Source organism: Centroberyx gerrardi, chromosome 8 (assembly GCF_048128805.1).
Source record: "Centroberyx gerrardi isolate f3 chromosome 8, fCenGer3.hap1.cur.20231027, whole genome shotgun sequence".
Taxonomy (NCBI): domain Eukaryota; kingdom Metazoa; phylum Chordata; class Actinopteri; order Beryciformes; family Berycidae; genus Centroberyx; species Centroberyx gerrardi.
Genome location: NC_136004.1, coordinates 26,782,561 through 26,854,649, shown reverse-complemented (window position 1 = coordinate 26,854,649; position 72,089 = coordinate 26,782,561). Strand labels below are relative to the sequence as shown.

Here is a 72,089-nt window from a genome sequence, read left to right as displayed (position 1 = left end):
GTCTGCCTGCCTGTCCAAGTTATGACATATGGATGTGATTTTCCTCATCCCTACACTTTTCCACTGGTTTCTGGGGTCCCACAAAGTGAAGGCCACTCATCCATCACGCCATATTCCCCACTCTCTTTGTGCCACAAACCCTAGGTATCTGTAATATACGACGTGCTTGCATGTAATTCATTGAGCTATCTGTGCCAAATCTTTTATCAAAATGGACCAGCCCTGCAAGTCAGGCCAGGTGGGCAGATATATAGGAGCAGAGACTGAGGAGACAGGATCAATTCTTTTGGTTGAAGGGACCATAAATCCAACCTAGCTGCAAAGAGGGATTGTTTGGAAAAATAAAGCCACAACTTCCTGAGGCATCCAAGTAAGGAGTCTTCAGCTCAACTGCACGCTTGTCTGGAGTGGGTCAAAACGCTGAGCATGGAAAATCTTCACCAGCAAGATTTAAAGCATTGAAACATGTTCAGATGGCCCGAGCAGGAAGCTACTGTATCTACAAGCCGTTCTTTCAGTCCTGCAGACTTTCCGTGGGTAATGAAGAGAAACCTTTTCCCCCGAGCTGGAGGTGAGAGTGAGGGATTGGATTACTCTGAGTCGAACAGACGGAGGAGGCCAAGAGGTGTAAGTGTGTGGTTGGGTAATCCGGCCTGTCTCTGTCTCTGTTATTTATCTGCGCTCCATTATCAGACCGTGGAGAGGAGTCAGGCGGGCCAGGCGGCTCCCCTCCCCTCAAACTGGCCGGGCCTCTCCCCTCGCAGGCGCTCGCTGCCGGACATATGGAGACACTTAACAGAAGCTCATCTACAGATTTCCTCCTCCTCCTCCTCCTCCTCCTCCTCCTCTCCTCAACCATTCAGAGCATCTCCCTGCATTTTCACCAGCTCGATATTAAAACGTATGGAAGTGATTATCTCCAGATAGGAAGCGAAGGGAGGAGAAGATGGGGAGGGAGAGAGAGAGAGAGAGAGAGAGAGAGAGAGAGAGAGAGGCCGAGGGAGAGCTGGAATATTACAAATTGCATTCTCGCAGTGCATAAGGTAAAGAGGCATGGCGCTGATGACAAGGTGGGCAGATGTTCCCCCTATGGAGACCGAGGGATAATGGGAAGAATGACTCACTTTATCCGTCTATCTTTGTGTGGGTGAAAAGAGGAATGGCGGCCCTCTCTGCATCACTACTGAAAAGAGACTCCTGACGAGAGAACGGATCTATTTAGAGAGCTCCACACACACAAACATAAACACACACACAGCACTAATGTAAACCCAGGTGTGATGCACGTACACGCACACACACACACACACACACACACACACACACACACCAGGGTTGGGGTCAATCCATGAATGAATGAACTCATCAATTCCAACAAGGAATTGGAATTGGAATTTAAAAAAAAAACAGGAAACAGAATTGGAATTGAACTAGAATTTCAGGAAGTTTAATTTAATCCAATGAAATTCTGTAAAATTCCATGTTTTGTTTTGTTTTTTTCATATATGAGGTTACACTGTTATGCATTATCAATACTGGATATCGTAAAATGTTAAAGGTACCCTTCAGGTGGTATTTGATGCATAACATGTTATCGCAATACATACATTATAATTAAATGTATTTGTTTACCTCTCTTTTATTTGATTCATAATGTTTGATTTATAATGTTTACCAAGTCAAGATTTCCAACTCCAGCTCCAGGAATTGAATTGGAATTTACCATGCATTCTCAATTCAGTTCATGAATGGCCCCAACCCTGACACACACACACACACACAGACCTGAGGCCTGTGGATGAAGGGCAGCTGTGTTGGGGGCAGAGCTGTGGCCGGGTTTACGATGTGGGTCAATGACTTTTACAGGAGTGACACGTGGAGCGCTACCGTCTTTACAGCCCATTAACCCACAACAGACATTCTGACACTCTGTGGCCACACACACCAGAAGGAAACACTACAGGTTCGGCCAGATTACTTCTACACCAATTATTCAGTATAACGTACATTATTTGTATTTTATCTTTGGCGCTCAGCGCTCATTGCTGTGGTGTTTCTGCACTGCACTTCCCAGAGATCACCTGTCAATCAAACAGTGTGTCCAGTACTGTGACACTGTGCTTTTCTTTGGATTTTCTGTTGATGAAGTTAATTTATTCCAATCAAACCGCTGTTGCTGCTGCTGGAAATGTACAACGCATCACTTCCTGTGTGCCAGAGGATTTTTCCCGGGAAAGACCGACCAGACTCCGGGTGTTTGGAACAACAAATATAAAAGCTTTCATTAACTGTGTATAGGACGAATCACTTCTGTGTTATATCAACCCCCAGTTGTAGCAAAACATACATTTATTTATATGAAAATGTTGTGGATTATTACTTTAAGATAAGGTGAACTTTATTGATTGCAGAGGCAAAATTGGATCATTGCAACAGCAAGGAATAGAAGGTGAGGTTGGGGAACCAGAGCGAAAAGGTACAAATGGATAAGAATAAAAAGGTACTAAATTATATATATAATGCTATGATGGCTATTGTCAGATCTACATATTTAAAGATCTACAAATCTACAAATTTACATATGTTAGTGGGTTCAGTGTGTTGCTCAAGAACAATTCAACATGGATGAATACACTGACTGTTGCCGGCATCTAATCTGTGACCCCACTGCCATCTAACTTCAACTGAAATGTGCTCTGTGTGAATTAGCATAAGCAGAAGTCAAAGAGGAAAGTATCTGTGTAAACAAAGGAAAACCTAATGAAGCCTCTGAGATTGCTCATTACTTAGGCCTACACATGCATGTAATTTCCACGGCCAATGAATAAAAGTTTTACAACATAAATAAATTCCATGCTGCAACAAAGTAGGCTTTCTGCATCTGCATCCGTCAATCAACGCCATTACCACAGCTCACTTGGCTTGAGACTCCACAGACTCCTAATTTCATTTCATGATACAGTGTCAACCATTCCTTTAGCAATTATGCAAATGTTTTCAATTCCGCGGAAGCCCTGCTTCAGATAGTGACTGCACACTGGCAGGTCAGTTTCTCTGCACAAAGCCCTCTTTGATCCAGTCTCAAGCCTCCCCTTCAGGGCCGGCTGAACCCTCCATTCCCCGGCGCTCTGCTGGGCTTATGGCTGGGCCCGGGAACGTGGAGGCTCTCACGTGTTAAGAAGTGCTGGTGGTAGCAGCGGTGAGACTGTCTGCTCAGTCAGACATGACACCTTTCTGTCAGAGAGGAGGCATTAGCCAGCCACTGTACCTCCTAATGGTGCCGTCTCATTCCGGCCGCGGTGGAAACGCTAAGCTTTAATGATGTGTAAGAATGCCGACATATCTAGACGGGTCGGGGTCTTTTCGTTTTCTGCATTGGCAACCGTTGCTAGATCTCACCTCACGCCTCGGTGTGACTTTCTCTACATCTGAGGTGAAAGGTGAAAGGTGAAATGAGGTAAGGGGCTTTCCAAAAGTTATGGTTGCTCCCAACACATCAGTCAGTCTTGAGGAGTATAAATCCTTCACGCACATCCTCAACTTTCACAGGCTTTCTGAATTTACAAAATAAAGGCCTCTGTATCTTATTGTAGTGTCTTGAAGTATAGCGCACATGCAGCAATATTTCGGCATCAGCATCAGTAGTACCAAGCATCCCCACTGACATTCAGGCTTCTTCCATTAGTTCTCCTTTCAAATAAACCTTGACTACTATTTAGTGATTTATAACAATTTCCCTGAAAATTGTACTCCTGGTCACAAATTGAAAAAAGAAATTGGTCCAACAATGCTGCACTTTATATGGAAATACGATTTTAAGTTGTGGTAATATGTGTGGAGAAACATATCAAAACAAATGGATGGGGAAACAGAAAAAAGAATGTGACTGCACCTCCCTTGGGCGGTTTAAGTCGCAGATTAACTGTTCATGAACTCATATGGAGGTATGTGTGTTAAAAAAGGAAAATCTTCCACCATACTGAAATGCCACTTTAATTCCCACTGTTTGCACAGGCTATGCCAAGGCCAGAGTCCATCTGAGAGCATTTTGTTGACCATGTGTGGGGTTGTGAGGTTTTGTTTTTTTTTCTAATCAACTGTCCAGGAATATTACGATGGTTCAGTCAAACAATCAGCAAAAACCTGAGCAGCACCTCCAGGTTTGTTGCTCTGAATCAGTCCGGCCTGCAGTAGGGTCTCAAGAGCTTGATTATGAATGAACTCTATAGAGGTGGTGTACTACTGGAGGGAGCTGCTGAGCTCCAGACAGGGTCTTAAATGCCTTTAATAAGACGGGGACAAAGCCTTCTTTCTTCCTTGTTTAAAGAGATTGGGTTCCCACAGCCCACCCCTCTGAGGCCCGACCACAGGGCACAGTCTCACGGGCTACGGCAGGTAGCTCACACACACACACACACACACACACACATACACGCACACTCTTCAGTAGCTGAAGTACTCTGCACAGGAACAGAGCAAGCAAAACGGGTATCTCGCTACTTTCCTAAGTTCTTTTTCTGGTGGATTTATTCCAGTTTGGGACTCAGTGTAATACCAAGTTTAACGCGCACTTCATTAGCTCCCTCCATGCACTCATTTCAATATGAGATGGGTTAAGGGGATTCATACAGTTCAAAGGGCAACAGCTACATACAAAGGCATCAATAACAGGTTTTAGAAAGAAGTCAAAAGAAAACAACCATCCCTAGAGACTATCATCCCTCAGGCTTTTTTCTCTTTCTTCTGAAAACATGAACTTAAAATAACACCTGCACCGACTCTGTTTGGCTCTGTCAGAAACTCACAGTTGCTCACTGTCATTGAGCCCCAAAACGAGAGACGTGGCACCAGAGGATTCAGCCTAGAGGACTGACACACTGGAAGCATTCATTGATGTTAACATAGGAGCTAAGTCTAATTTAAGTACTGGTGCTGTTTACATATCCAATAGAAAGTTCTTTTTCTGGAAATGCATGCCATTTCTAAATTTTACATAACAGTCTTTCAGGTTACCTTATTTTTTTCATGCCCATTTAATAACTACCGTATGTGTTCAATTAATGTCACACTGGCAACATGCAGATTTGTAGCTTATGGTTGTTTGCTCTCCAGCTTTAGAAATGGACCTTGGCAGCAGACAAGCACAGCTTGATCAAATTCAGAGCCAAAGCAAACTAAACTCAGGGTGAATAATACCGTATAATCCAACGATGTTATTGGGTGATTTATCATAATGCTCAAAGGTCTTCCATATCAATGCACTGCTAATGGCGTTATCTCAATATGATGGAGAACACAGTTGGATGCAGGCATCATAGAGCTTAGCGTATAGTACATATGGGAGATTCTGGAAGGAAAAAGGAAAGTGGAAACAGGGCGGACAGAGGAAAGCTGGATGGGAACCCTGGGAAGGTATATGTGAAACTTGTCAGTGGCTGGAGCGCAGTAAATGGGACACAGCGGAGACTCACCCGGGGGCCCCTCTTCCCTGGCTGCCCTGGCTTCCCCGGAGGTCCTTGAAGGCCCTAAAAGGAAAAAGATGGAAGATGTCAAGGATTGAGTAAAGGAAGTCTATAAATACAATGAGATGTAATGAGAGTAGCTGCCTTTATACTGCATGTCACACCAAGCAACAACAGTCTTGAATACTGTAAGTGAGTGTTAAGTGTTAATCCCATTCTGGAGCTTTTTTACTATCCTGTTCATTAGGGAAAGTTAGTTGAAAGTTGGAGGCGCTGCGCTCCATTGTTAGGCACTCAGTCAGTGAGATGCTGGCAGGCGTGAGAGTGTCTTGTTATAGGCCAGTGCAGCAATGTCCCTCTGAAACCAATATTATTTCTGCCCAAAACCACTACAGTGCACGGACTGTAACTCTGACTCATTGTACTGGCAGGGAGGCCGGCGTTGGTTCCAACCGCAGCCAATCACATTAATTATGGGCATCAGCTAGCTTTAAAACAATTTCATACATGGATTAGCAAAGCTCTGAAAGGTCAAATCTAATGAGGGGTCAGCCTGATGAACTTCAGTTTGTTTGAAATGTTAGAATTATTTCTTATTTTCCCATGGCTCATCAAGTTTAAAGAAAGAGGAAAAGGAAAGTGGGACTAAAAACAGCTTGAGGCAGACTAACTGAAATTGGATTACTGTAATAATGCAGGATGTATAAAGCACTTTTGTCTAACTATGACAGGACCAAGAGCTGTAACTATGCTCTTTCAGCCGACATGCACTCTGAAAAGCCAAAGGACTTCGAGGAACCTTTAAAGGTACTTCAGATTGAAACCTAGAAGGTTCTTTGAGGAACCCCTTCATAAAGACTTCATGAACTCTGATGGTACTTCCATGAACCTTGAACATTTGGGGGATATTTTTTCTAGTGAAGAGATTTAAGGTGCTTATTGGGTATCTCTGGATCTCAGTACTGTAAATAACATAAAATTGTGTGTCCTCACCCCTGTAGGGTTTAGGCCGTTTGAAGAGGAGATCAGCGCTTGTGTAATCTATCACCGCTGAAATGCTATCTTGAAGAGGCTGCTGTAGACTTTGCCATATTACACACCTTTACTTAAAAAAAGATTCCTAATCTTTTGAGCAGTCAAGTTAAGGTTGCGGCCCACGCATGTCTCCCCTAATCCCAGGGGGAAAAACATCCCAAACTCAACCACATTCTCCTCGTCATATCAGTGGAACGAGTCAAATGCCAATAACATAAAGTTGTCTTAAGAGAATTTTAAATTCTAAATCTGAATAAGATTTCAGGCCTGAGTATCAAATGGTTCAGACTCCAGACAAAACATAGTTCTACAGTACTGTACATCCTCAGGAAGGCAACCTTTACCACACACAAGGGATTGATGTGCATCGGTTATTGCTCTCTCATTACAGTAATAAATTGTGTTGTTTTCGAGCAGCTTCAAGGGTTCACAGAGCTGCGCTTTCCCTCACTGCCCAAGCAGGAAAGCTTTACTTAAAACATTCTGTTCAGTCAAATATGACCTAATACACGACTTAAGAAATACTTTCTCTTTTAACGATGGAAAATGTGGGTAACCACTTTGTGTTCACCAAACGAACAGGGCCTAGAAGAACAGAATGGTCAATACAAATGTACAGTCTGAACATCAGCTGATGAATTTGAATCTGAAATACAGCAACAACCCTCACACTGCTCTGAACTGTGAAAGGTCAATGTTACACTTACTAGTTTCTCCAATGAGAAAGATTGTTTACATTTCTCTTCATAACAGTTACCTTTAAATTCAAGCATTTTGAAACTGAAGTTGACTGTCAGGTATGGACTGGTCTAATATAGTTAGGTCTCAGACACGCAGACCTACCATCTGGACACCATGACATTTTAACATTTAACACACCATGCCCATGCTACGGGTTTTCAATGGTCTGACACGAGCTGAACAATCAAGCCTGTCAGAGTTTTGAAAAGCTGTTCAAACATTTGAATGAATCATTAATTCTAATTTAGCCATTTCTTTATGCAATTGTAAAGCAAAATCCGTCTTTGGAAGAATTTGAGGAAAGACAATTTTCCATTTCATACCATTACCACATGTGCTGCCATCATTCCTACCAAGAAAATCTGTGGTGCTTAAGGAAAAGATAAAACTAAAGCTCTTAATAATGGGGATAAAGCACTGTATTCATATTGTGTGGCTCCTAGGTTTAGTCTTTGGAGCCTAAATGGTTAATTGTTTAGAGGTGCTTTATCCATTTTTACCTTTGACCCTACTTTAAAGGTCTCCATTCTTCCAACAGTCACACTCCCTCTCAGAGGAATCTAACACCCCACCGCCAGCCCCTTCACTCAGACAAACAGCAACTGGCAAAGGCCCGCTTTGAGCCTGACTATTTCTACCCATGCTGCTAAAAAGGAAATCTCACATTAATAAGCACCAATTTGAAGGGGATAGAAAATCTTCAAAACCAGATGCAAGTGTTTCATACTAGACGGAAAATAAGCTGTGGAAGGTGAACGAAATGTCAATCATCAGCTCAAACAAATACACAAAGAATTTCAGAGATGCAGAGCTTGGTGTCGTCCAAACTCACAAGACCACACAGCCACGGGTCAATGGAGCAATCCATGTCAGCAGCCCGTGGAGGGGCTTCATGCACTGGACTTCAAAGTGGGTCAAATCTGCATTTCAATACCAAGCTGTCATATTTGTATATCATTGTGAGCCAAGGAGGGATTCAAATAGAGGAAAAAGGCGCAAAGCATAGAAAAATGGCAATAAAGACATCCATCAGTCAGATGCCTGAGTTCATGAGGCATGACTTCATAAAATAAACACCATGCACAAGTGGTAGGCTAAACACATGAATACTCCCACATAAAAATACAGATGCACTTATTGTGGGCTAATAGTTGTGATAAGCATGCAGAGATTCAGGTACATTTTTTTTTTTTTTTTTTTTTTTTGTTAGAGCACACACTCACCGCTGGTCCTGGTTCTCCCTTTAGTCCAGGTGGTCCAGCCAGCAGTGAGAATTGGGTTGGTTCCAAGTCAAATGTTTGGAGGCCATCTGTTGCAGCTGGAGTGACTGGAGTAAGCGAGGTGGGTTTGACATCCTGCATATTGGTGACTTTTGGCTCAGGTTTCTTTGGAGCTAGTGTGGTCAATTGCTTCTTGTGGCGAAGGTAGGCGTTTGAAGAAGACCCCTGCGTGGAAGCAGCTGCGGTCTGGAGATGTGGCTTCATCTTTGGTGGCCTGGTGGAAGCGGGTAAAGCCGAGGGTTTCGGGGTGTTAGTACCTCCTTGCTTCATGTTCTTTCCGGCGCTGCCATGTGATGTCGGTTTCGGGTTTGATGGTATCGCACTGGTCCTAAGAGATGTAGTAACAGTTTGAGTAGCAAACCTAAGCGGGTGTTCCAACCCTGGACGAACAGGTGGGGAAAGAGACGTAGTACCAGGTTTTGGAGTGCTCGAAGTCTGATAAACCAGTGAGCGGTCACTTGGAACAAGAAACGTAGTCCTAATCTTTTCCTCGGTCAAGGCCAAAGTAGGTCTATGGGTCTTTTTGGGTAGTTCCGTCAATGACAGTGGAGTGATATGGGTGACAGTAATGTTTGGGTCTGTGGGGAACAGAGGTAGCAGGGCTGGAAAAATGGGCCGATATGTGTCAGCCTCTCTGCAATGTTTCTTAATGTAATCACAATAGTTATGAGCTGCCTTGGCAGAGGGATAAATGTCAAACTGACAGATGGCACCTTCAAACGGCACCGAGTTCTGGTTCATCTTGCCCAGCAGGAAAGAGCCCTCTGGATCCAGGGCCTCCTCTTTTTTAGAAATCTGCAAATCTGCATGTACACTTTTCTTTCCACAAGAAGTATATAAGAACACCTGCTGGCCTCGGATATCCAAGGCCAGACTGTGCCACCGGCCATCGTGGACATCATAGTCGAAACTCACAGAGTTCCTCTGCCCCACATGTACCAGGACCTTCCCCGGGATGAACTGCACTCCGAGCTGCAGTTTCTTTTTCTTGGACAGGACCGAGAAAAGAAAGGCACTGTTGACGCGATGGGCAGACAGGCTGACGATCAGGGAGAGATTGGTGGAGCTGTAGGTAGCGGGGATAACAGTGTGCAAAGGCACCTGGATACGTGCCCTCTGGGTGAGGATGACTCCGGATTTGAAGGGGATGATGCCATTAGGGACGGATCGAGCGCCCGAAGATGACGGTCCCCCTGCCCTTCGCCCAGAGAGCCCAAGCTGCTGCAGAACATCCACATCTTCAGAGAAACAGAAGAGAGATAAACAGTCAGTCCTGCAGCCAGAGACATTCAACTAGAAAAGTCATTGTGTATATCAGGAATAGTATTGATTATCTAGCATTCTTTACATTATCATGGCCTCCAAATATTCTTTGCACACCATACTTCAAATTCTATTTGTTGGTAACAAATATCCTGATCCTGACCTTTGACTTTTGGCTTTAACTCCGGACAGAAAGGAACATGTACCTGTCTTTGCATGCATGATTAAAAACAAGGGTGCTTTCTTCAAACTCAGTAATAATAATAACCTTTATATAGCACTTATCTAAAAGCACAGGTTACAAAGGGCTTTACAGAAAGGCATACAAGTGAAAAATACTAAAATACATAAAAAGGAGATCAAAATTGGGAAACACATTCAAACTAAAAATAAAAAAAGCAAAATAAAAAACATTACATAAAAGCAAGTCTATAAAAGTGCGTTTTAATAAGGGATTTAGAAGATGATACTGCATTAACTGCCCAAGATCCTCGACCAGGACATTCCACTCAAATGCACTGAAGGCCTTCAGCAAGACAACATCTAAAAACAAATGAACTGATCTGATCTTTTCATTTTAGATTGAATAAACGAAAGAGCAGTAACATAAGCGATATTTCAATATATTTTGATGCCAAGCTGGGGGAGTTCAGGAGTTTAAAGTGAGACTAATGGAAATCCTGTGGCAAAAGCAATGTAAAAAGATCGTTGAAAATTTCCAGTGGGGCCACACATCAACATCTAATTTCGGCGATGGCCACAAATGATGTAATTGTTACATCCATCTTCATTAGAACGATCTCAGGGGAAAGAGGCTGAATGGGTCCTTGGAGAGGACAGTGGCAGTGTTTTAAGAGGTGCAATATGTAATGCAGAGAAAAGCCCTCTCACTTTGACTGAAATTGATGAGTCTGCTGAATTAAGATGATAGCTGTGACGGGGGCCCAAGCTTATGAAGACATATTGCAGAAAGTTCCAGTAGTTTTCTCCAGGCTTTAATTGCTATCTCATGGGAGGGAAAAGAAGGTAATGTTCACAGATTACAGTGCTCTGTTTATATCGCTCCTAATTGCGTTCATACTTTTGCATATCAAGAGTTCAATTAAATCCATATTGCAGTTTAGCGAGAAACAGCCTTTATGTCTACATAGCACCCAAACCAAAACTTTGAGGTACGTGTGCATGCTGTAAACTAAATCTGAACTCTGGAGCGCAACACAATAACACCAGGATGATATTCAATCTATCCTATAACTTACATAAGGATAACATTCAGCACTCTTAGAAGGTCGAATCTGGTTTGGGTTTGAACAACAGAAAAAGACTGGAAATGTTCCCGTTATCATACTATTGTCTATTGTTAGGCACCGGTGCAAGTCATCAGTAATGTCAAACAAAAGCTTTGTGTTTAGTAAAGCAAGGTAGGAAAACAATCTATTTAACGGGAATTGATCATCTCGGGGCAATCAGCATGTCTTGAGTAAGTTAATCCTCTCAGTATCTACAATGTTGAAACTACAAAGCTTAGATATAGACCTCAAATATTCATGCTTTTCCAGACTAATACAAAACAAATGTGGGCAACATTGAACTGCGAGATGATGAATTACAGTTCAACAATAGAGAGAGTGAAGTGAAGACACTAGTGATGTTGGGAGAGAAGGGAAACCCTGCTCAGTGTGTGCAGGCAGTGGGAGGTCAGCTCAATTCAGAAACCCACACATGGAAAAAACATCAAACTGAGGTTCAAACAAGAACAAAATCCTCCTTCATCAGCTGAATTTCCCATGATACTACATGGTAAAAATGATTTGCATTGGGAATATGAGGAAAGCGAATTCTTCTTTCACTTTCTGATTTGCAGTCTACTTTGTGATTGCCTTTACTTGTCACTAGTCACAGTTATTCCAGTGTTGAGTGAAATCAGCACAGTGCAGTCAGCTGCTGAATGATTTGTCTTAAGCTTTTGGGAGAAGCAGAGGAAGAGAGTTGTAAGGAGAGGCGGAGGCTTGATGATTTACATTAAAATTCATATTCAATGCAATCAGATCTAGTGGTCTTTTGATTTTGAATGTGTTGATCTAAATGTTACAATGCTGTCTCTACAAATGTCTTTAACCCTCACTGGAATATACAGACCACTTTCAGCTAAAAGTGATGTGATTGATCAATTAAAAAAACAAGCTCAGGAAACGTAACTTTGAGAAAGAGGTCATCCTAAAGGCAGATTTTAACATCCGGTAGACAGACGGTCAAGCGAATCATGACTAACTTTGACCTAATGCAAGGGTTCCCCGCTCATCCAATACACAGACTGACTTCAGCAATAAACCAGAGAGTGACCAACTCCGTCAACATGGTTGCCCATCTGTCAGATCATAATTTGACTGTCATAGCCAGACAGCTCACTAAGAACCGGTTTAACATATCCTCTGCTGGAAAGCCTTGTCAGTTTATATAGTAATGCTTTAAATTATTTTGACAATGCAATTAGGAGGATCAGCTGGAGCGACTTACTGTCTTGTAAAGATGTGTTATCAGATAGATACTGTATGTCTTTCTATCTGCTATTCAAAACACAATCAGTAGCGTCATTAAGAAAACAAAACCTAATCGTGGTCGTAAGAGCATTCTCCCCTAGTTCAATGGTTAAATTTAGAAATGAATTAAAGAAAGAGATCATGGCCTAAAAACATTTTTTAAATCCAAACTAAAGAATGAAAGACAAAGGTTTACTTTTTATTTACATAACTGGCAAAGCAAAGAGAAATTTTAAATTGATGTGAGAGAATTTTAAAACGTTGACAGCCAAAGATTACAGTAATACAACAACACATCAAGGCCATAGCAGTTTATTAAAAGATGCAGCTGAAATAGCAAATGCTTTTAATTCCTTTTTTGTTGATTCAGTCAAAGCGCTGGCACTGAGTAACGCAGCTGGTTCTTTATACTTAGTACAAAGATAAAACACAGCCTGTCTTCGCCGCACACACAGAGGTCTCTGAATCAAAGGTGAATACGGTGTTAAGCTCTCTGAAGAACTCTTAGTCCAAAGATGTGTTTGGCCTGCGCTCTACGTTTCTCAAAAAACACAAGGAGTCACTTGTTGGCCTCATTACCAAGCTCATTAATGCATCTACTGGCCAGGGGATGTTTCCAAAGGTCTGAAAATCAGGCAGAAGTTGGCTTCTCCCATGCCACATTAAAATGTATGAAAGCTAATCTTAAAGGTCGCACCCAGTGTGTCTGAGTGAGCAATGGAACATCGCAAACCCTTAGCAACATTATGGGTGTGCCCCAAGGGTCTATGCTGGGACCTCTACTGTTCTGTCTGCATATTAATTATTTGCCATCCATCTGCATGGGGGCTGAAGTCCAAATGCATGGACGACCCTACAATTTATATTCAGGCAAATCGTAAGCTAGCAAGCTGCTCATAAACTCACTGCAACAATGGTTCATGTACCGAAGTGGCTCAGGGACTCACATCTTCATAAAAAAAAAATTAAAAAAAGTGAATATGTTCATCTGATCCTGAGCTTCTTTCCAGAAACTACACATAGTATCTGACATTAAGTACCTTGGTAATATTCTTGATCCTAATATAACATTGAAAAAACAAATGAAAAAGGAACACAATCAATCTTGCTAATCTTTCAGATAAATACTACTGTAAATAACTGCTTAACCACTGAGGCTGCAAAACTTTATCTCAATGTTTCCTCTGAAACACTAAAGCCCATTTAATCTGTGTACAAACAGGCTCTCAAAGTGCTAGATAGACAACCTAATATCCACCAACATGTTTTCCAAGTATGATCTCCTGGGAAAATCTCAGACACATGTCTCATAATCAAGGTACTTCATGGCAGGGCTCCTCCGCCCCTTAGCGCTTTTATTAAACAGAAAAGCAGCAGATCCACAAAGTCTGCCCTAAGAGGAGGCTGTATAATCCCACTCAGCATGAGCTCATTTATCTTCTGTTTTCTCAGTTGGAGCCTCTCATTTCTGGAACACTTTGCCAACTGACATATGCAACTGCTCTACCTATTGTAATTTTACAAACAAATTAAAAAATTGACTCAAGTATGTGAACACGATCCCTACTCCTTTTATCCCAATCCCAATGCTACTACTACCATCTATTCTGTTTCTACCGTTTTATGTAGTGGCACTGCATGTTTTGTTTACTTGTTACTTTGTTGTCTGCTTATGTTATTTTCTTCCATGTTTAGATGGTTTAATGTCAGTTTATATCTAATGTGTCTCTATCTGCTTCAGTGAATCTGCTGCTCTTTCTTGACCTGTGTCAGTACCTGGGGGGTTTGGGCTGCTTTGCATGACACCTTAGTATCATGTGCAACTTTCTTTTACGCCTGTGTGTTTAATTGTATTTTTTATGCTTTGTCTGCATGAGTGTTATTTGTATTAGTGCCTGCCTTCTTCATGAGTCTTTAAATGGCACTGTTTTTTAACATTATGCCCAGGGACTGCAAAACTATAGCTGGCTGGCAAATCCTGGTACAGTTACAGAAGTGCTGATTAATGTGATCTGCCCCTGCAAAAATAAACTCAATACAGTAAAGTAAGGTTCTCCAAAATACAACTCTATACTTTACATCACATATAGTAATCGTACAATACCAACACAATGTTATTGTAACCCTTGGTAACACTTTCCAGTGGTCTGGCATATTAACCTATGGAAAAGTGTGGCGAGGACATGATAATGCTTGCTGTTACATCTTTGTAAGCAAATTATGTATTAGGGAGATTTTCATTAAGCTCTTACACAGTATTATTGTGCACTTACAATAACTTTCCATACACTGGAGTATGGCCCTTGTAAACACGAGTGTTACGTAACCTTTACTTCCATGCATCATGCCAGCACCATTTAAAAAATGGATGCTATAGACTCTGATTGCATAGTCACTTCCATATGCAAGAGATGGGATGTAGTGCGAGCAAAATCTGATGCTCTAGTTGAAACATCCTCTTTAAAATCCCCCATCCTCAAATTCCTCTGAAAATGAAGCCATGGGAAGGAAGCCATATTCCGAGGGATGTCCGAGGCTTCCAGCTAATCCAATTCAACTGTTCGGTACACAACACACACTTCCAGAGGGGGGATAAAGGAGGCAAAGAGGAGTCCATCTCCAGCAAAGACTCACTGTGTCTCCCAGGGAAGAGTAAACATACTGAAGTGGAGTTTTTTGGCCTGGATAGATCAAACAGCAATGCTGACCGAGGTACAGCTGACCAGGCTTGGGGGTTGGGGGGGGGGGGGGGGGGGGGATAAATGCTGATCACCTCGGTCATAGTTAATCCCTGGATAACTTCGACAAACATGAGCATGTGCACAACAAGGGGCCCATGTTGGGGCGGCTTACTTACTTACTTATTTCAACTGACTTCATCCCTTCTGTGTTCCATCGTTATGTAACCACAAATAATCATCATATTATCAAATTTAGGATCTAAATACCCTCACTGCGGCGTAAGTGTGTCATTTTAACTTCTGCAGTTTCCTGTTTCCCACAGTGCTTTCGGAGCACGTTCGTGACCCGACGGGTTCAACGGGATGTTCTCCTCACCAAAAAAAAAACACAAAACAACATACATCCATCCTTGGTGTAATGTTACTCACCTTGTGCTTGTGCAAGTCTTAGAGAGCAGGTGCAACAGAGTATAGTCCAAAGAATCAGAACTCTCCTGTGGGAAAGAGAAAAAGTTGACAAAACGCTAACAAAAGACAGACAATCAAGGCATAGGTAATATCTTAAAAAGAAAAGTTGTAAATTTGGACAGATTTTTGTCAGAATTCACGAAAAAAGTACAAGCCCAAGCTATAGCATGTGAACTTTAAATTACATAACATGCTAAAATGATAGGTTAACTCTAACACCAACTCTTTCACCATATCCTCCCAACTTGCAGTTCCTCCACCACGCCTGCCACAGTGGTCAGACTGACCTACTGCGGAGGCGGCATCAGCAGCGGCTCTGCCTCGCTCAAAGTCTCTACAGCTGTTTCAAGTCACTGAGCGTTTTCTTATCTTGTCGCCAGACCAGATAAGCTACCCCTCAGCAGGCTGGCTGCACTCGCACTGTCTCTGACCGACATCCTAAAGCATGCATCGGCCTTATCATGAAGAAAAACTTCCATTTCCAAGTCAAAGATTAACATCAACACAAACATGCTGAGCCCCAAAAAACATTACTTACAGGCCTAGCAGTGATATTAAGGTTTTATTATAGATAGATATGTGTAATATATTTTATATATCGCTGCTGTCGGTATCTATAAAATGTCTAAAATGTATTTCTAAAACTTTTCAGTAAATAAGAAAAACAGCCTTGTTTTTAGCTTGACGGCCATGCAATTTTGAGTTTATCCCAGGGGGTTTGGAAGGAGGGGAATAGCATTCTCCCAACCCATAACATACCATGTAATCATCCAATTGAAGTACACAGAACATGAAAATCATCCAAATTGGAGTTCCAAGGCTTTCACACGACAACAGCGATATTTATCTCCCCACATGTTTACATCTATCGTCAGATACCCAGCAAATTTCCCAGTGTTAATAAGTGTTGATTTTCAGTGACAGTTATTTAGAGTTGAAAAGCGTTGATTGGAGTGTTGATTGTTCTCTCGTAGAGCCGATTTGGCTCTGGGGCAGCTGTTCAAAACTATCTAAAAGTGTTAAATTAACTCTGATGGGTGTGAGCTTACATAAACACTGGCACAGTGTTTATTTTTACACTCTTGGAGTTACAGTAAATGAATACTGATGATTTTCCTGTGTTGCTAAAAGAAGAGGCCCGTTTGACGCAGTCAGAACACACTGCAGCCTGCAGTCGTGTTTGATGTGGTGCAGGCCAATAGTTTAAATGGCAGTGTTATCTCAGCTCAGTGACATGTGCCATAGCCTAAGTGGTTACGGCAAAGCACCGTGTCCATCATCTGTGAAAACCATTTACTTTTGTGGTTTTCCTTACACAGCGAGGCCTCCCAGTGACCCTACAGCCTTGTGCCAGGGGGTTTGGAGACACTGATTGCTACTCCAGCACCCAGAAATACCAGAGAGCCACTGAGAGCCACCGGTCAACCACAGACACACTGACTTCTGGTTGAAGCTGGAATACTGAAGATTGAGTTTTCTTCCTCCCCCTATATGTCCCAACCGCTGCTCTCACACATACACTCCCATTAGAAAGGGGGGTGTGCAGTTTGTGTGACCAAGTCTCTCGGATGTACAGTACAGTTATATGATGCAACATTTTGAGTTTTGTTTCCCCTCCCATCGGGCTGACCGGCCAACCAGCAGAGGGAGATGCACAGTAGGGAGGAGAGAAAAGAGGGAGGAGAGGGACGACAGGATTTTCCCCTCCTCTCATACATCCCACTCAAATCAGTCCCAGATCATTGGCAGTTCATTCTGATACAAGCAGCAAGACACAATTTCAAGTACAGTACAGCAGACTACACAGGCTTCCCCCGAGCCGAAATGTCTGAAGAAGTGAGAGAAACTGTTCCCATAAGTCATCCTGTAGCCTACTCAAAAACATTTAGATTTAGCCGCATTATTTGTAGAATCTGAATTTCTAAATATTATAATATCCTGAATATTTTGCAACGCTGCACACACTATTCTGCAACAAATCCTTAAAGAAAACCTATGGAAGCGAGGTGATTTATTAAAAAAAAAAAAAAAAAATGCATGCATGCATATTACAACATCCCGCTATGCTACTGATAATATCTCAACTAGTCATGAATACCACTGTCAAGTCATGCATTGATTCATGAACGTGCAGGTGATGTCTACACGGCACATGAATGACTTCTCCGTGATAACCCCACAAAAAGAGAGGAAAGCTAGTTTGTTTGGACAGTTAAAATCCAGCAACTCACCCCCCGACTCCAGCTGTTTTGAGTTTGGAGTGCGGGGCATTGTCCGGCTCCATAGCGGTTACTTCATTCTTTCTTGAGAGTTTTTACTACAGTCCAGACGTGGCAGATTTGCGCAAAGTTTTTCCATTCCAGGTGTTCCTTGGGGAGAGCGCGAGGAGTGAACACTGACAGGAAGCAAAAACAAAACAACCACACACAAAAAAAAAAAAAATCAAGCAGAGTAAGATATCGCAGTGAAAAGGCTGCTTTCTGTCATTGTCTTGTCCCGGCAGTCTTCCTTTCAGTGCGTGACACCAAATTTAAAAAGACGCTCCGGAGAGCTCCACCTGTGCGCCTCGTTTTTACGCGCGTTTTGGAAAGTACGGTGACAAGTCCAGTGAGTCCAGCTTCCCGGGAAACCGTAGGAGGACAAGATGACGACCGCCGTGTGTGTGTGCGCGCGTGTGTACGTGTGTGTCGACTTCCCAAAATGCAAGTTTATTGTGGAGCGAGGGAAATCTTGAGAACCGGGAACGGGGAACACCTCCCTCTGTCGCCCTCAGCTGACATCGAGGGAAACAAATTTGTACGATGGTGTGTAACGAGGAGAGAGAGAGAGAGAGAGAGAGAGAGAGAGAGAGAGAGAGAGAGAGAGAGGGGCGCTTCACTCACTGAAGGTGTGTCTTTAGAGAGCGGGACCCTCTCAAATTGCACGTGCAGCATCAACATGCCTTGCTGCTGGTCCACGGCAGAAAGTGCTGTCTAAGCATAGCTGCCTTTAACATGTGTTGTTGTGGATTGTAGTCGACTTCCTGAAGGAGAGGCTGAGAATGAGGTGCAGCCAACATCTGCCAGTTTATGGAGCTTCAGAGGAGTGCTAGACAGATGCAGCACTGTTTGCATTTCACAACTGCTCTGTCTAGGTCAAGCTGCACCAAAAGAGAATATTATTATGTTGGATATTTTGCTCTGAAATCATGAATATAAGGAATAACTTCATCTAGTGCAATTTTAACCAGTAATCCAGTTTTTGTCCCTTCGCCTCCTGCTTCAACCAGCATCCACTTCCGCTCCTGCCTGAGTGGGAGCCGGCTTGCAGGGCTGCAGTGGGCTCTAGTGTGTGTGCTGTCGTGTGCTGTGAAATTCCTCTGCCAAAGAAAGTCCTCATTGACCCGCCTTCAGCAAACACGCTATGACAGTGTCCAGGGGAGACCCAACAGAGCAGCGATTCAGCTGCCTGCAACTGGATCCCTCCTCCTCACACAGAGCCCCTCACAGTCCGTCCTCGCAGGGCCAGGAAGGAAAGGGAGCACACCACCTTGAAAGAGCACTTCCCATGTACCTGTCTGAGCTGCGTCGGATGTTAGCTTTTGTTACCGCACGTTTTATTTCACGGACAAGAGAGGCAATGTCCTCGCAGCCTCTGGAAGAGCGCAGAGGATCTGCTTTCTGGAGGGGTGAGGTGTAAGGTTTCTGCACCGCACAGCAACACAGGGGGTTTGTAATGATTATTGCAGCAGCCTGTGGCAGCGGCTCCCAAACTGGGTCCCCAGTAAAGTGAGGAAGAGAATCATTTATCTACTCTTTCACTCACTGGAAGTCAGCACAATGACATAATGCATGGACGGCATTTCATAGGTTTCTCTCCCACCACTGTGTTTACTTTCCCACCTAAAATGTAACCAGCCATATAATTCTGTGCCAAGTCATATCTAAGACCAACAATCCTCCCAGATGCGGTTCCTTGGGACAAATTGAGGGTTTGCGGTCTAATGCGTATCAGATTGCTGGTTCTTGACATGAAAACGTTTGGGAGCCCCCGGCCTGTGGGACGCTGTGCCTCAAGGCAACAGCAGCACAATATTATCGCAGATTTCCTACCTGACTGCAGTTCAACAAGAGTCTCGGTCCAAGCCAAGCAAAGACCTTCCATTCCCTCTTGGGTCCATAATTTGCCAAAAGCCTGTTTCATGGAAACCATGAATGAGTTCTGGTGGAAAGAGAAATTATACAACAAAACTATTTTTTTTTTTTTTTTTTTTAAAGAGAAAGACCCGGAGGCCAGTTTCTATTAGTGTTTTATGAGTTGATTTTCTTCCACTCATCACATATGACTGCCATCCTGGCCCTCATCTATAACCATTGACAGGTGTGGATAGGCTCTGCGACTGTTTTTATTCCAGACCAGTGGTGGGTAATAGAAGTCAGCTGGCCTTTATACCCTGACATTACAATGGATATTAGAAGTTCAGTGTCTACAGGAAATTGGAGGATTTTCCTGCAGACAGACAGTGTCAATGTAGCCCGGATCCCTATACCATATCCATATGAATCATCTTTACTTAATAGAGCAGTCACACAATTTATGAGCAACATTTGGTTATAAATATAAAAATAAAATAAAAAGTCTTATGGTGATTTATTCCACCAGACCGCAGCTGTAATTTCTGAGATTAGCAAAAAACCAAAAGACCCCGAGGGGATTATGATCATTAAGGCTGCCATCTTTATTCTTTATTCTCTCTCTTCTTTTACAACAGGCCACAAAAAAATCTAAGATAAGAAAACAGCGCATATATCCTTTCATGTCATGCTCTAGTGATGGAAAATCGTGTATGATAAACACAGGGCCTTTTGTTTTACTCCCATGTCTTGGGGAATTGGGGCCAGCTGAATGCAGCAACCTCTGTCCAGGCACAGCTGGATCCAATAAGACCTTGCCCCGGTGCTCTGTTTACCCATTCCATACATTAAAACAGGAAATTCAGGGGAAATTTCTATTCATGTGAGTTTGGTGAGTCCAAATTTGGAATGATATTCCAGTATCTCCCTGTTGTTACTGTAATACAACAACATTTGTTATATAATGCTGCCTCTAAATGAAACCATGTATCTTTTAATTAAAACGTGTTTTTAATAGGTTTAATGAGTTCCTGGGCCATGACAGTTACTGACCACAATTGACTATACATACAAAAGCTCATAAATAAGAATAAATAAATACTTGGATGAAAGAATGAATGAATGATAGTGACAGATAGACAGATAGATAGATAGATAATTTAATGTTTTACATATGAGGAAATATTAAAAGTGCTACAAGTTGCATTTGAACAACAATAAATCATTACCACATTCATTTTAGTATAGTTAATGTAAACAAACAAGACCATCACCGAGAAGACTGGCAGCCTCTTCACTGCATATTACATTGTGTGTGAGGGTTTACTGCTGATTTAATTAGCTGTGCTGAAGGCCTTCCAAGTCTGAATGTCTAGATCCTAATGATGAGTGGGTTAAAAAATGTCTTTAATAAGACATAACCTACTCTTTAGAAATGGTGGTCGTCCAAAAAAATGACATTTCTATGAGTTACCACATGTTAGGTTTTTTTTTTATGTTTTTGTGAATGGCTGCTCTGTGGATTGATTTATTTTTATTTTTTTATCCTCATGTTCCACTGACATGTATTGGGGTCAAGTTGCTCTTAAGTACATGCATTTGATATTTGCTTGTGGACACAGGCGTGTTCCTTCTGTCAGTCATGTGAGGCGCAGCCTTACGCTGCAGCAGTTGACAGAGTTTCCTGAGGCTGGCCGCTTTTACATCATGTATGGACGACGTCACAAGTCTGAGCACTTAAAGCACACTCTGAATTTCCATCCCAGTGATGTGGCAAGCCGAGATTCTCATTTCTGTCTTTTCAAAGTTAATAATAATAATAATAATAGTCAGTTTGAAAAGACAAAAAAGAAAGAAAATGGAATGCAAAGTCTGACCTTTCTGGAAGGCCACATTAGATGGCATAATTATTACCAATTCCTTACCCCGTGGAGTTACAGAAAGACGGGTGCTGTTGCCAAGTCAGAGGCATTGTTGTGGTGACATTTGAGTGGAGGATCAAACCACTGATGAATAATCCATATTGAAAAGCTGTTCTTTCTGCCAAATGTCAAACAGCAGCATGAGCCATTGTTCAGGGAACGGACACTAAATTTCCATTCACCACTATCACAAGGCTGCGTCGCATGCTGTAGTAAACTGCAAAGGCAGAGCGCTAACTCAACCATAATTAGGTGTGTACTGAACCGTTTATGGATAGGAGGGTTAGACTGATATGTCAGTTTGGCAATATATCGGGCCGATATTGGCCCTTTATTAAATATTGAATATTGGCCAGTCACGTCAAAGGTTCCTCCCTGATCCCAGCTACAGAAAAACAGTCAGTAAAATCTAAAAGGAGATTTTATTTTCTTTGCACATTTTATTTCAATATCCAGCATCCAGTTTTACTTTGTTATCCTCAATGGTGAGTTTTATTGTCCCATGGTCTAAATGCTGTTTCAGAGGCTTTTCTTTTTTCTTTCTCCCTGAAAAGAATAAAATACACAGGGGAAACACTGAATGCTTGTACATTTTTGGCATGACAATGGTCACATTTGAAAATATGGAATATCGGCACAAAGTATCAGCTATCGGCAGGTTCAATCCAAAAATATTGGTATCGACTTGCTCACTCGTTTAGTGAGCAAGATCCAATAAAGTGTATTTCAAAGATTCTCTGATTATGAAGCTGTATAGGGAACTGAATCTTAGATGGAAAACAGCTTATTTGTACTGCATAGAATTTACAACCTCTACTACATTGCCTTCACATCTCAAGTGAATTCATGACTTATCTGTCACATGCAGTAATGGCAACTATTTGCTTCGGTTTTACTGTAGTTTGCATGCGTCATCGTCAAAGCAGTATCCAATCTATAAATCGCTCCCCCCCCCCCCACTCTGGACGAGCCTCAGGAAGCCGTTACGGTGAGCCGCCGGGCCCCACAAAGAGATCTCACTGCAGCGCTACATCTCACAAATCCAGAAACCTCTTTACTCTCATCCCCGGCCAGGCCTTTCCACATCCATCCAACCTCTGCCACGGCCAAGTGTGGGCCAACATCAACTTCCTCTTCTCCTCTCGCCATTTACTGTAACAGTCGAGGAGATGAAGACGAAGCTCTTAGTGCAGATGTTGATGGAGAACGCCGCATAGTTTCTCATAGTTCTTAATGAAGAACCTGATTAGTTTTTCATAGTTACAAAAGAATTCTTCTCTATACCACCACTGGCAAACAGCGGTTATAATTAGCCAACCACAAAGCTAGGCAATGTTTCAGGCTTTGCACCGTGTCTCCGCTTGAAAAAATATGTTGAATTAAAAACAAACAACCTCCATTGGTCAAGCTGCACCAGTAACATCTGATTTGGACAGACTAGACAAAACAAATTAGTGTGTACCTGCAGGTCAGTACAGCAAACCTGAACGGGCCAAACAGAGAGTCTGCTGTTCCAACACCGGTCCGCCGCCCCCGGGCTTCCGTAAACACAAACACACACACCACCTTGGTTTGTAAATGTAGGGGGGAAAACAGGTCCACTGTACACACCAAACACACACACACACACACACACACACACATACACAGTCCTCTTCGTCCTCTTCGTCCATTCATGTCGTACACAGACTAAGATTGTTCTAATGGCACGCATCCTCAAAATGGGTACAGTCTGTCCCAGAGCACTTTGGTGTTAATTTTGGTGGTGGTGGAAATGACGCAGTACGGGAGCCTCAGTGAACTGGTATGTTCTGTTTGGAAATGCATTAAAACACAACCTTGTCCTGACTGACTGAATAAAGGCTGTTTTGTCCCAGACATCCCTAGAAGTCTTTTTTTCTCTTTTTTTAATTCTACGTTTTATGCACAAATCAATGTTAAAAATGGACTCTCCGGTCATTTACACACTGACAAAAAAGTTGAAAAAGTTCAAGTTTTACCTACCCGAGTTATGTCAGAATGTGTGGATCCAGAGAGACATGATTACTAAGGACATCAAACGTTAATGGCCCTGCAAACAGACATTGAGCCTTTATACTGTATGTACTGTATTTAAAGTGGAAACAAGTTGAGTCACCCTGCCCTGGAAACTTAAAGGAAGTCTGAATCACTGAACCTCCCTTAGGTAACCATTGTTCAATTCAGTTGTTTTTCTTTGAGCCCTAAGTCAGAGTCAAGAAACTCAAATTCCCCAAACTTTCCATTTTCCCCATGGTGCAAGACAGGGGCATCAGAAGCCAAATTAACCCCTATATACCAGTGCACTATATATTTGCAGTACTTCAGTAATAAAAAGATACATTTATGTTTTTTTTTTGGTTTATTGAGTAGTATCTGATTAATGTACAAGTAAGTAACAGTTCAATTATTGTGAACATTTAAAATAGTTATGAATTTTCACACAACCTCACTGGAATTTTTGTTAAACTCCCACAATCTTTCCTTGTAATCAACAATGTTGATTGGTGATCTCCATACTGCACACTCCTTCCATTCATGTGCAGCCTTGCCTCCCAGATTGGCAGTACCAATGCTGATAAGAGAAGTCAATCTTTGACTAGCCAGTTTAACAGTGTGATCAGCTGGTCACTGATTGAAATTATGAATTTTATCGGTTACAGTCCCTCCTCACTGCTAGCAGGGCCTGACACTTGTTTAGCTGTCCAGTTTGTTTTGAAGTAACACCAAATGGCACTCTCTCACCGCATACTGGGTGATGCTCACTTGCTTGGTGTTAGTCTTGCTAATGTGTGTAAGCTTTGCAACTGCAGTGGCTAAAAAAAATTGCCGGCGAATATTTTAGTGGAGCTAGCAAAGCAGTTTTGTGTGTAACTGGTGTGGAATTGATCAAGTTTGGGAAATGCTAACGAAATATTTTGGCAGGTTATTATGTTATGATACTGACTGCTAACCTACCGGAGCGTGGCGGTATAGTAGAGTGGATCTATTCTTCTTGACAGTAGTGGTGAATGATGTGGCTATCCTGATTATTCCAGGGCAGTAACTTCAGCAACAGCAACAGTTGATGCTACACAGCTAGCTAAGCGCTGTGGGACAGTACAGCATCTGTACTTGTTCATATTCCATACTATGATTTCCAAGCACCAAGAGACATGACTGCCACAGTACTAAGAGATACGATACCGTCACCTACAAAGGACTGAAAACTATTTCTCAAGCATACCTGTAAATTCCTTGAAGATTGAGGTTCTATGATTGAAGGCCTGGATTTCAGAGGAGCAGCTGAAAGAGGCTTCTAACACTGCGGTATTTGTTTCGGGCCAGATTAAGATAACATTAGCCAGACAGACAATAGGGTCACTGATCTGAGTTCATTTGTAACAGAGAAGCATGAAGGCCTTATCGTAGGAGTCGGCGAATTACAGTACAGCTCTTGTTTGCCAGCTTATGCTCAGCCAGGCATGATGGTGTACCACTTAGTTCTGTATTCAATCTACTGAACATGTGGCTTTTAAGATCTTAGAAGATCAACGGTTAAAAAAAGAAAAAAAAATCTTACTGTTAAGGCCAGAACATTTTGTATTTTATGGGCTATTTTTAGCGGTCATAACATAATCCTACCTGTCTCTTATGCAAGATGTAAGATGCTGAGCAGAGTTTAACTCACGCAATTGGAGAGAGATGCTAAGTAGAACATCCTTAACAAAGAAAAGCCTCCGCACACTCTTGGCTCCGATACATAGATTTATTTGGACATCATAAAATATTTTACGTTTCAGCATGGAGTTCTGTTTGCATTTCCTCGTCTCTTTAAACTAGAACATCTTTCCCAGAAGGACAGATTATCCAATATGGACACAGCTGCTGTTCAGAGTTTCAAATGTACACAACCACAAGTACGAGCTTATTCGGTGTGATACAGCAAAGGAGGATGCGTTGATAGTTGAAATCTCGCCTCGTCTACAGATGCAATCTTCAGGTGCGCCAGTCTCATTTGTCTGTCATCCTCCCGGAGCTTCGGAGAGAGTATCTTTATCAGGGCTCCACAGAAAGGAATCCGCAAGACTATACAGATGAAACATGGAGGGATTGGTTTCAGCAGAATCACCACTGGCAGCCCTGAGAGGGGGAGATAATTACCGCTTTGACAAGCTTTGATCATAGGTACAGTTATTCTCAGAATGTCGGTGTTGATAGAACAATGAGATGACGGTCCCGAAATTCAGATGCGGTTGCCCTAGTTTCTCTTTCCCCCCTGCTTAGATTCTGAATGGAAGCACTGTCTAACGCACGAACAGACAAGAACACCAAAATGAGGGTACTTGACATGGCGTGGCTTAGCTGTCCATAAGTCTCTTTTGATTTGTACCAAGTGGAGATGGGTATCCAGTGAGAGCTATTGAGACACACCGGAAAGAAAAAAAAAAAAATCATGTGGGTAAGTCATCCATGACCTGTGAATACTGTGGGTGGGATGAGTCACTGCAGCTCCCTTTTTTTTTGTCAGGAGACAGCAATTTATCAGACAAAACGACGCAGGGATCAGTAAAGCCTGTGTTGGAGTCAGTTTTAGCAAGGGAAGGAGGTGTGTATGCTGGTGGGAAGAAAGAAAGAAAAAAAAAAATCAAGGTGAAGCTCTAACCTCACCGCAAGGAAGAAAGGTTTAGTTCATAGAGCTCTCTTTGAAAACACATCCAGACCACAGCGCAGCCTAAAACAAACACGACTCCTACGCCGCCTGGGCTGAACTGTGTAAGGATACTGTATTTATCACCAGAGCCACCCAGCCGTAGGAAGGAAGAGACCTTTGTGTGTGTTTGAAGGTCAAACAAGGAGTCAGGTTTTTCCCCTCTAACCTCAGAATGTAAATAAAAGATCTGACGGTACGATCCTCAATCCGCCACTTTTCCCCCTCAGAGCTTGCCTTGTGTGCTGTTTTATTTTCAGGTGGTTTTTGCGTGCGTGTTCTTCCGTCTCTGCGGCATTCGTCTCAGCTCTATTTGACCTCCTGCTGTATCCTGCCCATAAGTCCCGCGCTGATGTTGTTCTCCTGGAGGCTCAGATGCCTCAGCGGAAACTGCGTCCTGCAAAGCAGCGCCCCCATGATGTCGTTCCCTCCTACGTCGCTGATGCCGTTCCTGTCCAGGTCCACCTGCCTCAGGCTCGCGTTCACCTTCAGCACGTCGGCCAGCAGCCTGACTCCCGGGTCTCCCAAGTTGCTCTCGTCCAGAATGATCTGAGTCAGCGAGGCGTTTCCTTTGAGGCTGTCGAAGAGCTCCTTCCACGCCACCAGGTCAGCACCGCCGGTCTGCGCCAGCCCCAAGTACTGCAGATACGAGTGGTGCCTCATGTATGACGCTAACACTTTTAGCCCATCGCTGCCCAAGCCATTTCCCCCAATATCCAGTTCTAAGAGTACGAAAACCTTTAAAGAGCCCCATGTAGCGGGGAGGAACATATTCTGTTCTGACTGGAGGAGCATCGCCTGTTGGGCGGCGGCAGCTCTTGCGGTTTGTTCCTGCAGCTCCGCTATTCCATTCAACAGGGTCAGCATGCCATGGTCGCGCAGTTTGTTTCCAAACAAGCTGTAGAAAGAAGAGAGAAGTGGTTAACTGTGGAGATTTGTTTTGATTCTTCCATGAATAGTTCACTGTGAAGATGAGAGAGTCCTTGAAAGATGCTGAATTCATGCATACATTTTGATCATCTTTCAATAAACGCTTTCAAACCTCTTGTCTCTGTTCCACATTCATGGGTGAGAGTGATGCGTTTGATCTACTGTTCCTTTGTACTGTGTGTGACATCTTGTTGTCCTTTTATCGTGTTTGTCGGCATGCAAATCTCTAAATCTAAATTGTAAATTGTCAATATGCCTTTGTACAAACGTCATCAACACAATGCCTGCACATTTACTGTACTTGATTACTTACAAAACAACTCAGAAAGGAATGGCATTGTTTTCCTGTGTTATATGTGTTTATTGATCACAAAGAAAGAGATTGTGATAGATTGTATAGGACTGTGACACAACATTTATTTACTTTGTACTTTTTGTTGCAATTCTATAATCCATTCATTCTCCCATTGGAAGGCTAAGACTGTATACCATGATGACCGGCCACCTAGTGGTTCTGCTGCGTCTTCTCAGCGAATGAGCAGGTGGCAGAGTCTCTTCAATTATGTTCTATTACCTTCTAAATCATATTAAAGAAAAATTAAATGACCGGCGTTCCCCTTTAATCAGGATTCTTAATGTGATTCCGATTCTGACTTTGCTGTAAAGTGGATCAGCTGGGACTCACTGTAAGCCTTTGACCTGAGGCTTGGCTCTCAGCACGTCCAGGAGGATGAGAGCGCCGTACGGGCCAATGAGGTTCAAATTGAGGTTGAGCAGCGTGACCTCGGACGGGCTGCTCTTTAACGCCCCGGCCAGGCTCAGCAGAAGGTCGTCTGTCAGGTCCGTGTTCCTCAGAACCAGCTGCTCCACCTCATCAGATGTGTTCAGCACCGTGATCATGGCGTCCAGCTACAGCGGCAATCCAAGAGAAAATCACAGGGTCATTTGAACTGTACTATTATCTTTGGATTTGGTTTTGGTATAGGTGCAAGACATCAATAAAAACAGTTCCAGTTCCAGTTCAAAAACCTTGTATCTCTAAGAAATTGAGAAACTAACGGACTAAGAAACTGTTTAGCTTGACCAAGTTTATTCGATGGATTTTGAAAGGGTTTCATAAGGCCACCAACAGCAATATATATTTATTTTATTTTCATAGCTCCTATTCTAGCCTATAATCCTTGAGGAGAATGGTTTTGCACAGAAGACATGGACGATGTGATGCAAATGGAAATATCTCATCTGACTTCTAAATCACCTCAGTAGCCAGGCAGCTGGCTTTCCATCACATTGGCATCCGTGAGATACAGAAATTCCATTTGGTAGCACAGAGATTTTTTTTCCCTCATACAAAAAGACATTTTGCATCACCACCCTGAGAATAGAGCACTGCGAAGGTATTTACTGTTTGTGTGTGAGAGCAGCGTAGGTCCAAAATGTGTTGCCCAGGAATGAGGTGTGACCAGGACAGGTGCTGCAGGTCTGCGATGAGAGTCCAGGGAGACATATGGTCTGGCTGCCGGCCACAGCCGCTGTGCCACTTTGCTAGACCTTGAGGAATTTTTCAGGCACTGCTGGAAGCTTTTTCATCATGATGGGTGAGACTGAGCCAAACGCCCACCTCTCCCCCAAAATAGTTATTGACCAATTGGTCCAACTGTCAATGTAATAACTTCCCAGTAATGTAATAAACCATTCTGCCCTACGAAACCAAAGAGCAGTAACTACATGAGTAATGAAACTGGGAAAAATGACATCAGAATGAAATCTTATCTTCTACAAAAGTACTGTTATGACAGAAGTGTATCGTTTAATAGCATTTAGGGGCAGAATTTTTGTCTTGGTCATGACCTTTGACCTTTAAGATGCATAAAAAGTAGGGCAGCATAATGACAACTTGTAGTGAACTAATATTATAAAAACCCAAAACTGTAATAATTATCTTGCTGACAGATAAAAGGTTGCTATGTAAATGATGGGTTCACTTTTATTACATTATTGGGAAATGTATTACATTAACAGGATTAATGCACCATTATCTGCAAATTGTATTATATTAATGGTTTATTATGGTACTGGAAAGTTATTACATTAACAATCTCTCTCCTTCGTACCATTATGGGGACGTGGGTTATTTCAAGGGCCTTTTTGATTGAGTTTTATTCAAAGAGTATTTCTGGCACAAATACAGGTTTTCTGTAATAATTTGTGTTTTACACTCACCTGTGCCTGCAGGTCTTGTTCTTCAACAGGCTCGTCTTTGCTGGCACTTTGCTGGCTGGCTGTGTCCTGTTCGCCTGGCTCTCCATCAGGCTGCAAGACGGTGTCACTTTCCTCACTGAGCTCCACATCTGAGCCTGCAGCTTTGGGACGCGATGACAGCCTCTTCTGGAGCCGGCACCTCTCCAGGACTTGGCATGCAGGGAGACAGAGAGCAGGGCTTAGGCACAACACTGTCCTCCACAAAGCCAAGTGCAATCACTGAAGTTGATACCCAACTGTGTTCATGTGAAAATGTAAATAATAAATCCATAACATTGTGAAATTCTGCTTGAGCATTCATGTGCAAAGAGAACACGGATTTAGTAGGATTCATGTGTGCGGGCCTGAGTGTGTGTGTGTGTGTGTGTGTGTGTGCGTGTGTGTGTGACTAATGTCTGCATGCATTCTCACACACGTAATCCATCTTCCTCCAATGAGACATTGTTCAACGCGCCACGTTCTTGTCAATTCAACTTTTACTGCTTAAGTGTATTATGTAAAGCAGTTACAACACTCTGGGGGATTCCAGTTCGTTCCTACTGTGCTGTGGTTTCTTTACTCACTGTTTGCCTTGAACCAGTTGTGTTTGTTTGGGCCTCGCTCCAACGTGGCGCTCATTTCCACACATTCTTCATAGAAGTCCTTCAGTCTTTCCCCATCTCTGCTTTTCCCATTTGATCCCGGATCTTTCTTTTTCTCTCCATTCTGCTTAGTCAGTGCTTCCTCATCCTGCAATGAATCTTTAAAAAGAAACACACTGCTGTTCTTTTCCATTTCTTCCACAAAGAGCATAAATGGAAATACCACATACAGATGGACTGGAGATCATCTGTATCTCCACTTTAAAGTGCGGAAGCCTTTTAGCATCTTCTCTTATCTATTTTCCATCCTCTCTCACAGGGACGAACGAACCGGCACATCAGGTAAAATGAGCCAAACTGTACTCACCAAGGACTTTGGCTGTCTTATTGATTTCCTGGTGGTCTCTCTGTGGGGTCTTGACTTTGTGGGACGTTTTCGGGCGCGTTTGGTCCGGTTTGGCAGGCGATGCTGGCTCTTCGCGTTTACCTGCCCCCGTTGACCTGTGTGACACCTCCGAGCCCTTGCTGTCTTGCTGTCCTTCCTCTCCTCTGTTATTTCCCGCTGTCTTGCCCTTGCTCTCGTTCTGATTAGACTGACCCTTGCGTCGTTTGGGCTTTGAGGTTTCTTTAACCCCGGCTACAGCGGGGTCTTCGCTGTCCGTGGATCGACCGGCGCCTTCCTTGAGGTGTTTCCTCGTCCTCCTCACTGATTTCTTCTTCTCCGGTTTGGCTGGGATGAACAGAGGAGATGAGGGACACGACTCTACGGTGCCTGCGTAGAAATCATTATAGAGGAGAAATGAAGAAAAATGCTTTGCGGGGTATTTTGTCTTCAAAATAGCCCATTGAAAACAGGGATTGGGCCTTATGTCAAAAAATGTTGATGAATAAGTTTAAGGAAGTAATGGAAAATGGAGACACGCATTTCCAGGCTTTATACCGTTGCCAGCGTTCTGTTCTACAGGGAGAATTAAGTTCTCCTTTGTGCCATTGTTCAGCTGCTGGCAGGAGCTGTATTTGTTTCGAAGACTTGTACATCTGAAAAAGATGAAAAATCCACTTTCATCATGACTCATATTCCCTCCACAATATAGTCTAGCACCATGAACATGAAGTCATTCCCTTATGTCATGCAATATGCATCTTTTTTTCGCTGTCGACCCACAATATCTCTCTCTTTGTAGAGCAAAAGTTTCCCAGTCTGATGGAGGTTGAAGTCTGACCTGTAACACGGTATCCCACCGGCCAGCCACGTCAGTCTGAAGCAGCTCTTCTTGCCCTGCTGGAAGCCTGGAGCGTAGCGGTACTCACAGCAGGAGCTGATCCTGGCCGCCATGATGCCATTCACATACAGGGTCGCACTGAAGGGGTATCCTCTGTGCCTCTGTGAGACAAACTGGAACTGCTCTACACAACACAGTGGGTACAAGGGGAAAATTACTGTGAGGTGTTTGAGAATAGAAGACAATAATGTTGCTCTAATGGTTTAACCGTCCTGTTTGGTTTTTGTTGCTGTGAAGGTCAATAGGCAGGGAAGGGTACTAACGCTGCCAGGATGGGGGGGGTTGATTCTCCCCAGGGTCGCCCATGCTAAAAATGTTTGCACTCATGGTACTGTTAGAAACTTTGGATGAAAGCATCCAGCTAATGGAGTGCAGTATGTCACGTTATTTTATAGTTTAGCAGCAGAAAGGCCAAGTTGTGGTCAAGACCAAGACCAGAGCTTATCAAGTCTGATTCAAGAAGGAGACTTTGAGTGGGGCGAGACCAAGTCAAGACTGAGACCGAGGGGGGTTTTTTGAGTCTGGAGTCAAAACCAAGACTGGGACATCGCAAGGATCTCGTTGCGCAAGGGAGTTTTAGAAACAAAAAACACCAAAAAATCACATGATGTCCAGGGGGATGATGAACGATGGCACTCCATTTATGTACTTAACTGGTCTTGAAATAATATTCCTCATTGTTTTGGGTCATGCCAAGAAAAACATGCAAACGTTTCAGCCTAATGGCCTTCATCAGAGCGTAAACGGTCTTATCTACTGGCAATTTATCTTCTTTATATAATGGTTTAGGTCTGTTTCCGTGACAATATTATTTGAAGCCAGTCTACCAGGTCACACATCATCTGTCTATTCAGTCTAAAAGTTTGTTTCAGCGCCGTTTCCGGTTTAAGCCCATTTCTCTCCTACAGTACAGCATGCCAAAGCCTTCATCGCTCTCGTCACACTGTTGCTCTCAGGGCAGATGAGTAATCGTATGTGTGAAAATAGTTTGGATTTGATTTGATTGTTCGAACTGGAGTGGGAGGAGAGGAGAGGGAGAGACATTAACACATCTACACCCTGTAGCTCATTGTTCTGCCACTCAAGTGTGGAGAAACATGTCACAACTGTCTGCATTTTGCCAAGTTGATTTTTATCATTCTAATGACAGGCATTTAAAGACAGAATATTCAGGAAATTGCATTTGCAGTGTGTTATTGCGTGCATTCTTGGCCTTTCTGGTGTAAGAGAGCCTCACATTTCCCCAGCTCATACCTCCTGGAGTCACCAAGCCCTTGAAGACACAGATATTCTCCCCTCCGTTGATCTGCTGCAGCACCTTCAGTTCGTCTTGAGTCGACCCCAGCCTTGACCCCGGGTGGCCGTGGCCTAGGTAGGTCATTGTCACAGTGACGTTGGATTTCTTCGATTCTCTTAGTGCCTTTAGGTTACTCTGATATGAAGAGAGGGGCAGGTGGCAAAGGGGCGAGAAGAAGTGATTGTAAAAACAGATTTCGCTGATTCATCCTCACTCAAAATAAAACAGATGTCAGATTACCTGTTTTTTAGTGCGGTCTCCGGTTCTCTGCGAGCCGACCGAGGAGAAAGATCCCCTGCGCTTGTCGTAAAGGTACGGGCAGGACTGAGTCAGAGCGCCTCTGATTGAATTAAGACTCGCCGCCTTTGTTGTGATGGCTGGGAGGTAAACACGGTCTTTACCAGCTCCGCTTGAATGGGCTGCAGGCTTATCCAGCTGTGGGTTCATGCGGCAATTAAAGGGAAAATATACCCAATATCACATTTCACATATTATTCCTATTAGCTTGGCGAATTCAATACAGACCTGGGAGCATAAACAAGTTTCTCCCTAAAAAGGAGAAGCAAGATTCATTTGATGATGTAATCAAATGGCAATTCTGTTTCATGGGCACAGGATGAGCACATTTTCTGGTTTGTGACTGTTAGCACTAAAAGTAAAAGTTCAAAGTTCAAGTTTGCCTCCTTAACTCTTCTACTGAGGCACTACAGACAATTTGTCAGATCTACGTCTGAGTGTGCAATGTGACAGTTTTAGTAGTTGTTTTAATACAGTTTTTATCCCTATGGTACATATGTCTTAGATGATGGTATTATATTTGTGGTATTTTATTTAGTTTTATGGTATTTTATTGCTTCTATCTAGTGTCTTACCTTTTGTTCTGTGTGTTTTAAGTGTTTTACATCTTGTGGTTTATTTTAACCATTTTTTGTCCCTCTCTGTCTGTCCAAAGAAAATCCCAATCAACCATGTTGAGATGCCAATAAAATATTGAACTTGAACTTAAAAGTTATTTGGATTTACATGATCAAAAAAGCAAAATCAGCCTCCAATTCTTTGTCTCATGTTGACATCACAAAGCGCTGGCTTCTTTTGTTTCTGGCAGAGCATTGTTCCCGTTCATAAATATTTACTGAACTTTATGAGATGATAGGAATAATATTTGAATTCTGATTGAGAGTGGGTTTTTGTTTATGTATTCTGAGTACTATGTTTGAAATGTCATTGTCCCCCTTGCATACATTTAAATGCAATGGATTAGAAGTCTTCAGGGATTCTGGACCTGATGTGTGTTTTCAGCAGCAGCTCTAAAGCATCACTGTGATAGTAATATGCTGTGTAAAGAGCAGGCCATTGACCTTGTAGATCTCCACTGTGTCGGGACTCTCCAGGAGGAGGAGTTTGCTCTTCCCTCTGATCAGACTGGCTATGGAGTGGATCATCTTGGCATCCCTGCCGGACTGAGCTGGGACCTGTTGGAAAATCATTCAGTACTGCAGAAAACCCAGTGGAGGGTCAGGAGGTTCATTTACTCATCCAATTATCTTTATAATAATGATAAACACAGCTACAAAGTGCGTTAGATGCAATTAAACAATGACAAATAAAAGCCAATTAGACGAACAATAAAAAGTCAGATGCAGATTAAAGACACTCTTATCCAACACTTACAGGCGTGTCTCTGTCCCCTCCATGTACTCCTCTGTACAGGAGATCCTGAAGGACATTGTTGCTGTTTCTCCTCATTCTTCTCATGGACTCCTTCTGATAGGACTCCATCCCATCAGCTGTAGTGCCCACAGATGTAGTTTACCTGTCCATCGCCACATAGAGAAACAGCACGGTTACTTCTTCTAAAGAGTACTTTTGAACCTGCGGTCCCATGTTGTGTCTCTTAAAATATATATTTTTTTACATTTTAGGTTTTTAGCTGATGCTCTTATCCAGAGTGACTTACAATGGGTGCAATAGCAAAAGCTTAAATTCATAGATTACCAAAATTTACAAGCAACCAATAGGAATGCGAGGATCAGAGTGCCTTGACGATATTCCTGCGGCCCTAAAATGATCAATGATCAATAGAGAAGTGCTAGGAAATGGATTAAAAGCTAAGGAGAAGGAGAGGTAGAGGGGATTTTTTTTTTTCAAATTAAAGAGTGGAGGACATGGGATATGAGGGTGATGGAAAATGGGGAGTGACTGCTGTTCTGACGAAAAAATATATGCAACATCAAAAGATGACTTGGAATTGCATAAGCGCTTATGTGATTCCAAGTCATCTTCTAGTTTCTTCTAGTCATCTTGACTCTGACTTTATTAATTCATGCTTGGAGTAAGGTATACTGAAAACAGCGCAGAATTTTACATAAAAAAAACGCTAAAATCGTAAATCATAAACATCAAAATGAACACATTTGTACACATGAAACAAGACAAAGTACAAAAATATAAGATGAAAAGCAAATTAAAAGATCAGCAGAATGAAATTTTAAAATACAAGGTTTCTAAGAATAAGTGTGGCACAGACTATATTTTAAACATGGCAATGTGGCCTCTAGGGAACTGTTCAAAAGGAGAAAAAAAATTCTTCTAGTCTAGAGGCTTTTTTTTTCTCTGTTTGGTGTTGCATTAAGGTGATGTGCACCGAGTCTTGAGCGCAGTGTTATTTTTGTTTTTTAAAAAACACATGCACCCACGGTACGACGCTTTGGATACAAGAGTATATGTTAATCCTCCAGTGGGAAACTAAATGAAGACGACATTCATCTTTGGCTTCCCACTGCGTGCTAACAAACCTCCTTTTGTTTCCAGCACAGGCAGTCAGTGAATTAGATGTACAGTGTTTGTAACCTAATCGCAGGCTGCATCCATGGCCATGTCATCTGCTGCGCTGAGTGCTTCTGGGAGAGCGGGCAGCAGGCAGGCAGACAGCCAGGTCCTGAGATTAGTATGTATGCATGAGCGCACCTCAGCTTCAGATGTTAAATAGCAGGCAAGGTAGGACTCCTGCAGTGACGTCCGCCCCCTATCATGCATAAAGCCTGTATCCATCCTGATTGCCACTTTAACTTATTCTTTCTCAAATGTTGTGTAGTAGTAGAGCTGTAGTAGAGCTGAATCGTCATATTGTGATACAAAAAACACTCTCGTCTCTTAAACAAATTAGGTGCCAGATCATTTCTTGCACCTTCTAGCGGCTGGAGAGAGAACACAATTTGAGTCTCTCTAGTTCCTATGAGAGGTGGAACAACAGCAGTAATGCAGCAAAGATGCAGTAAAAACAACGACTAATATGATATATATATGACTTGAACTTGAACTTGATATGTAATGGCTACATTTCTATAAGATAAGAGCTAAAAACTGAAGTTCTGAAGTAAACTGAAGTTCTGTGCTGTAAAATGCTCTTTTTTTCTTTCCACTTTTATAAGCAGAAAAAAACAGAATTCTCTGGCTTTTAAGTACTTTAATTAATCTCATAATAGTTGGTCAAATGTGTCACTTCAAAAAGAGTTACTCAGTATTATTCACTGATCTTTTTTAGCCTTGAATTGAAGATAGTGCATAGCAACAAATATGAAAATACCAGTTTGCTTCATCATAAATAGGGTCATTATAATGCACCACATTTTAGGTGATGAGCTATTCACTACTGTCACCCCTGTCATTTCACAGTTATTCTTACTGATTACAGTTATTATCTAAGAGCTGATTAGAAAATTCAACTAACTCATTGTCTTTCCCTCACAAATTTCTCACCTGTTGTTTTGTCCAGGTTCAGTGTCTTTCCTTTCCTGGATATTTATTACTTTAATCAATCTCATAGTAGTTGATCAGATGTGTCACTTTAAAAAAACTGTATAGGAGTTACTTAGGATACTCTTGCTTATATAACCTTAAATTGTGGGTAAGTATATTTATCTGTTGCTTGATCATCACAAACGTCATCACAACTCAACACATTTCAGGTGATATTCTAGATTTCACCTCTATCATTTCATCACCTCTTATTACTAATTACTGTTATTATCCAAGAGCTGATTAGATAATTCAACTATTCATTTTTTTCCCCTTTCACTAATTTCCACCAAAGCGACATGGGACAGAGGACTCACCTGTTGTCTTGTCCAGGTACAGAGCTGCGTGTGTCTTTCCTCCTGGTGATCTGATACTCCCACAGCTGTTGATCTCCTGTTCTCTGCTCTCTTTTCGCACGGCCAGCCGGTGACACCTGAGCGACCGACACCTCTGGCACCGCGCCCTGCCTCCTGACACGGGTTCCTCATCCATCTTTAACCAGCCAGACCTGAGAGCGAAGGTCTGGCCGCATGTGCTGACGTTTAAAAGGCCTTTCCAGCACTCAGAATGTGGCATTTTGTCCCAAGAGTCTAAATGCAGATTACCAAGTCAAGTCCAAGTCAAGTCCATGTCATTAATGTCAAGCAAGTCAAGTCAGAACAAATCAAGAGTCCAGTATCAATTTAATATCTTAAGAAAACAAAATCCTCATGAGTTTGATTTCTATAATCAGTTTTAATTTCAATAAATTCAATCATTCCATAAATTCAGAAAACAGAATTTAAATTCAGTCGTCTGCTGGAACAAATCTCATCACTTTCAATCTAAGTCTTTTACACAAACACAAGATCTTTTGTCAAGACTTTAGAAAGTCATCAAATTACAAGTCAGAGCCAAGTCCCAAGTCACCAGAACCCAAGTCAAGTCAAGTCTCAAGTCTTCTGTCTTCTCTTCATGCATCAAGTGAAAACTCAAGTAAAACAATGTCCAAGTCATGTGACTCGAGTCCCCACCTCTGGTACTAAGTATAAGGTTCGATATGGGTTTTTGAAGACCGATGTTGATACCGATATTTTTGGATTGAAGCTACATTACATTACTACCTCTAAATGAAAAACATTATCAAACAATTAAACACATTAAATGTGCAAAGAAAATTAAATTTTATTGCAGATTTTACAGACTATTATTATTTTTTATTTATTAATTTATTTATCTGTGGTCAGGAAGGAACTTCCATATCGGCGGTGGACGAACTGACATGATTGGCCAAAATCTGATATTTAATAAAGAACCAATATCGTCCCAATATATCGGCAAACTGATATATCGGTCCAACCCTTGTATTAAGTATTGGTGTAATTAGTGCCATAGACTTTTTGACTGTACACAGCAGGTTGCCAAACACATTGAAGAAGTTGGAAACATCTCATTCAACTGAGGGCTTAAGAAGATTAAGAGCACATTCGGTCACCATCTTTGTTGTTATTTACGCCAACGACCAGGAAACATATGAAAACAATCAGATCTTAAAGGCTGTGTCCTATAAATAGAGACCGTCAACATGTATTTCTATTGAAGTCTTACCCAGAGCCTCCACTAGCTTTGCCATCTTTTCATATGGTTTTATTGTTATATAACAGACATTTTCCTGCTGTTTCCCCATAAAGACCTGTTCATTCTCCCTCCATCTCGAGCTGTGTGAATGGCTCGCACTGTGCGCCTGGTTCAGCTCCGTCAAAGGGCTGGCCTGCATGCGTATAGTGGCTCCATGCAGTTTCTTATGTGGCGTGGCACATCCAAAGGGCCTCTGGAGGCGAATGGGCTCCGTCTGCCTGCTGGATCCATTACATCCATAAACTGATAGGGGGTCTGAGTGTATTTGGCTTGGCAGCACAGCATTTGCTTCCTGCCATGTTCACTGAGGCAATGTGTCAGTTTATTATGGACTTTGCCGTATGCGTCCGCCCCCCCAGCGTCCACGATGTGATGCATTATGTGAATGGTGCTTTTTAGGGGAGTGATTCATCATATTCTTCTGCTCAGCATATTTTGGGGGCCAGGATTTGTAAAAGTCATGTATGATCAATGTGGAAAATAATTTGCTGCAATGAATATTTGAACGTGCAGCCAAATTTATTGTTGATGTTGGAGTTTATAAGCCGTGTTAAAGCAGTATTTCACTGACTTTCACAGACAGCTTACATAATATCCTGACTTCTCATGGGACAGTTGGGGTTTGTATTGCTGAGTATTCATCCTGTCTCTCATTGTGAGAATCAAAGAAAAGTTTCTCCTGTAATCTGTGATTTTCGCTCTATTAAACAATAACTGAGCAAGGTGGAAAAGACCAATATACAATGATTTTATGGAGATACATGTACCTTTTCTGGTGAAGAAAATATAGCAGTAAAACAATCTGCCACTCATCTGGGTGTTAAAACTCAAACTGTGTCTGTGATTCATCAAAATGAATGAGCCATTCGTTGTTTATGGAGCAACTCCATCCTGTTGACATCACAGATTTAGTTCTTGAGTTCCTCGTTGTGTCATGTAATCTTAAAAAATATTGAATTATTAAAAACATATGTGGTGTTGCAAATGCACTGTTACTGTTAAAAAAACAACAACAACTGATTATAAATATCATCAGATGTGTTGGGAGGCAAACAAAAAAATACTAAATTCAAAATACAGAGTGGTGCCATTGCAATGCTCCGTGTTGTAATGATGAACAGGCAGCATCAGCTCTCACGCCGCATCCTGTCACGTCCCGTCATGTCAGTGTTTCACCACTTGAGGGTGCAAGAAGACCAATCAGGCCTTCTCATCATCCCAGACTCCAGCATATTCATAGTTATTCCAATGTGGAGGGCAGTTTTTGCCTGGCTGCGCTCCCTGAACCCCCTCCTTGTGGTCTTTGGTTCCTCTGTGGCTAATTATCTCCCTCTGTTGTGCTGCATCATCTGTTCCTGCTGTCAAAAAGCACTAAAGTCAAGGCTGCTTATTGTGGCCGTTCGTTTCTCCCTGGCAGGTAGTTAGGCTTTTGTAATATGGGAGACTGCTGCTGGGAACTGGCTGTCTGGCCAAGGCAGAGTCCAGAAATGCTGGACTCACAGCACACACACTGTTATTGTCCCCAGGCAGTCTGAGAAAGAGCAGTTTGGCACCCAGTTGCCACACTGAAGCACATTTCTTGTTATGATGAATTTAATTTAATACCAAAAAGCAAAAAGTGCATTATTTGAGGAGACAATATTTTCTGAAAGCTGGGAAACAAGGGACATGCAAAAACAAAAAAATGTCACAATAGAAAGCAGTCATGGTAAACTGGCGCACACACACACACACACACACACACACACACACACACACACACAGATGTACAGATATACTACTGCAAGCAATGTTGCACATCGTCAGTTTTCATTTTTTTCACACTGGTTAGTCATTCCTTGCTGACTAGTGACCTTCGCCCAGCGCTGAAGCCTTTTTCCCTCCTGGGAAGGCGTGACGCTAACATACTGTGGCACCACATATTTATATCTGGAGTCTGCATGAGTTAACAAATGGGCTTACATATTGAGTTTATTCTGACCTTATTGTGCTTTATGGTATTTTAAATCTCCTATGGTATCTCTGTAATATTCCTATAATAGTCCTACAGGGACTTGCTGTGATAGTTGTATGGTAGGCTGTAGCTCTAAAATGTATGTAGTTTTTTCATAAGGATATTATGTTTGCATGTCAATAAATTTGCAATATCTCAGTTGAAATTACATGTTTGTGATGAATACTCATGTCAAAGACGTATTTGTGACAACAGGGCAAATAAAAATAATACAAATAATTTGTGCCATTGGTGCTTTGTGGGCTCCCTCGCACAGAGAATGGCATACGATTTTGGCTATCATCAATATTCAGTATTGTTTGCATGATTTGTCTGACAGACTGACTCTTTGGGTACTTAAAGGGACTTCTGCATGAGAGTCAAACAGTTATTGAAGAGATGGAGGCCCGCCATGCAGGTGGGATGGGGGCACCTAGACCTAGCTGACATAATCCATCCATGATCTAAAGTTAGTACAGCATATATGTATGGATGGCACGTGTGGCCTGTTCCATCTGTGCAGACCAGCAGGAGAGCCGGAGCCGGTCCCAGCTGGGGACTGGAAGAGCCATGTGGCAAGCTGGCAGCTCCCTGACCGGGACATGAGGAGGCTGCGCTTTAGGGACCAGCTAATACATAGATATAGCAGTTCTGTCTAAGCCTCAAAATTACATTGGATTATTCATGATAAATAAACAATAGCTGCGATAGCATAGCAAGAAATCTTCAAGTTTCATCCAAACTAAGGAATGTGACTCCTGTGTATTCGTGGGAGTATATTTTGAATACTGTAAAACCACCCAATAGTGTTTATGTTACAAATACTTTTCTCATAACATAACATATCCATGTGGTGCTTATACACTTCACTGAAATATTCAATCTCACTTCAGAATAAGCTGTAGCTGCAGCTCTTGATCAGCTGCAACCATTAATATTCATAAACTGAGGAATGAACTTTGTATTTCTCCCTTATTTGCAACATTTTATTGAACAACCATATATTGATTTATTACTGTAACTTCCTGTCTGGTCTCAAATGATGTTTGTTCATTATGTTGCGGAAATTTGTCATGGGTTTTATTGTTGTTATTGTATTTTAACTCTGTTTATTGTGCATTTATTATGTGTTTATATTATTCTGCAAACCAAATTTTGTTTTCGAATTGAATTGACCCTGCTCACTTTCATTTGGGAATGAGGTTGATTCCTTTGTTTTGCACTTGGATCCTACTGTACTGTTCTCCTATGCAGAATGATTGATGTCCAAGGTGCAAGTAAAGTAGAAGAGCGATTATGTTACGACTGTGAGTTTGACCTTAGTTTCCAAGACACCGGAGAGCCTGCTATGGTAATCATGTATCCGCCCTTCCACCGGCCTGGAAGATAACGAGACTAAATGACAATGAGAGCGCTAATTACAAAGTGTACAAAGAGTACAAAGAGGAACTACAGCTTCAATCTTGCATATCTGCTTTTCAGTTCATTATGTATGGTAATCTAAATGCTTACAGTAGCCCCTTTGGATTTCCCCCCACTGAGATGCATCTGGACTGCTGATCAAGATTCAAATCCTTACACAACAGCACTCAACTGCAAAATGAGTTGGGGGAAAAAAGTGGAGTGGAGCCATTAGACAGATAAAATGAGGAGAAGGCCCTTGAACTGCCGTCAACTCCGTGATTAGAGGTGAGCGGGAGGTGAGGAGCAGTCACCGGTGCATCTCTGCTGAGCTGGAGTGGTGCAGACAGGGGATTAGAGCGTCTGACATGTAGGTGTTCCTTTGCACTTCTACATCTTCATTTTTCACACGGCCGTGTCCTCACCTCGCCAGTCTCATCTTTTTTTTATCCTGACAGGCTGGGTGAAGGAGAGAAACATCCTGTTATCAGGGCGAACACTTAAAGGGAAAATCCGGCCTAAAGCATTTTAACACTGTTAAAAACAATATGTGGGATGTACCGTGCATTTCTGGGGCCACTCCGTCGTTTGATAGTGTATTTTTGTTATTCCCAAAGGATAACTGGCCAAACGTAGACGATGTGACGTCACGTTGAGATATTTCCAGCGCAATAACTATGACGTTTGATAGCAGAAAAATTAAACAACCTAAAACATAAACTGTAAACATCAGGTTTTGGTGTCAGTCCTTCAGAATCAAAGAGCAACGGGTTTGTTCTAGATTCACCGTTTTGCACCAACATTTAACAATCATACTGGGAAAAATCCATCATAGAAGAGGCAGAGAGGCCAATTTCTCCACCAACAGTACTGTAGCCTCAATAATCCATAATGCAATGCAGCCACAAGACAACAGAAAACTCCACTATCACTATCGCTCTCTCCACCTACACATATAACCCACAGCTCAATGCAACAGGTTCACGCCTCTTGTCTGGGAATTTTTGTCTGTCAAAAGTCATTCTGGGAAATGTAGGAAATCACAAACTGAAGCAAAAGTAGTCGAGGGAAAGTGGGCACATGCATTGCACATCATAAACCGATGACAGATAAGAGTAAGAGTATCCAAGAGTCGATTTCCCCTTTAATCTCCCATTAAACCCCTAATGTTTGTGTCGGTTAAAGTTAAAACCTGCACTAAGCCTCATGCAGATTCACTGTGGTGTGTGGGCTGGGATGTGGGATTCATCTGAGACAAGTCTGGGAAGTCGATAAAGATGTGAATCTGACTGCCGGCTCCAAGTGGCTGAGGAATACACTAATGAGCTACTGCTTCTGGTTTACTGGGCTTCTAATTAGCGCTGCCTACGCTCTGCTATGAACAGGACATTCATGTTTTTTGTTGATGGCTAGATTAGCAAAGATTTGATGTAGCCTATTACATCATTTCAATCCCTCAGTTTTAATAACAGCAAACCTCTATGCACGTGACAGAAAATAGAATATAGGGTACGTCGATTATTTTGAAGAGAAGGTTATGGGTCAGTGTATATTATGATATAAATTACTGAAACACAGCCCGGGGCTTGCAGTGATCTTTGCCTGGAATGACGTCTGTGTAATCTTGTGAGGTTAATAGTCATGTCGAGACGGTCTAGCCTCGCAAGCCGGACGAGTTTTTGAGTTCATTGGTTTGATTTATTTGCCTAAAGAATTTGCGATCCACGTGGTCGGCTGTCCATCGTATGCTAAGACGGGACCGTAGCTGACTGTGTGTTCCCTCTGGTTTTATGACCGGGAGATATGTCCGCGTCTCTTTCCAGCATTATGTTTACGGGGCACTGCTCTTTTCATTCTGAGGGACTGACACGGAAACCTGACGTTTACCATTAATTCTTTAGACAGCTGACAAATTCTTGTGCTGTCAAACTCCATTTACCTGCGCTTGAAAATATCTCGACATGACATCGTCTATGTTTGGCCAGCTGTCCGCCGGAATAAGAAAAATGAAACACAAACAACAAAATGGACCCAGAAATGAACATCACCAATGGCTGTTTTTTTTAGTGTTAAGGTGTGTTTCAAGTTTCAAGTTTGTTTATTTATAGCCCTTTATCACGAGCATGTCTCAAAGGATTGTACACAAAATGAGCCTAGCTAGATCTAACTGATCTGGATCCAACAATCAACCATAGAACAGAATGATATAGGACAAACATCAGGGAGAGCAAGACACACAAGACAGATTATAACAGCCTACCTATTCTACACAGGTTAAGGTGGATGTTTCCTTTAACCCTCACTTCTCCAGTTGTCTCCTCAGTGGCTAACATGATCAAATGTAATATGTAATACTTTTTTAGTTCCTGTATTGCATATAACCTATATTATGTCCTTTAAGATGTAGGCAAGAAAACAAGAAAGAACAAGATACACACAGCTGTAAGAAAGAACATCTAGGCCAGTAAACCAGGCAGCGGCTTTGCTATGAACGGTTCTCAAGTGATGGAGCACTAAGCCTAAAGATTTAGGGATACGTTTTAGGATCTTCACAGTTCTCTACACTCCCAGCCCCCCCGAGGCCTCCCGGCTCATCCCAAACCCTCTGTCAGACGCATCAAGTGAAGCAAGAGAGCCGTGATTTTACAATGTGTGGGATCCTCTTCCTCAAGTCCTACGCAAAGACCTCCGTATCACGTTTCCCCCCCCGACCGGGTTTTGGGTGTCAACCGCAGCACATTTTTTTTACGACTGCAGCAGAGATGTGACGTCCTCGTTCCTTTAAAGGTCACGTCTGGCCTGCAGGGTCACTGTGGCCCCCCCCCACCGGCTTTGTTGTTTCTGTTTACTGAATTGGATTGAAGACAGTTTTTTCATGCTTACTTCGAATGATTGAGCTCTTGACATAAAGACTGGAAGTGTTGCAGATACATTTTTAAGCTGGTTATGGTTTGTTTACATTTGCTGTGTTCCTTGTAAGCTTTGGAACTGAATGTTGATCTTTGATGTTGAACTTTGGTAGTACCTTGGGTTGTGTAGCTTCCTGGTCATGATATAACCCCAAAATCGTTGATTCTCTGTTATCTGTTGCTCCGGTAGAGGGGTTTGGAGAGTTGTGTTTTTTTCTCTCTCCATTCACTGCCATTAAATGGAAGAACAGGTCTGAAAATCACACTTCTAGCACATAAAGGAACGCAAACAAAGCAGATTCTGACAATATATTAAAAAAACCTATCACTGAATTGTGGTTAATTCTTCCGATCAGATTTCGGTGTTACACTTGTTAAAACTGCACAGCAAAAAAAAAATTGTCAAGTGATTTTGTCTCAGACCTATCAAGCTTATTTCATTATATTTCAGTCAAATTATCTCACCACACTGGCAGATATAGTTTCAATAAATTTCACTTGATACATGCTAATATGACGTCTTTCAAGAAATCATCATAAAACAATGAAGAAAATCTTGAAACAACTGAAACTTTCTCCCAGACAATTTCACTTTTACCAAGTAAATGTTGTAACCGGTAAAATTATCTGCCGGTGCAGTAAGATGATTTCACAGAAAAGAAAAATCCTAAAATAAGCTTGATAAGTCTGGATCGAAGATAAAATAAATGAACAACTCTGTCAGTATTTGCAATGTGAAAGGTTTAATAAACGTAAAGAAAGTGATTCACTTCACCATGAGCGACAGTCTTTTTTTCTGTATTATCAGAATCACAGCCCAAGGTGCCACCGAAGTTCAACATCACTTTAAGTTGCAAAGAAATTATTTTCCATTAGCGAGTGTTATGCTTTAAGAATCTGTGTGGGATGATTATATAATGGTACTGCGGCCGTCCTCCCTCCTTTCTTACTAACCTCACACGTCTGGATTGCCATCTGTTTGTACTGCAGGAGAGTATGCTTCTGCCTATCCGGTCCTGTTAGATCGAGGATGGAGGAGAGAGGATGGATGGAGGTATTTTTAGAGTGTCCAAACAAGGCCTTTATCTCAGCCAGCACTTTCCCCGCTTTTCAAAGTGGACATGGTGTAAGAGTATCACGTCGGGCAACGGCTAGTAGGGTTTTCCGTAATCATACCTTGGATGTGTAACATGACTAGCACCTCGCTGACTTGATGGATGAGCACATCTGATATGGTCACAAATCAGATCACAAGACGTTGCTGTCCAGTAACTCATTACTAATTGGCCTATAACCGGAACGTCCGGGATAATGAAGATCCAGCCGTCACATAGACAGGATTTATTCAGAAGTAGAAAGACCTTTTCAACTGCTGTTATCCCGAAAGGTGTTGCTTCTCCTCCTCTGTTATCTTGCTGACACTTGATGTGTGTGTGTGTGTGTGTTTATATTTGTGTATGTCATGTTTTAGGTATTCTTGTGCATGTGTGTTTGCGTTTCATCTGTCCAAATGAAAAGGGGAAGTTTGTCTTGTCTTGTTTGTCTTATTCCTTCATGTCCTGTCTAATTTCCCCAAGGAGATTAATAAAGTGATATCTTATCTTATCTTATCTTATCTTATCTTATCTTATCTTATCTTATCTTATCGTATCTGTCCTGGTTCATGTGTCCTGTTCTACCCCCTCTATATGTAAACATGCATACATAAAGAATGATGTACTGATGTTGTTTTGTGTGTTACTGTACTGTCTTGTTGTATTATTTGCCAAAAAAACCCCCAAAAAAACGAATGAAAAGGGGAAAAAGATTTGACCAAATGCTCGATTCCATCTATCTAAATCCTGCTTTTCCCAACCGGCCCTTCATTTTTCTAATAAAGACATTCATAACACCTAGCCAGTGACTGACGCTGTCGCCCTGCAGCGCAAATGTCAGATATCCACCTAGCATTCACACTGAACCCCAATCCAACACCCCAGGCACCTTCCAGAATATCTCTTCTGCCGCTGTGAGGGATGACACCTAAAAGGGCGAGGATCACTTACATGGGTGCCCACGCAGCATCACGCCTCATTGTTATGATGTATGTGACTGGCAGCGTGTCTCCAGAGACAGCTGCAGGCGGGCTAGGGTGTCGCCGGCTGGCCGGGTGGCAGCCAGGCGTTCTGGTATGTGGAAGGACCTGAGACTTGTCGACGGCTTGAAGGACAGTCGGCCGGCGGGGGGTTTTCCCTCACACATGACCGCCATACAGTACATGATGTCACTGTGTCTGATTGAAAGGGTGTTAGGGTGTCACGTACATCCCTCGATACCCGATTTACAATCTGAAAATATGGTGTCAGGTGCGCAGATCAACCTATTTTAGACACATTCTCCAACCTTTTCTGCTCTAAATCTGGAAACATTTTGTAGCTTCTTGCTGCCCATAAAAAGACCCCAGGCTTATGTTAAATGTTGAGACTTCCATCTGTGTGTGTGTGTACTGCCAAACTTTCAGAGGCCGACTAAAAGAGTGTCTGTAGACAGTGTTGAGTCATGACTGACCTATTGACCTTTTCCTTATTTCTCATCCATCAAGCTCGTAGGAGAGGTGACTTCACCTCATCGCTATAGCGTGACAGAAACACCGGGAGGTTTGGTGAAGCAAAGGGTCGGGCCAAATTCAGAATGCCACCTGTTACTCTCTGAACTGTCTACCGGTTCCTTTTCAGCTTTTGCATGGCTCCTATGAGTAATACAGACGGTCACATTTTCATTTAATGCATTTGTGTGTTTGAGAATAAATACGACAATTGTTCTACCTGATCAAGCCAGAACACTACGTACTGCATTTGGGTTTCCGAATTGAGATGCTGAATTTGATTGAAAAATTATGGTTATTAACCCCTATTATTAGGGTTATTAAAATAAAATCTACGATATTGGGCTTTTATTGAATGGCCACTGACAGGTTCCTTTCTGACCACAGCAACATAAAACCTGCAATGCAGTTTCATTTTCTTTGCATGGTTTATTTCATTTTATTACTTTATTAGTTAGTTAACTAGTTCATTTTTTCTTTTAAAGGCCTAATGTATCTGGCAGTTTCCCTCCCGTTGAATAGGTGTGGTGGAGAGTTTTATTGTCACATGGTCTAAATGCTTCAGTTTCAGAGACTTTTCCACAATGACAGGAATAAAATTCTGGGGGAAACGCTGAATACTCAAATTTCTTTGGCATGAAAATGGTCAAATTGAAAGATATTGAAGTATCAGTTGTACCAGTATCGGTTGTACCAATTTTAAATGCATTGCAATGTGCATTCCCCATCTGCAATACTTAATTCTAAGTAATAAATCAGGAGAATTCATAGTGTGATAAAAATGACTGTAACAGACAGGCCTGGGACACTTTCCACTATATTGAATAGCAACCTAGCAGAGAAATTTCATATTCTGAACCCATAAATTTCTCCTATTTCCTATTCCACCTTTTATATTTCCACATCAACGCAAGTGAGGGAAGAAACCCTGACACTTTACTGCAAGGATTTCTATCCGCCGCCTACTTTAATAGTCCAGAAGTTGGCACGTCAGCAGTTTTTTTCCTGAACCTGCTCATGGAATTTACGTGGCAGTCCACTAAACCCTTGACCTCCTCAAAATGTCGGGTTTTACAAGCGGGCAGGTGCGTCCGAGCTGCCAAGGTCACAGAATTGACCAAATGAAAGCTGCCAGCCAAGTGTTTGGGTCTCACTGATGAGTCTGAGAGTGTGAGCTCAGGACACCTCAGCGGAGAAACCTCTAATCATCTCTGCAGGGCCAGAGGGGGAATCTCAGCTACTCATGTCTGGATAATTAGAGGGATCTTTCCTCTGTCTTGATACCTCAAGACCTGGGACTCCTCTCTTGTTGGATTAACGCCGCAGGCCCTCGCTGACAGGAGTACAGGAGCTGTTTCGCCTGGTGTGTTTTGGTTTCATCTTATTTTAAAATGTTGAAAATGATTTCTTTTAGTGTTTGTGACACTGTAGATTTCCCAGATTCCCAGATTCCCAGACTGGGTGAGCCCTTGTTTATTGTCAAAACCCAAACACTTACAATTTCTTCACAATATATGCTTTGTATTGCCATTAAATTGTCACAGCATTTAATGTTTAAATATGAATTTTTCTCTTCTCTTTTCTCTTTCTCTCTCTTGTTTTTAAGGGATAAGACTAACTATCTATCTATCTATCTATCTATCTATTTATCTATCTATCTATTAGGGATGGGATGATATGCGATACGATTCGATACACGATATGGGGTTCGATTCGATAAAACCACGACACGACGTAATACATAAAAGTGCAGAATTATGTTTATTTCTGAGCCACAAATCTTTCTAGCAATGGCATTGGCTTGCTAGAATGTAAACAACAATTTAAAAATGTCATTACAAAGTGAAAATAATGTAACTTGGATGGAGAGCTTGTGAAATTATGATGGTCAAGCTGTCGTATTTGTGATTACTACAGCAGAAGAAAATGGAACTAATATCGCGATTCATTTTTCTGCCGCACGATACGTATTGTCACATTTTTGTATTGCGATATATTGAATTTGATATATTGTCCCATCCCTATTATCTATCTCTCTCTCTCTCTCTCTCTCTCTCTCTCTCTCTCTCTCTCTCTATGCAGATGAGTCAAGTACAATTTGTATTAGTTTCAGTCCTATAGTAGAAGCCTTGTACTTACAGGACAGCGGTGACTACATTGAATTTGCCTCTTGCCCTGCCTTCTTTGACCTACATGAGATGAGCCATCATGCTAACCATCTGGGGTATTTCCGCTGGCCATAGATACACTATATATATATATATATATATATATAGGTATTCTGGGTCATAGGTATAGTCACGCGAACTTCAGAGGAATGGCAGAAGAGACGGGACGAGTGAGAGATTTGTGTGAGCGAGCTGGCAGGGTCGGGTCAGACAGTAACAGAGACCCGGACCCCTCTGGTGAAAATGTGAAATGGCGAGGACTAATGTTGCTGCCAACACTAACAGTAAACCCTGGGTATGATGAAGGAGCAACTGTCTACCTATGAGCATATACAAACATACTGTTCAGAGGGGATGGGACGATATATTAAAATTCAATATATCGCAATACAAATATGTGACAATACGAATAATGAATCGTGATATTAGCTCCATTTTATCCTGCTGTAGAAATCACAAATGAGACGGCTTGCTCGTCACAAGCTCTCCATTGAAATTATATTATTTGCACTTTGTAATGACATTTTTAAATTGTTGTTTACATTCTAGCAGCCAATGCCATCGCTAGAAAGATTTGTGGCTCAGAAATAAACATAATTCTGCACAGTCAGACTTTGTGGTCACTGAACTTTTATTTATCACATCGTATCATGTTTGTATCGAATTGTGAACCCCATATCGTGTATTCAATCGCATCGTGAGATGTGCATATCATCCCATCCCTACTGTACGGAGAAATGCACTGAACACACACACACACACAGACACACACACATACACATAGAAGTATGAATCCCTCAACACATATTCATGAACTTGGAGGGAAAACATCAATGGATCTAAGGCAGGGATGGGCAATGGAAAGGCAATTTTATTTGATGGGAGGGGTGTGGATGGACGGGATTGTTCAAAAATTTGATGGTTTTATTGGTTAGGAATTTATATTTACGCCTACTAGTGCAGCATGAGGTCACCATGAAAGATACTGTGTTTTCCAGTAAGTAAAAGTAATGGGAGTTCATTTCATGGGGACTTTAACACACCTTTAACCAAGTAAGCCGTTAAATCCCCTTATGTAGTCTTTGGTTGGAATGAAAACCAGCAGACTCTCAGCCCTCCGTGGCACATGGTCGCCCATCCCCGGTCTAGCATCTCACCAACGACACAGTAACTTGAACATTTTGCCAGAGTCGACCATTCCTTTGGTATGAAGTCTGGCAAATGGGAACTCAAAGCTTAGGGTGTGTATGGGGAGTCTTGGGTTTCAGGCTGCAGGGATGGTGGGATGAATCAGAGCCACACAGTTGGTGGTGGTGGAGGGGGGAGGAGGGGGGGTTGGGGAGGAGGGGGGGGGGGAGGGTTGTTGCTAGAGGGAGGAGGCTTTGCTTCTTGGGGCGATCGGCACAATGTCCTTTGGAGCAGAAAGCTGTGGCAGCCAATAGTTTGAGGACAGACCGCAGGCAGCAGAGTGGTGTGTGCTGATAAAGCAGAGGAGACCAGAGACCCGACTGGCACGAAGGTGCTGCTTCCAGGCAAAAAGCACAAATCCCGACTCCAGACCCTGACCAAAGTGCTGAGGAGATAAAGCATGGGAGTGTACAATGAGCAAGGGTAATGGATTATTAGCATCTGTGGTGTGGTGGTGTACTAGATGTGTCCTTGGCTTTGCATATTTGTTTTGCATAATTAAAATCAATTTCTAATCCTCTGTATAATTGCAGCAATGTAATGAGCACTAGGGGAAAAGCTCAGATTGTGTGTTCTTTTTAAAAGTGAGGTGATCTTGAGGCTGCAAATCAGAGGTTTTCATGGCAATGCGTCTAATAGTAGTCAATAAAATACATTGTGTTTGAATACTATTTCAAGCTCATTCAAGTTCAAGTTCAAGTCCACTCTAAAATTAGACATCTACCTTGTGAAAAAAGGAACACAGACACAGACTCTAACAAAAATGGTTTTATAGATTAAAATTGAGACAAATTATGGTACTTCTTGAAAAATGGTAGGTACCTATAGTCTTAAACTGGGAAAAACATAACATTATGGACTTGAAAAAAAGCTTACATACTATTTTTGGATACATCTTTTCATTTGGCATCTCCAAGTTTGCTGGATGACACAACAGGCTGAATACTGTCCTCAAGAGCAACTTGTGACTTCAAAATCCCTGTTTTCATTTTGCTCCTGTCTATTTTCTTTCATTTTCTCCACTGTGTGTTGCAGGGCGGCCCTCGGGGAACCACAGCCCCGCTACATGCAGATGAAAGAGAGCAGAGGAAAGTCCCGCCGCCGCCACGGCATGGCGAGCCCCCTCTCCCTCCGCACGCGCTCCTGCAAACTGCCACCCAAAGTCTTCAATGACATGATGTTTGTAGGTCAGTTACTGGATGGGTGTAGATCTGACAAATAATCTGATTTTAAGGGAGACTGAATCTTTACTTTCAAGGATGGTTTTATTCCTGGTGTTCTAGTTTCAAAGTTAAGACAGAGGCCAGAAGAAGACGATGAGATGATGAGATGAGAATATCATGAGACCTGGCATCAGGAGTTTTATTATTTTAGATACAACAGAGTTGAAGACATGATTTTAAGAATGGTTTGATTGGAGAAGAGAGAATTCCCGCACACTGTCCTTTTACTTGCAATAAACTTTATTACTGATACATCGTTTCAGTCCTTAGACCTTAACGTTGTATCAGTAATAAAGTTTATTGCAAGTAAAAAGAGAGGTTCATCAGGTATTACCTGATGAAGGTCTAAGGACCGAAACGTTGTATCAGTAATAAAGTTTATTGCAAGTAAAAGGACAGTGTGTGGGAATTCTCTCTTCTCTTGCCTATGGACATTTCCTCCTACGCACCTGTCTACAAGAAACTGAAGGTGTGCATGAGCCTCTACAGTCAAGAATGGTTTGATTAAAAGAACTGAAATGGGTTGATTTCCTACTATTCCTCTTTAGAGAATTGCTAATCTACTTTAGTTTAGTGATAAAATATAGTGATGAAAAACACAGGGAGAAGGGAAACAAATTGCAAATTCATGTAGGAGAAATAAAAAAAACAAAAAACTAAGAGGTTTTATGAAAACATGAATCAAATCTACTCCTGACTACTTCTGTCCCCCGTGTCACATGGTGGTCGTCAGATGCAGCGCACTCGGCACCCAGAGGTGCTAAGAATGTGAAGAGAGGATGACACATCCATAAATTCAGCCTCTCTGGTATTTTTGGAGAGGGGAGATCATATTGTCTGAGAAAGGGGGGGCTGCCGAGGGCTGCAGACGAAAAGCTAAAATAGATGTTAAACCTTCAGTGAGATAGCAAAGACAGTTAAAACGTGTCCATTTGACTTTTATATTTTGAATTTTCCTGGATCATGTCTCAATCTGCAGGCAACATTGGGCCTGTGCCTCAATTTAGAGCTTCTGTAGCTAAGAGGGAGAGATAGATGCAAAAACTGAGATATAATAAAAAGAAGCCAATCATTTTAATTGTTTAAAATGGTAATCTACTAGATTCTTGTTTTGTTGATTTTGGAATCATCTTTGGTGCTAAGCGCTCACTGCTTCCCAGAGATCACCTGTCAATCAAACAGTCTGTCCAGTACTGTGACGTTTTTTTCCTTTGATTTTCTGTTGATGCAGTTTGAGTTTCTGTAGGTGGCGCTCTACTCTCTTTTCTTCGTCTGTTCAGTCATGGTGGCTATCGCTGCTCATGCTAACTACCCAGTTCTTCTTCTGTTTATAAAAAAAAACAAAAAAACGCTGTTGTTGCTGCCAGAAATGTAAAATGCATCACTTCCTGTATGTCAGAGGATTTTTCCCAGGAAAGACCTACCAGACACCGGGTGTTTAGCACAGCAAATGTAAAAGCTTTCATGAACTGGATATAGGTTGAATCAGTATTGTGTTATATCAATTGGCTAAAGAGAGTAGCGAAACGGACATCTATTTACATGAAAATGTCAGAAATATAAATGTTTTATTGAACTGAATTCCTTCATCGGCAACAATTTAGTCAATTCCAACAGAAACAGGCCTAGAAACCTTAGACTGGACACAGCTTTTACTGATGAAAAGTGAATGAGGAAAATTATTTTTATTTTATTATTCTTATTTTGCTTTTACCCACAAACCTGTCAAAAAATCACTTATAGGCAATATGTTCTGACAGTTGTACATAATAGAAGTTTGTGAAAAGTTACAGTATGGGTGCCCTGTTTTGCTCCGACAGTGGGGGGTTGGAGCCAGGAGGACCCGTCCTGCCGGGTAGAGCAGTTCTGTCCCGAGTACAACGAGTGGCGGACGGCAGCGCCCATGGTCAGCCACCGCGGCCGTGTGGCTGTGTGCTCACTGGACGACAACATCTACACAGCGGGAGGGGAGGATAATGTCCGATGTTACAGCAGCGTGGAGAGGCGAGTTTCAAAATGGATGCATTTGAAGTTACTTGTGTTACTTTCCAAAAAATGTGTGCAAGTGGTCTGTTAAAATTGGCAATTATCTGTATCTCTAATTCATACCCGGTCATCATCACCATGCCTTGAGATGTCTTGAGATGTCTTAATAACCAAAAACAAGAAGTCACGATGAGACATTTCTGTCTATCAAGATGTCCAAAGACATCTTCAGACTTGTTCTGTCTTCAGACATGAAAGTGCACATCTTGAGACAAAAGAGACAGCTTTCCTGCGTCTTTAAGATACTGAATATGTTAAGACACATCACTTTGTCTTGAGACAGGACAGTTTTAGTGTGTCTGAATTGGAATAAGATTAGTGTAGACATAATCATGGTAGTTTTGAACTGAAAGCAGTTCATGTTGATACTGGAAATGTGTATTTGTATTGTCTCAGTTTTAAGATACTTTTAACAATGTAAGCTTTTGTTTGTGAACCACATCAGACTTTGAAGGTGGTTATTTAGGAGTTTAGGTGTTTTCAACATGATGAGAATAAACGCAAGGAGTGAAATCGCAGGGAAGTTCATAAAATGATTTAATTAAAAGTCATATTATTAAATAACTTTTAATTCAACTTTTAATCATTTTAATAATTTTTTCTCCCCCCGGCATTATCACTCTAAGCCCTTTAAGGCGCAGAACATCTCACTGTGAGAACCTCGAATCGAACTAATTGAATTTGCTGTTTGTCACGCACTCCTGTGAATTCCATTTTTTTAATTTAAAGCAAAGATCAAACGCTGCGGAGCTGATAAGAACATGTAATTGAAATTGTTTAATTTTCCGTTTCCCTCAATTTTCCGGTGTGAGGTGTTTCAAATTGAAAGGGGTGCAGATGTAAGAGACTGGCATTTCATTATCTCACAGTGGTGATTACAGCAGGGAGACAGCTTCACCTTAGGCTGTGTGTGTGTGTGTGTGTGTGTGTGTGTGTGTATATATGCATGTCGCAGCTGACAGTTGGGGGTCCATGAGAGGATTCCTCCCGGGCCGATGTGGTGATGGAGGTGTAATGTAGCCGACTGTAGGTGTCGCATGTGGAGAAAGGGCTCTCAGTCAGCAACATGAGGCCGCAGCGCTGAGTGCTGACACTTGTCAAGTACATGAATGCACTCTCAAACAGACACACACACACACACACACACACACACTCAATCACACACACTTCTTCCCACTCTACCAGATGTCTCTAAGGGTCTGATCGCGTTCCCAATTCCCGCAGCTACTCCTAAACTGAACGGCAGCCAGTGGACGCCCTAATGAGCATCACTCCCTGGCCGCAGACCAGCAGGGAAAGACCCGACCCCGAATTTTGGATACCCAAGTGCACCTAAGCTCCGAGTTTTGTTTTTTTACAGCACTGTTGTGGCATTTTAAGCGATGTCTGACTAAAAATTTGTCAATTAGGGGGATTTTTGGTTTTGTGGGATGTGAGTTTTCTTCTAATGGCCTTGAGTGGAGTGAAAATGATTTTTTAATGGCCTTCCAGTGGAGTGGAAACACTCTGGCAGATGTTTACATGGATCTCCCCCATGTCTCAAAAAGTTTCTCTCAGTCTCTTGTGTGTGTGCGTGTGCGTGTGTGTGCGTGTGTGTGTGTGTTGGGGATGCACATCAGAGCTTTAACACACACACACACACACACTCACAATTTCACACATAAAAACACGCTCAAAAAGTTTATTTGGAAAGCTTGTGTCTGTTCTGGTTCTAGTGAAGTTTTCAAGTTATCACCAGCACCCAATATAAACCTCCATCATCTCATTGACCCTCCTGCTCCTTGACCTCCATCCTGGCAGGTACAGCCCAGACGCAGACAGCTGGAGTACGGACGTGGCACCCTTGAGCTGCCCCCGCAGTGGAGTGTGTCTGGTGGCGATGGACGGATACCTGTACGCTCTTGGAGGATATGATGGCATGGCTACCACAAACACTGTGGAGAGGTATACTGTAGATCAATGCATCATTGTCAAAAAACTGAGAGACCTTGCTATGATTACCGTAAAAAAAAAATGAGACCATGGTGGAGACGATTGGTAGCCTCTGACTCACGCAAGTAGTATTGTTAGTGCTAGTGTTTCTCAATGTTATGACCACATTTCCCATAAACCTTCCTGTCACAAAGAGGATGTTGCTTCTCCGGTCGAAGGTGTTCTCTTTGGCTTTCCTGAAGGGGATGAACATGGTGAAAGTGTATTTTTGTTCCCATCAGCCTTTCATTTGTTCCACCAGAAACTCTGAAAGCTTTAGATCCGTTTGCGCTGGAAGAACAGCGCCCTCTTCCTGGTTTGTGTCGTAAAGCAATCCAGCAGATCTCCTCTGAAATCTGACCCGGCGGCTTACAAAGTAAAATACTGTGTAGAGGCCGGTAGAAGCTGCCGATCTTCTTGTTAATGGTCTTTACGGTAACTAATTTATCAAAGTTAATATGGTAATGATTTATTGATGGTAATATTCTACAGTCTTCACCTTTAAACAGGAAAAATATATAGGCTTTCCAGAATATAAGCAGTAGATTTGTGGATGTCTTCAGTTGCTTTGTAGGCAGTCTGAAGCCGCTAACACACACATAGGCGCCGATTTATGTTTCTGCCGGTGGGTGCTCAAAACAGCTGAATGCCCCACCCCCACGCCCAAGATAAACCTTCTGCAGTAACCATAGCCTACATGACTTGTTGCTATACGGATTTGGAAAAAGTAGTCAAACGCATGCATTTCAGCACCATAGAAAATTAACAGCGACCGACACACACGCACACACATTGGAGATCAAAAGTTTAATTAAGCAATAGCTCAAGACAGGCTGTGTATGGTTATTATATCACAGCTAAGGGGCGTTGTTCGGCTATTACTTTCATATTGCCAAGTATGGCAATATGAAAGTAATAGACACACTACAATTTAAATAGTTTTTATTAATAAATAATAATGTTCAAAATAAAATAGGCCCTCCTGGCTGCCTGCACATAGTGCCAGGCGGTTGCTATGCAATGTACACACTAGCAGCTAGCATATTTCTTTTTTCATCACAGGCTAGTGTTATATTGATTTCATTATTTGGCTATTTATTTACATTCATTTGTATGTTGCCATTTATTGTGCAACCACTGAAAAACTGTTGCTCCACTTTCTCTGGTCCCCGAGTTTCGGTTGCCAATAGCTCTGGAGAGAGGTTTCGCTCTTGTGGCCACTTACGGCCATAATCTCTCTCGTGTCAAGACCCGCATCCGATAGTTTCTGAATCGTGGTGCTATCCTCTTTACGTAGCTCTGCATGTCGTTTAGCAGGTGGATTTTTTTCTGGAGATAGGCACTGCTCAATCCACTCCTCCATAGTTAGGCCACCCCAGAGGTCGAAGTTAACCTTAAATGTTTCCATTTCGTTAGCTAGATAACTTTGTTTGTTAGCTAGCTAACTATCGTAGTTTGTTAGGCTAACGTTTTTTTTCTCAGACGCGGAGTGATACTGAATTGCGCAAAGGAATTAGACGTCATGGTATATGGTTAATATACCACGGCTATGAACCAATCAGATTGCGTGATTTGAGCTACCCGTTTTATAACTAACGATACACACCATGAAACGCACGGAAAATAATAATCAATGCCACCAAAATTATTTAGTAAAAAGGCTCACATGAACATAAATCATAGGCCAAGTGCACAATCCAACACAATCCGACACCACCGTGGCCGTGAGACACGTTGCTATAGTAACTTACACCCGTAAAGAACGCAACATAACAGTATAGGCTGCAAGGGGCCTATCAACAAGCCAAACAAGTTATAATATTGTTACACACGCAAAGAAAGCATACAAGCGCACGCAGTAAAATACAGTCAATTAATTAACCATCAACACATAGGCCCACACAGCTACTAAATATTAAAAATTGGATTTGTTTTTCACTCACCATTGACGTCAGATTAACCGCGATACTTGAATTACATCGCTTTCAATTGGACAGTGCGCACTGCGTCTAACGTTAGCCAATCACATTAAAGCTATGACTTTTGGATCAACTTGTTTTGCAACGTGGGCTATGCTATCAAATCAATGTAAATTTGGCCCCAGCCGCTGGCACATATACAGTAGGCCTATCAAGTGCATTTTCCCCGTGGGTGCTCGGCCTTCTCCGCGGGTGCTCGGGCCCGGAAGCACCCACGGAATCGGCGCCTATGAACATGTTACCCCTCTATTTCGGCTTGACCACAGCATACTGAAGAGACGACGCTACTACTTCTCTCAGGTTCATGTTGTTTATTCCAGTCTGTCAGATAACACAGAAATCAATGTGGTTGAGTGGTGGTTGAGACACATTCAGCTCCCGCCCCTACACACAGTCTGGAATCGTCAGCAGGCAAAGGGGAGTCTTTACACAATGTGATCGTATAGTTTTGTTACATAAGAAATAATAAAAAAACACTCCTGCTACAAACAAAAGCGTATTCATAAATGTACACTATACATTGTACACTATGTAACATCTGAGTTTACTACATAAACAACCATGGACCCATTTTTATATATTTATATAGCAAATAACTTTCTATGCAAGGGTTTACACAGTGCTTATAAAAAATAATGAACAGAAACACTACGCCTCATATAAGTTATAAACATACCTGTCAGATAACACAGAAATCAATGTGGTTGAGTGGTGGTTGAGACACATTCAGCTCCCGCCCCTACACACTAGAATCAGAATAAAATCAGCACACCAAAACAATTGCCATTTTATATAAGTTGAGGTACAGCAGCTAGCCATTAACAGAGGCTAACAGACTTTTAGCTAGCTGGATTTCACTCGACATAGCACCATGAAAATTCAACTTAGCAACTCAAACACAGTCACAAAACGTAGCCACACTATTTATGTCACTTTATATACACTTTGATTTAGACTGGAGTAAGGTTTTCTAATTTAATATGTAGAACCACTACGGAGCTGTTTTCACCACATACCAGTCTGGAATCGTCAGCAGGCAAAGGGGCGAGCTGAGCGATTCCGGTTACTATGGTTACCACCACTCCCCACGTGAGGGCGCTTAAACGAATCAAATTAAAAAGGCCTTGCATAAAATAATACAGGATATGAAAACATTTCCACAAAGAAATAAAAGTAGCAAAAATAAATTAATGAATACTAGAATGAATTTTGACGAACTTCAACAATTTTTAACAATCCTGTTACAAACACACAGAAAGTAATAAAAAAAAAAACGATTATGAGTTATTCAGAAAAAGAGAGTCCACATGATTGACGGACCATCTGGTGAATTGGTCTTGCTAACTTTCTATTAATGTTTCTAGGTACGATCCAAGAACGAACACGTGGAGCAAGCAGACCCCGATGCTGACCAGGCGCGCGGGGGCAGCGGCTGCTGTGCTGGACGGTCACTTGTACGTGATTGGAGGAAACGACGGCTACATGGCCCTCAACTCGGGTGAGAGATGATCGCTACACTAAAATAAAAAACAAAACAAAACGATGATTGCCTTTGACGTCTCACCTCAGACACTCACGAATGCAGTTAATGTTTTTCATAATAATCAGTTAAAATGCCACTGAAGAGTCATCATGCCCCCAAGACTGAGTCAGCGCTCGTTTTGATTTCTGTCTGAGTTTTCATTTCTGTTTTGATTTCAGACCCACATACAGTGATTTCCAGTGTATTTGCTGTTTTGTGAGATAATAGAGATAATGCAGTTCAAAGACACAGTACTTTTTACTGCTCATAGGATTTCATTTTATTTTGAACTTCATCAAATATCCCACTGGCAGTTTCAGAAGACACTGCATTGATACAAACCTCGTTTATTACTGATGAATGGTACCAAATTCACATATCAGTACCTTTCCAATCCATGTGCTCGGTAGGAATAATTATACTATCCAATAATTACATAATTACACTCATTGGAGAACTCACAGTAATGTTAAATCATTTCATTCATTATGGTGTATCAGCGGAGAACCTCTTTGTCTGAAACTGCTTCCTGGGTTTTTCTAAGTTCATGTAACCACGAATAAATTATAAAAACAAAGGCATGTAACTGAAAGAAGTGTGATGATGGAAATAAGCCCAAAGTGCATTTTCCAGTCATCTTTCATCAGCATCCAAGCCCCAAGATTTAACCATGTGCTCTCTGAATAATAAATGATTATTTTGTGTTCACTGTTGGGAGAGATTTGGGGAATTTAGCTGTTATCTGCGTTATGCGAAAAGACCTCAACTCACTTTGACAGGTTTTAGACATGGAACGGCCTGGCAGGGTTTAAATCATACATAACAACTTGCTTGACCTTTTATTTCCCGTTAAGTAGCCTGCACTCACACACACAAGTGTGCACACACACACACACACACACACAGAGAGAGAGACACACACATACACATTCTTTAGCCCCCCGACTCTGCCAAAGATAAACAAGGGTTAGGTTGTGCTGCCACTTGTCAGTGCCTATTTCTGTCTGTGAGAAGAGAATGTCAGGAAAATTCCCATAACCTTCTCTGTTGCCATCAAGTCCAGGGGTCTCATTTCTAATGTTTAAAAATGATTTCATCCATGAATCATTTTAAAGAGAATAATGAAAAAAAAAACCAAGGATATTATGGAAAATACATTTATTTCATTGGTATCTTGCATCAGGAGAGAAGTCATTTTTTATCTTTTGACATGCCTCATAATTGCAGAAAGTCAGTGTAACTTGTTCATTTTGGTATAGGAATATGAATACTTGGCTGTCAGTAAAGGTAGTATTATTCAAACAGAATGTATTAAGGTGATGATACACAGACACATTTTTAAGGCACACTTGGGACAAATATTTTGAAAACAATTGAAAACAATGTAGCAGTTAATCTAACCAAGCTTGATCAGAGAGCAAGCTTTGCAGGTAAGGTTTAAACATCAACCAATCAGAGACAAGAAAATTGGTCAGGTGACCTGTCCTCAGCCCAAAATATTTTCAAAATGGTCCAGCTGCTACTAAATAGTAAACAGCTAGGAAATGATAGCTGTGATTCTTTTTATATAACATTTTCCCTATATAATACACGTTATGAAATCCCAGTGGATAACCTTGATAAAATGATTAAATTATTACATTTTCAGTAGAAAAGAGGAGGCCAAGATAACAGTGATGGTAGCAGTTCATCTATTTTCACTCCTCCAACTGTCAAATTTGTCAGTTACCATTGCCCTCTTTGCCTATTGCCCAGTCGTTTATACTCATTGCCCATCGCCGGCACATTTTGCCTCAAATTTGCCCTAAAAATGTGTCTGTGTATCATCAGCTTTATGTGGTGTGTTTGACCCGTTCTGACCCGTTCGACCACCAGTGGAGCGGTACAGCCCTGTGGACGGCACCTGGTCGGTCTGCCCCCCCATGCTGAGCCCCAGGGAGAACGCCGGCTGCACCGTGTACCTGGGCCGCATCTACGTGTCGGGAGGCAAAGACGAACTCAACCTGGAGCTCAGCGCCGCCGAGAAGTTCGACCCCGACACCCTGAGGTGGACGCCTGTCAAACGCATGAAGAGCAAGAGGAACAACGTGAGTGTCGGGATAGATGTCCGGTCTCTTCTAGGGTCCTGTTTTGTTTGTTTTTACTTTATTTGCATGTGAAAAAAGGGACAGAAGAAATATAATGTATGTAAGTGACACACAGAAACTTTAAAAGGGGCCTCTAAAAACATTTCAAAGGAGCGAGTAAAAAAATCAGGATGACAGTTGAATTAGGCAACAGAAACCAAATTATAGGCTATCAAAACCCAATATAGATGAGAATGATACAGAAAAATACATCGAGATCATGTAAGGGAAGTGAAATCATCTGAAACAGCCCTGAGTAGGGTTAGACCGACATTGGCCTTTTAATAAAAATGGGATAGCAGCCAGTCAGTGTCATGGAGGTGAGGATATGACTTTACTCAACAGCTTAAGCGGTGGCAGTCTGTAAAACCTGCAGTGACACCTGCCTCACCCCGCCTTAAGGAGCTGCTAATCTTCCTCAAAGAATTTCATAATACGGGTTTCATTTGAGTTTTAGGCTCCCATGGTCTAGATGCTGTTTCAGAGGCTTTTCCACTCTGACAAGAATACAGTTATGGGGGAAATACTGAGTGCTTGTTATTTTTTAGTAATGTTTTGACATGGAAATAGACAAATTTAAAGAACATCAGCATAAAATATCTGCTATCGGCAGCTTAAATCCAAAAATATTGTTATTGGCCTTCAAAAATCCATATCTGTTAAACCTTAGCCCTGATTTAGGGAAAGACAGAGGAGAAGAAGTTGCCTCTGATCATCTACCTGACCACTATCCAGTAGAAAAAGACAAAAACGGCGTATTTTGTCATATTGAAATGTTACTCAAAGGAATATACCAATTGTTTTTTTACATGAAAACATTTATTTATCACTCACACTTACTCTTACATATTCAGATGTCTCTGGTCGTCTTCAATGGAGAGTTGCTGGCTGTGGGAGGCTCTGATGGCATCACCAACCTGAAAACAATAGAAGTTTACAACCATGAGACTAACACATGGAGGTAAGGGGAAGCACAACATCTCTAGCAGGACAACAATCTGAATCATTATCAATTTAAAGTGGTGCACTGCACTTCCCAGAGATCACCTGTCAGTCAAACAGTGTGGGCGGTACTGAAGTCTTTTTGCTTGGATTTTCTGTTGATTAAGTTTCTGTAGGTGGCGCTCTCTTCTTTGTCTGTTCAGCCATGGTGGCTATCGCTGCTCATGCTAACTACCCAGTTCTTCTTCTGTTAATTCCAAACAAACCGCTGTTGCTGCTGCTGTAAAAGTAAAACACATCACTTCTTGTGCGGCAGAGGATTTTTCCCAGGAAAGAGCTACCAGACACCGGCTGTTTGGAACAGCAAATGTAAAAGATTTCATGAACTGGGTAAAGGTTGAATCACTATTGTGTTATATCACATGGTGAGTAGAGTAGTAAAATGGAAATTTGTTTATATGAAAATGTCATGGATTGTTACTTTGAATACTGACATGAGAAGGTGCAAGGGCAACTGGACCTCAAATACAATGCAAAACACATGATAGACAATACACAACACAATACAACACAATACAATACAACACACATATCACTCTACACATACACTCACCGGCCACTTCATTAGGTACACCTGTTCAACTGCTCGTTGACACAAATATCTAATCAGCCAATCACGTGGCAGCAACTCAATGCATTTAGGCATGTAGACATGGTCAAGACGATCTGCTGAAGTTCAAACCAAGCATCAGAATGGGGAAGAAAGATGATTTAAGTGACTTTGAACGTGGCATGGTTGTTGGTGCCAGACGGGCTGGTTTGAGTATTTCAGAAACTGCTGCTCTACTGGGATTTTCACGCACAACCATCTCTAGGGTTTACAGAGAATGGTCCGAAAAAGAGAAAATATTCAGTGAGCGGCAGTTCTCTGGGCGAAAATGCCTTGTTGATGAGAGAGGTCAGAGGAGAACGGCCAGACTGGTTTGAGCTGATAGAAAGGCGACAGTAACTCAGATAACCTCTTTACAACTGTGGTGAGCAGAAAAGCATCTCAGAATGCACAACACGTCGAACCTTGAGGCAGATGTCACTTTGGTAGCTGGTTGACACTGAGCTGAAAGCTGATACCTACCCAGTATTAGTAAGGTGTACCTAATGAAGTGGCCGGTGAGTGTACATTCAACATATGCATTTGGGCAACATGGCGTACAGTATGGTTTTAGCAACAGAGAGAGGTTTGCTGATCTTGTCTGGTAGTGAAATTATCCAGTGTACCACACAGTAGAAACACAGAGAACAATAAGATCCATGAAATAAATTATGGAAATATATTATGTGGGAGGAAAACTTACAAGTTACACAGGGCAGAGCGGTGCAGACATTGTAAGTAGTGCAAAATGTAAACTTTCAGACTTTAAGCAAAGTGAGCCAAGGCAATCACTTAGAAATCAAATGACTGAGGAGAGAGAGAGAGAGAACATCCAGTGTAATTACTCTAATATAACACATGAATTATTTAAATCTGACATCACATTAATCAACATCAGACTATCAACTCCTAGCATAGCGAATATAGTCGCCAAATCAATTTCAAGGCTACAAAAAAATGACAAAAACACTCCCAATCAGGAAAGTACGTCGGCTTACATGCAGCAAGACACACTCACACAGTTGCTTATATTTATGCACCAGGTTCATATAAAGCTCATATATATTATGTATACCTTCAGGCTGTTTGCTGTTACTGATTAGTTCTTTCTCTGAATCTGAATCATTCCCTTCTCTATCTGTTTTCAGACATTTTGGAAGTATGAAGACCAAGCATCCAGGAGGAAGAGTGGCTGTGCTGTACTGAGGCTGCACTATGGTCATATTGTGTGAACAGCAGAAAACTGATTAGAAATAGGCTAATGGATGTATACTAGGCACCAGGAAGTATCTGTAATGTTGTTCAAGTCAGGTAGCATAATGATCCAATAAATGAAGAGTTCATTCCAAAATGAGATATCCATACCATTTGAAAAAGCTGGCAACCACTGTTATAAAATGATTGTGGGCATGAAATTAAAGCACATTATGGGTTGCCAGGTTACCACTAAAGTTATGGCTCCTCTTAAGTCCTTTGTTTACAAAACAGTTATGTTTTATAAGGTTGAATCAGTGGATTTTTTTTAAAATATTGACTAACAAAAAGTTGCAATTTCCAAAATGGATTTCTCAAATGTTGGAGTGAAACCCTTCAAATACAGAGAGAATAATGTTACTAACAAACTGTTTGACTACAGTATCATTATGTCAAACAGGACAGAGCGATCAGTCTAGTGTTTTAGGGCAGAGTGACTCTTGTAAATAATGTATTTTAGTGTTTATTAGTGATTGTATTCATGTGGAGGAAGGAATAGGAAGGGTTGTGTACCTTTGAGAAGAGGAAGTCAAAGTCAAATGAAGTCCAATGAAAGAAATGAAGGTCAACAATAAGGAAGTAATTTGGGTTGTTGGTTAAAGAATGTGCTTAAGGGGTTTAAGAGGTTGGGTAGTAACAAAATAGCCTACTTGTAGCTGCATTATGTATTCTAAATACAAAAACCAAAATGTAACTGTTTTTGTTATGCATTCTGATTACAGATACTTGTGACAATTTCAAGGATTACTTCTAGGAATACTTTTAAAGTGAACGTGGGAATAAACAGTGGCAGATGTTCTATGTCTTTATAAAATGTGGCACAGAAGTGGCACTTTATACCTCAAATATGGCAAAGTAATCTCAAAATGACAGAGTAATCAGAGTACATAATAGTAATCAGGTGACTAGTAACCGTAATGGAATACATTTTTAAAGTAGCCTACCCAACCCTGCTTGAGGTAATGTAAGTGACATAATGATGTGTTTGATGTGTTTTGAGCTTTCCAGTTACTGTTGTTTCAGTGAATTTGAGACAACCATCATATCTTCCAATATAAATGTTATTCATACCACCAGGAATACATGTGTGTGTGTGTGTGTGTGTGTGTGCGTGCATCTGCTTGTGTGCGTGTGTGTGATGCCGAGTAATACTGTCAATGACCCAAGAGCTTTTGACCGTAACAAATTACAACATAATATTTCCAACATCCAGCAAATGGCAAGGAAGGCAAACAAAGAATGGCTTATACAGGAATGAATCAACTGAGATTGAGTTGTGGAAAAGAAATCTGTGGGAATCGAGAGTCGGAGCGAGATAACTGAGCAAGATGTGACTGCTGGCATGGGAAAGCATAAGTGGCTGCTGTGTGGGCTTTAACATGATGACGCTCGGAGCTGTTTCCCCTGGAGAATAATGGGCTAAAATGTGGAGAGGCTGAGCTCGGGGAAAGCACACAGAGCAACACGGTTTTCTGAAGAAGCGCACGAACCAGCAGTGTCTCCCTGAACATCCCTCTGTGGCCACAGAATGAACATTTTTTTCAATTTCAGGGGCAGATTTGTGAGGCAAATAGCAGAGGACAGAGTGGTTGCAGGTATGTAGTCATGAAGAAATGGATGTAGCAAAACATTGTGAAATCTGTAGAACTTGGTGAGAGATTGCATGTATATATTCTATCATCACTGATGTTGGGGTGTGATACCTATTTGTTTTTGTGGTTGAAATTACCTATATTTTAGGAAAATAAAAAAAATACTGTGAGTAATTGGGCATTTGTTGTGGTCTAAGTGAATTCAAAGCAGCCTTTTATGGCAAATATCTAGATAGCCTTTGTTTATGTCACAGCTTTTCTTTCTCAAATGTATTTATCTTTATGCTGATGTAGTATGACCAGAGATAATCTGTTGTAGAGATCAGTGGTTTGTTTCTTCATTCACAAATATAGGAAAGCTGCACTTCCACTCTATTGCCACCAGAGGACTCTGGCTGATGAAGAGAGACAGAGTGTATACACACTGGAGAAAATAGTAGCATCTCACATCACCATATTGTTTACACAATCAGACGGGCAATCCCTCTTTCAAGCCACTGACTTGCAACTTTTTAATCACAGACAAGGGTGGTTTTATTTGGCATCAGTGTGGGCTGAATTTATGACAATGCGGCTTTATGTTTATCCATTGTTAGGTTTGTTCATTTCACTAAAAGCCTTATATAATAAGTTTCCAACAGGCTGTCAGTCTGCTTCAAAAGTCTCAGTGCAGTTTCTGCTACACAGGATGATTTCAAGGTTGTCCGGTAGATGGCGAGGGACCCTTGGGTGGCTTCGGGTGGGAAACGAGCGTCCTCCTCCTCCTCCTCCTCCCATTCCCTTCTGAGGAGGGAGGGATGCTGATGCTCACTGCAAAGCATGGAAACCAGGAGGGATCACAACGCACTTATATGACATCCTTATTTCCTCCAGATGCGTTTCACCAGTTTTTAAGAGAAACGGGTGCATCTGAGAGGAAATAAAGACTGTCTTTTAAAGCAGTAAGCCATAACGAGGTAGTGCGTTACAGTGATTTTACAGCAGCTAAGAGGCGTTGCTATAGGCACGGCTTGTATAAAACGGTGGTTATACAGCATCGTAGGCATATAAAAAGAAATAAGGCATATTAAAAATAAAATCTTATAAGTTTTATCGACAGTATTACATAAATATAATAGTTTAACGTCATTCTTCCGCCAAGCAATATAGTTCGAGTAGCAAACAAAGTGGTTGCTAAGCGACACAGAAGTCCCCTGGTATAAGGGTAATAAGTGGTCATTTTCAGTTAGCGCATTGATATTTAAATTAACTGTCAGATGTGCGTTTTTCCGGTATTTTACAGCGGGCTTCCAACGCGTGTCAGCCAATCAGAACCGAGCACCGGGAATATCCGTTTTCATAAACCTAAACAACATGGCCAATCAACTTCCAGATAGCTATACTAGTAAGAGTAGTAGTCCAGCAGCACCAGGTTTCGGTTCTTAACGGTTGCTCAGTTCTGGCTCGCAAGAGGAACCATATTGGATCGATTCGTCTCACCTGAACGCCGTTACTCTGGACTCGTGTTTGGCCATTAAGTCGCTTCCCTCCCCCTTTTCTAATTGCCATTTTCCAATGATGACAGAGCTTGCACAGGAGCGTCTTTATGGGAAGCATCCTCTGTCACACAGGCACCGCTGCACGGACAATGTGCCACGGAGGTTATCTAAACCAAAAGCTTGTTTACGATGATGGGACCTCGGTCAGAAACGGGGACACAACCAGGTAACGAGCGTTATTAAGTTTAGAGGTGAAACCCTAGCGAAAGATCACTGGAATATATTCCTCTAAGGACTTAGAGTCTGTCTGTTGTGCTCAGTAGTGAGTTTATAGGCTATTTACCTTGTGGAACTTTATGGTAGCCTTTTTTCTTTTTTTTTGAATCTCCTATGATATCACCATATATATGTATATGGGGACTTGTGGTGCTCAGTAGTGAGTATATACTTACCTTATGGTACATTGTGGTGTTTTTATATTCTATGATATTAAATAGCCTACATGACATTTTGTAGGCATTTGACATTATAATATTCCTATGGAGACTACGTATGTCTGAGGTACTCTTTAGTGAGTTCATACTTAAGTTGTGGTACTTTATGGTATTTTTTTTAATCTCCTATGATATCACTATATTCCTACTGGACTTAGTATGTCTGTGATACTCAATAGTGTGTTTATACTTACCTTGTTGCATTTCTATCTCCTATGATATGACTATATATAATATTTCTATAGGGACTTAGTGTGTCTGTGGTACTCAATAGTGAGTTTATACTGAAGTTATGGTACTTTATGGTGTTTTTATCTCCTATGTTATCACTATATATAATATTCCTATAGGGACTTATAGTGTGTTTTTAGTGCTCAATAGTGAATTTATAGTGACCTTCCTATAACATCCCTATGCAGACTTATAGTATTCCTGTGACATTTGTATGGTGTCCTTCTAAAATTTACTATAGGATTATGGGAAACTAATTCCCATATGCATGGATGTATTTTTTCTTAGCCTGTATATTCTGTTTAACCAACTTACTTTGCTTTGAATTTGACTGCGTGTGTATGATGAATCCTAATCTAAATGACATTCTTTAATTTATAATCTAGATGAAAATGGCCTGGACACTGGTGATGTTTAGATAAGATATTCAGGTGTTTGAATACACATAATGTTTTAGATATTGATGACTGTAGTTTACCACTATACTGTACTGTCTTCTCGAGTGTGTGTGACATCTCAAAGTTAGGCCTAGGTTGAGCACTTTTACAGACTGTAAAACTTCAAATTTAATCCCATTTCTTATCCCCCCCTCCCTGACTCCTCACATATTTATCTGGGGACTAATTTTATCTTTTCCCCCACATACTGTTTTTCCTCGCTCCATTTGCTTTCTTTGCTCTGAATCTGCACTATTCTCTCCATTAGCCGGAGACACTGTCAGACAGAGTCTCTTACCGGGAGCAACTCCGGTCTCTATTATTGTGCTCACTCTGCTTCATCCATTAATGCCGTCCTCATACAGACTGGGGATTTCTTAAGGGATGAGACTTACTTTACTACACGGTTTTGCTCTCATATGGTGCGCTTACAGTCATCGTCTCCTCTCTGTTTTGTTCTTGTCATTCAGTTCCTCTTCACTCTTCTTCCCCTCCTCTCTTTTCTTCCCCTCCCTCTCCCTCTGTCCTTTACTCTGCTGCGCTCTCCTTCGCCTCTTCGCTAATCTCATCCTTTCCTCTCCTCTAATCGCCTCCTATCCTCCTGTCCTCATCTCCCTTTCCTTGTCTTTCCTTGTCTTTCCTTTCCTTTCCTTTCCTCTAATCTCCTGGTATCCTCCTGTCCTCATCTCTCTTGTCTTTCCTTTCCTTTCCTTTCCTTTCCTTTCCTTTCCTTTCCTTTCCTTTCCTCTAATCTCCTGGTATCCTCCTGTCCTCATCTCTCTTGTCTTTCCTTTCCTTTCCTTTCCTTTCCTTTCCTTTCCTCTAATCTCCTGGTATCCTCCTGTCCTCATCTCTCTTGTCTTTCCTTTCCTTTCCTTTCCTTTCCTTTCCTTTCCTTTCCTTTCCTGTCCTTTCCCCTAATCTCCTGGTATCCTCCTGTCCTCATCTCCCTTGTCTTTCCTTTCCTTTCCTTTCCTTTCCTTTGCTTTCCTTGGCTTTGCTTTGTTTTCCTTTCCTTTCCTTGCCTCTCTGCTCCTCTCCTGTCTTTAGCTTTTCTTTCCTTTCCCCTAATCTCTCCTCTCCTCCTCTCCTCTCCTCTCCTGTCCTCTCCTCTCCAGCCCACTCACTTGTCATCTCTCCTCTCTCTCTCTCCTCTGTCTGGGCTTTTGAGGGTCTGTGCTTTCGCTGTTAATCAGGAAGAGCATGTCTCTGGGTGCTATTAGCCCACTCAAGGCTGCCTACACTGTACTATGATGACCGCACACACACACACACATAGAGCACTGTATTACCCATTTACATTTCCCTCTAAGCTTTAGAGGGAAATCATAGTGAGCTCAACATGGACACATAGATAATACTTATAATAGGACATGTAAAGGCGTGTCTAAATAAGGCGAACATAATAGGACGTGTAACAGCATATGTAAAATAAGGCAAGCCTAATAGGACATGTAACAGCGCATGTAAATCAAGGCGAACATGGAATCACGTATGTCAACGTCACATGAAAATAGCCGGGATTATGTCGTTAGATGAAGCAAAGCATGTGGAAAGACACGGCATCATGTCACACTTTTGTTTGAGACCCAACAAAGCATTTCTGGCATTTCTCACACACACACACACACATACACACCTGATTGAATTCCCTCAGCCAGAAGGAAAGGCCTGTTCAGACATTGTTGCAAGCAAGCGGAGGTGTGACAGAAATGCCCTCAATGCCCTATTTCCAAAATCAACCCAATCTCTTTGTGTAGAGGAATGCTGTGTTCTCCATTCCCTGTGTAGCTCAATGGATGGAGACTGGCTCTAACACCGCCAGGATTAGGGGATCCATTCCCACCAAGGCATGGATTAAGACATGTATGGTGCCGTAAGGTGCTTCGAATAAACGCAGCCCACCTGAAAAGCTGTTTTCGACTTGATCGGAGGTTATATTGTGCGAAAAATAAACACTTTTGAAATCAATTGGGTACGCATGAGAAGGTAAAACTGTTTGTTAAAGTGCTATTAAGCCGTACAGTTGCATTAAGTGTGTGTGTCGGAGTAATCCTACGCCGTTTAAACCAACTTCACAGGGCTCTCCTAGCTCTGGGCAGAGTTAGGCTAAGCTGCAACGGAGGCCGCAAACGTAATCATATTACCTCCTGCCTAACTCATAATGAGGTGAATTTTTAACGAGTGTGTTTAAACTCTCTCCCTCTCTTTCCTCTTTCTCTGCCTCTCCCTCTCTCTCTCTCTCTCTCTCTCTCTCTCTTTCTCTCTCTCTCTCCCTCATTCGTCTCTCCAATCCCCCACCAAGAGGCAACCATGAGCCCCCTGCACCGACCATCGAGTTCCCATGGTGACAGGTAATTTCCTGAACCATTTAATTCCCCTGCATGTGAGACTGGGCGACATGCAGATTGATGGAACACATGTACTGCACATGCACGCACACCAATACACACACGACGCAGGCGCATAATAATCAGATAAATGAAGATGTTTTGTACGTCTTAGTGGAAGTCTGGTTTCCCCACTGGTTCTGGAGGGAGATTTTCATGCATGAGTTGCTGAATCAGATTTGCCCTTGTTTACCTCTCCTTCGGCACAACAAATCAATTACATTAAAATCGTTTTCACAACTGCGTTCGCCGCAGTAGACGGAGTGATGCAGCTCAGGCTTGTTTATGGAACTCAAATGATCCACAGCAAAAACACCATTCGTCCCTTGCTTTTCATCCAGATGCATAGATGTTGTGCTGCATTTACTTGTCATCCTTATTTATGGCACAGTTTAAAAAGTGGGCCTCTTTTTTGTTTCATCCCTCAAAGGGATTGCTTGCTGTTCAGTTACTGTGGACTCTCTCTCTCTCTCTCTTTTTTAGCAGATTCAGTTCCTTATCCTCTCACTTCAAGAGCTGCGGTTTTCCCTCGCACATTAATCAGTCCACGCTTTGTCAAAAGTGTGGCCCTGATGTATAAATTGGGATCTGGGGATTTTAGTGCAGCATAAGTCAGAGTCCGCCTGAACATTGATCTATTTGATTTCATAGGTTCTGTTTGTGCTCATTATTCTATAACTGTACTTCGATTTCCCAGAAGATCATCACTCTTCGCCAGAAATAAACTTGTCAGCCATTCCCTTACAGTACACACACAATATACACAAAAGATTTCTCGCACCTTTTTGTTGTTATCTACTGTTGACAGCAAACAAACCAAATTTTGTGCGAAGAATGTCACGGTTGTAATGCAACAGACTCTCTCAGCAGCTCAGCGCAACAGTGAGCGTGTTGATGAGCAGATGCTGTTGTCTCTCTCACCTTTCAGGACCTCCATTGAGACCCTCCAGAGGAACAACAGCAGCAACTCTGGCGTGATTCTGGACATCTCGGCTCTCAAGATGGCCGACATGGATTCAGAGGTGCCTCCTCTTCCGCCTCGCTACCGCTTCAGGGACCTGCTGCTGGGGGACCAGACATTTCAGAACGATGACAGGTAGCACGAACAACACAATTTACTGTACAGGAGACAGCCCGGGGAGATTCCCGGAAAGGCCTTTGGGCTTATGTGTGTGTGTGTTCATGCTTAAAGGAAAAATCCACCCTCGAATACTCTTAACACTATTGGATGTCATCTATTTATGATGTTCAGCGCTTTCCAGGAGTGCTGTAATATACATTTTGTTGTACCCACTTTCCCTCAACCTGCCTTGTCTACTTCTACTTCAGTTAGTGATTTCCTACATTTCCCAGAATGACTTTTGACAACGCCCTCGAGAATATGACTGGATTGTGGGTTGTGTTATACATGTAGGTGGAAAGAGCAATAGTGATAGTGATAGCAGAGCGAGAGGTTTTCTGGTGAAAAAGTGAGTTGTGCCCCTTACTCAAAACACAGCATGTCTTGTGGCTGCATTGCATTCTGGTCTATT

At 41.9% G+C, this 72,089-nt stretch overlaps 2 protein-coding genes across 2 annotated transcripts in view; one reads left to right on the top strand and one right to left on the bottom strand.

Moving 5' to 3' along the window:
- Positions 1-17,754, bottom strand: part of col27a1b (collagen, type XXVII, alpha 1b) — a 60,008-nt gene extending 42,254 nt beyond the window's left edge. The window contains exons 1-4 of the mRNA XM_071897703.2: positions 17,702-17,754; positions 15,432-15,496; positions 8,462-9,756; positions 5,472-5,525 (exon numbers count right to left, since the gene is read on the bottom strand). Coding sequence (XP_071753804.2) covers positions 5,472-5,525; positions 8,462-9,756; positions 15,432-15,496; positions 17,702-17,754 — 1,467 coding nt within the window. The remainder of the gene's footprint in view (positions 1-5,471; positions 5,526-8,461; positions 9,757-15,431; positions 15,497-17,701) is intronic.
- A 32,869-nt stretch (positions 17,755-50,623) lies between these two features.
- LOC144539638 (uncharacterized) lies at positions 50,624-63,887 on the top strand. The gene is made up of 8 exons (XM_078285382.1): positions 50,624-50,646; positions 51,259-51,410; positions 53,267-53,450; positions 55,293-55,436; positions 58,807-58,940; positions 60,840-61,051; positions 61,945-62,051; positions 63,830-63,887. The coding sequence occupies exons 1-8, from the start codon at positions 50,624-50,626 to the stop codon at positions 63,885-63,887; spliced, it is 1,014 nt and encodes a 337-aa protein (XP_078141508.1).
- The last annotated feature ends 8,202 nt before the right edge of the window (positions 63,888-72,089 follow it).

Bases quoted from the DNA above. Each gene is read 5' to 3' on its own strand.
- LOC144539638 (XM_078285382.1), top strand. From the start codon at position 50,624: ATGGGAGTGTACAATGAGCAAGG. The intron at 51,411-53,266 runs GTCAGTTACTGG...TTGCTCCGACAG, and splicing joins CAATGACATGATGTTTGTAG to TGGGGGGTTGGAGCCAGGAG. The intron at 55,437-58,806 runs GTATACTGTAGA...TAATGTTTCTAG, and splicing joins ACCACAAACACTGTGGAGAG to GTACGATCCAAGAACGAACA.